Source organism: Eubalaena glacialis, chromosome 17 (genome assembly GCF_028564815.1).
Source record: "Eubalaena glacialis isolate mEubGla1 chromosome 17, mEubGla1.1.hap2.+ XY, whole genome shotgun sequence".
In the NCBI taxonomy this organism is placed as follows: domain Eukaryota; kingdom Metazoa; phylum Chordata; class Mammalia; order Artiodactyla; family Balaenidae; genus Eubalaena; species Eubalaena glacialis.
Genome location: NC_083732.1, coordinates 34182148 through 34245164, shown reverse-complemented (window position 1 = coordinate 34245164; position 63017 = coordinate 34182148). Strand labels below are relative to the sequence as shown.

At 35.4% G+C, this 63017-nt stretch overlaps 1 protein-coding gene across 1 annotated transcript; it reads left to right on the top strand.

Moving 5' to 3' along the window:
* The first annotated feature begins 3818 nt into the window (after nt 1-3818).
* Nucleotides 3819-46826, top strand: NBN (nibrin). Its single transcript, XM_061171359.1, has 15 exons — nt 3819-3914; nt 5773-5903; nt 7050-7198; nt 7652-7811; nt 10605-10708; nt 16579-16696; nt 17313-17506; nt 22673-22770; nt 27837-27966; nt 29860-30135; nt 31882-32314; nt 37728-37883; nt 39162-39275; nt 45460-45509; nt 46676-46826. The coding sequence occupies exons 1-15, from the start codon at nt 3878-3880 to the stop codon at nt 46704-46706; spliced, it is 2181 nt and encodes a 726-aa protein (XP_061027342.1). The 5' UTR covers nt 3819-3877; the 3' UTR covers nt 46707-46826.
* The last annotated feature ends 16191 nt before the right edge of the window (nt 46827-63017 follow it).

Here is a 63017-nt window from a genome sequence, read left to right as displayed (position 1 = left end):
AAGGCAGGGAAGATGAATATCTTAAAATAGAAGTGAAAGTTTAGAGGGAAATAGTAATTCTATTGGCCAATAAATATGGTGCATGTCAGTGGGAGAGGTATTGGAATGACTATCCTAGAACTCATGGAAGGAAGCTGTGAACTAGGGAGAGAGCCATGTTTCATTTAAGGCAAGATGTAGAGGGAATTTTCCATGAAGACTTTAAAGATCTAAGAGGGTTTGTTTATAACAGAACAGAGGTAAGAGGAGATGCCAGCAAACTACACGAAGCAAGGAGCATGGAACAATGAGCAGACCAATTTGCTACCAATCTTAAATTCTACCCTCATTGTGTCCCATCTTTTTAATATTTCTCAACTCTGATTAACAGACGTGTATTGTTGCCAAGCAACAGTTAAGTTTTCCTTAATCACTCTGAGACTACTCAATCTGTCCTCCTGGTAATCAGACATAAACAGGACAAAGTTATATCAAAAGCCAGCTGGGGAAGGACTTGCCCTGAAAAGGGAAAAAGTGACTTTATAGTGATGGAGCTGCAGGACCTCACCAACATGTACCAGCAGGAACAAGAAGAGTGCTTATGAGACTGTATTCTGAGAATGCTAAACAAGGAGCAGATGGAAAATAAATTTGGACAAGGGAGAGTTTATTGATTTGGCAGCACTCTCCAGGGAGAGAGGATTTAATACTATCAAGGACCCTAGGAAATATGACTATATCATTCTCCCATGATGGCTCTTAGAAGCTTGAAGAAAGTGGTGGCCCACACTAAGAGAAGTAGAAATGGCAGAATTGTCATGGCCGATGGAAGATGTAAGGAGCAAAATGCTCAGAGAAGTAGGCATGCTAGTATTCCAATACAGATGCTCTATTTATCAAAGTGACTAGGGATTCTCTGGTGAAAGGGGCACCAGCATCACTGAGAAGCTCAGTGGTGGCTCTCCTCGTAGGTCATGGGTAATGATAAAAGATGTTGTTACAGAACTGGGTTCACATATAAGCAACAAGGCTAACAGAATCCTGAAACAATAGAAGCCAGGTGGCAGCACTTAACCATCAGAAAGATACCACTACACATATCCAAATGAGTGGCAAAATAGGAGTGACAGTCAGAGATCCTGACCTCTGAAGATGATTAATAGAATATGGCATCCCTAGGGGGAAAGATAGAGGTTAGCTAACAAGGGCATGCTCAATCTATACAATAACAAGAAATCAAGGATGGGTGACATAAGGCTGAGAGCAGCAGTCTCAATAAAAAGTCAGTCTCTTACCCAGTTTTCTAACTTGAGCCAGTTTACCAATCCAGAACCCATTTACTGAAGGAGAGGCAGGATTGCCAGGAGGAAGCACCCTGTAACACCTTGGTGAGAATATATGGTAGTGATTTCTCCGTCCATGCCCACCCCACCCTCAGTCCTTCCCCAAAAGGACCTGTGGCCATTCCCTCGGGAAACCATACACTGAGGAAGAGGGAATGCTCAAACATTTTGAGGATTGTTGGACACAATCATTATTGATACCCAGGAACACATATGGCCTGCAGTTAGAGGTAGATAGGAGCCAGATAATAAATGCAATTTTTGCCCAGGTGTGGAAGAAGTACGTCCACTGAGCACAGGGACCTATCTGGTGGTCATTTCCACAGTTCCCAAATATATAATTGAAAAGGACATATTTGGTAGTTAGTAAAGCACCCACATTAGTACAGTTCTTTGGCCTAAGGAATAAGAGCTATCGAAGTGGGAAAGGCCAATGGGGAGCCTCTGAAATTGCACAGGCAAGATAGTAAATAAGAAACAATATAGAAATTTCCAGTTGTGATGTACAACATAACTATAGCTAACAATACTGTTTTGTATATTTGAAAGTTTGTATGTGTGTGAAGTATGGGGTCAGTCTTCATTTCTTTTGTAGTGTTAACTAATATCCCTAGGACCATTTACTGAAAAAAGAAGAACTTTCTTCCATTGCTCTGTAATATCACTTTTGAAAAAGCAAATTACATATGCAGATCAACATGGTTGACCTAACATGGGTTAGGTCTATTTTGACACATTTGCCTATTTTTTATCCTCGTGTCAACAGAACACTGACAATATAACTTTATAAATACATCCTGATGCTTGGTAGTTGTAAGCACTCCAGCTTTATTCTTCTTCAAAATTTCCTTGGCTATTCTCAGCCTTTGCATTTCCATATAGATTTTAGAAACTGCTTATCAATTTCCACTCAAAAAATTGGGACATTTTTGTATTCATTTTTCATTGAATAGAAAGATCAATTTTGTGAGAAATGACATCTTAACAATCCACAAACATGGTATATTATCCTGAATTTATTAGAACTTATTTTAATTTCTGTCAGTAGTTTTTTGTAGTCAATAATGTTTTGTATCACATCTTTTGATAGATTTCTTATAAGGTATTTGATGACTGTTGGTGCTACTATAATTAGCTATTTAAGTGTCACATTCTATTTATTTTCTGGAATAAAGGTATACAACTGAATTTTTTAGACATTGTGTTCAGTGACCTTATTAAATATACTTTTCAATTCTTTTAGATTTTCAATGTACATGATCATGTTATTTGTGAATAATGACTGTTATTTCTTCCCTTGCAATCCATATGCCTTTTCTTTTTCCCTTTTGCATTGCTTAGAACATCCAAAACCATTTTTAAAATAAGTGGTAAGAGCAAATATGTCCTTATTTCATTCCTGATGTCAGGGGGAAACATGAAATAATTTACCTTAAGTATAATGTAAGCAGCAGTTATTTGGTAGATGCCTTTTATCTGATCAAGAATGTTCCCTTCATTCCAATTTTGCTGAGAATAAATGAATGAATGTGGAATTTTATCAAATGATTTTACCGCAGCTACCAAGATGATCATTATTTTGCTCCCTTTTTCCTGTTATTCTGGTGAATTACATTTATTTTTTTCCCCCAGTTAACACCCACCCTTCTATTTCTGGAATGAGTCCCACTTAGTCATGATTATCCTTTTTATATACCACCTGATTCAATTCACTAATTTTGTGTATAGGATTTTTGCAACTATGTTCATAACAGAGCCTTTCATAAACCAGCCTTTTAAAGTGACATCTTTTTTCCTTCTCATTTCAGAATGCTTTTGAAAACCAAAAATTATGTGATCAGAAGTGTACTCTAGGGTGTTTACTTTGTAGTGTGTAGACTGTAGAATGGATTAGTGCAGGAGGTGGGTGGTGAAGGATTAGGAAGCTACTATAGCATTGAGAAGAGCTTGCACCAGCTCGGTACAAGTAGAAATGGAAAGGACGGATAAACTCCCCAGTACTTAGCTACTGATTAGATGAAAGTGCAACATTATGAAACAGAGAAATTAGGAGAACTTTATTTGAGCTTGGAGAAGAGTAAAAATAATTGGAGTGAAATACTTATCTTCACCATAATTATCACAATCATTAGGATCCATACGAAGGAATGACCGCAATTTAAGCAATTGCAAATGCATGGAAATATGTAACTGGTCACTACGTTAATATCTTTAACTAGAAAGTTTCCTTACGTTGCTTTGAAGCTGATTTTTAAAATCATTTCCATTCACAATCAGAAAAAAATCGATAATCTTGTATTCGTTGAACACCTTAAAATGGGATCTTTTTAAGACAGCACATTTCAATACACATTGCGCTATTCCTTTCCTAACCACAGGGTGGCGACCAGGCACCAACGCCGCACTTCTGTCTATCCGTCCGCTTCTTAGGCAGGTGTGGCTTCCGGGAGCGCGCACGTCCCGGAGTCCGCGCGAATCGCTGGCGCTGCGGCCGCGCACGTCGGTCAGCCGCGGTTACGCTGCCGCACATCGGCCAGACCCTAGTGTTCCAGGCCATGTGGAAGTTGCTCCCAGCTGCGGGCCCTGCCCGAGGTAAGGGCGGTAGGGAGATGTCCGGGGACCGATTTCCCGGGAGCAGATGCGGTGGGCACAGGGTTTGCGGATCGTTACTTCCGGTCCGTTCTCTCCCTGGGAGGCTGCGAAAGCTGGTGCGGAAGCCGCGCATTTGTTGTGTGGGGACCGCGTGGTCTTTCTCGGCGGGTGCGCAGTGCTTGCGAACCAGGCTTTGGTCTGACGGGGGGGAGGAGGCATGCGACACTGGGCCGTTCAGTGACCGCCGGGTCCTTTCCGCCCGGTCTACCGCCAGGTTCTCCGTGGTTGGGACCAACTCCTCTGGCGGGACTAGCTCTGACCCGGACTTAAATGGTCTTCCGGATTGAGACTTGGCCGGGTATATGTTACAACACCTAGCGTTTTAAGCTTTTGAGGAAACACCCAGAATAAGTTAACAGTGTGGAAGACTCGATGACTCTGTCTTGAGCGCATTGTTTATTATTGTGAGGAGCCACGGAGATGACTTGTGTAAATGGCAACTACAGGAAAGCATAATTTTGGTTTTGTTTCGGAGCTTTTTTCCGTTTTGTCATCACAACTGAAAAAGTTTTTTTTTTCTGCATTTCTAGCAACGGAAAATGGTAATTGCATGTAAATTGGTTGCCTAATATATGTAAGCACTTATTAGTTGATAGATAAGCAGTTGTAGCCTATGATTGGCCTTGCCCTCCGGAAGTTTACATTATGATTGAAAAAAAGATCTACGTAGAGGCTAAATGGACTGACAGTGTAAGGAAGTATGGAGAGGGCCAAACTAATGGTAAGGAAAATAAATACTGTAAAAATACTGTAGATACTCAAAAATATTATAGAGACTCAAAGATCAAGTTTCACTGTGGACTTGGAGCATTGCGAGGTGGAACACAGTAGGAACAGTTTCCAGAAACAGTTGTAGCCTGTGGCTGGCTCTTTGAGTTCCTTTAAGGAGGTAGCAGAAGAAAAATGCCCCTAGCACCAGTGGGTGGCATTCTTAACTTTTGGGGGATCTTGAACTCTTTTCAGAATCTGATGGAAGCTATGGGGTGCCATCCTTCTAGGAAAAATGTAGGGAAACCAACACAAAAGTTTTTCGTTGAAAGAATCCACTCTAGGTTAAGAATCTGATTAATAAAATATAATCCAGGTCTGGTCAAGGTTTACCTGGATTCCTTTCTACTTGTCTAGTTTATTTGCCCTAATCACTCTACCACTCCAGTGGTACCAGACTAAACTCTACAAGTCTTCAACGTACATGCTGTTCCTCCAACAATTTGTGATTTCCAAAATTTTTTTAAACTAATAACCTTTTCACGTTGTTCTAAAAGCTACCTTTAACATAAAAAGAAAAAAAAAAAATCCCCAAATTATGCACTTGAATCTGGTCTGGACTTTTCTTGCATTGATCTATAATTTTTACTCTTGATCCAATACCATACTTTTTAACTGCTTTCGCTTTGTGGCATACTTTACCACCTGGTAGAGGAAGTTCCCATAATATTCACATTTTTCTGGACAGTTTTTCACATTATATTTTCCTGATGGAATTTTGAATTCGTTTATCAAGCTCCAAACATAGTGTCGTGATTTTATTTGGTAATGCATTAAATTATAAGTTAATTTGGGCAAGCATTGACAAAATTGTTTTCCTGTTAGAAAAATGGTAGAGCTTTCTATCTGTTTAGATTTGCCTCCTTCAGTGAGGCTTTACTGGAAAACACAAGTTTGATTTCCGTAAAGTTGATTATTAGCATTTAAATAGCAAAATAATAATGTTTAAATATTTGCCATACCTATATCGTAAATACATGTTTATGTATGTGTGTACCTGTTAATTTACTTTTTAAAAAAATTCTCTTAGAACCATACAGACTTTTGGCTGGTGTTGAGTACATTGTTGGAAGGAAAAACTGTGGCATTCTAATTGAAGATGATCAATCAATCAGCCGAAATCATGCTGTATTAACTGCTAACTTTTCTGTAACTAACCTGGTAAGTTACTAATTTTATTTCACTAGCTGACAGTAAGAGGATTGAAATCACAAAAGTTTGCCTTGGTGTATATGTAAGAGAGAGTTTGGGAGACTTTTTATAAAGCTGTTAGTTTTCTTTAAATGTTAACAAAATTAAGGACGTTTGGGCAGTGGTACTGGTGATATTTGTTTATTTAAGATTTGAAGTTTCTGTTTCAGTATTTTACTATTTGTTTTAGTGATTTAGAAACTCAGGGGAAGTAGAACATATTTATATTTATTTACTTGAACATTTATTGAGTGCTTATTGTGTGTCAATCACTGTGCCAAAGCCTGGGAATAGAGCAGTGAATGGACCATCATGACTCCTGCTTTAATGAGTTAATGCAGCCATATGAACACTGGTGTTTGCCGTATATCTTAGGTTTTCACAAAGGAAATCGATTTGCTTTACTAGGGAAAACAGTTGTTGTATATGCCCCACAGCTCGTTTGAATAGCTTTGAGTTTGTTTTGGTGTGTTGGTTGTTTTAATAATAAAGGTAGGTTGTAAAAGCACAAATGGCTGTGCTAATGGTAATGCTGGTGGTAATTAAGAAAGAAAAGCCATTATTTTGAGCAAAGACTGCATGTTGGCAAATGCTGGATCTGTTCAGTAATATTTAGGTTTTGTGTCTGTATTCTTTTAGGTGTAGAAAAACATTGTTGAAAATCCTAAAGAAAAAAATAAAATTGTTACTGCAAGTCAGACACTCTAGCCTTTTTGCATTGGACTGATTTTTACTATGTGATTTTGATAATTTAAAAAAAAACAAAAACCTTAGGAATGAAGCTGTCATTTTATGCATGAACAGACTGTACAAAAGCAAACAGTTCTCAAATTGTGAGGGGTCAGGAAAATCTCCACTGACTTACAAAAATAAAGAAAATGTATGTTCTAAGAGGAGTGATTCTGGAATTGACATTTTTCTCTTAATTGCTAGTTGAGTGATCATTCTTTGCATGCAACCAAAACAATAACTGTATTGCCTACTGTGTTGGGAGGTTAGCCACGTATCACCTATTCCAGAAGTTATCAACCTTTTGTTTTGAAACCTTTCCCCTTAGGAATAGTATTTACTGAGTGGTAAGAGACTTTGAATTATTTATTGATTTTTTTTTTTCAGAGTCAAACAGATGAAATCCCTGTATTGACAATAAAAGATAATTCTAAGTATGGTACCTTTGTTAATGAGGAAAAAATGCAGAATGGCCTTTCCCGAATTTTGAAGACAGGGGATAGAGTTACCTTTGGAGTGTTTGAAAGTAAATTCAAGTAAGAATTTTTAAATTGATATTAAAATGGACAGCTCTATTTTGCACCAATCAGATTCTAAAGGAAAAGGATATTTATGGATAATGAATTGGAACCAGTCTATTTAGTTCCTACTTAGGACAGTAGTGAACTTTGCACCACACGTGGTTAGTGCATTTTATTAATCATAGATAGTGAAAAGAGTGAATGAGAGTTTGAGTGGGCCCTAAGAACCTTGATGGGAGCTACTTTTGTTTGATTCTGCATAGGTCAAAGTATAATGTTAAACTTTGATCATTGTTTTTTTCTTAATTGCGACTTAAGACTTAGGAAGTGATAATTGCATAAGTTAGAAAGTTTAGTAATACATAAAAATCAAAATAATAGCATATGATGTGAGCTTAAAGTTTAAAGTACCATAAGTTGCCATCTCTATAACTATGATAACTTTATGTAACTTATTCTCATTTACAGAGTAGAGTATGAACCTTTGGTTGCGTGCTCTTCTTGTTTAGATGTCTCTGGGAAAACTGCTTTAAGTCAAGCTGTATTGCAACTTGGAGGACTTACTGTAAACAATTGGACAGAGGAATGTACTCACCTTGTCATGGTATCAGTTAAAGTTACCATTAAAGTAAGTTGAATGCCTTGTTATTATGTTAAAGTAAGTTCTCTGAATTTAAGTTTATTCCTTTACCCACTGTACACGGATGTTTTAAAAGTCACTTGCTTTAAAACTATCAGAACTGTTAGTTGTAGATGTATATATGCCAACCAACCCCATATCTACCGTATAGGCTAGAATGGTTTTTCAGAAACACTGTTTATTATCTGGGGCAAGCAAAAGCACATGAAATTATTTAAATGATTTAGCATTTAAATGATTTATATTATCCTTTCACCAAGCAGTTTAGCATTTAAATGATTTATATTATCCTTTCACCAAGCAGTTATTACAGCGTGTAGTTTGTGTTTTCAGTCTAAAAGCAAAGCAATTAGAGATCAACTGCCAATCTTCAAAGTTAGCAGCTCATGTCTTTCCTTCCTCCAGTCTCTGATACCATCTCATGGTTTCATGCTCTTTTATTTAGTTCTTATTTGGCTTTAGACCCTAATCACAAGACTTTAGATTCTTACAGTATTACCTTAATGTATTGTCACAATCTAGAGATATGTAGATATATGTTATTTGTCAAAGCAGTGATGTATTTTGGTATGTTTTCAGACTTTGCATCTTCTTCAGATTTGGTTAATCCAAAACTAATTGAAGAATGATATTGGGAGGTGATTCGTCTCCTTCAGCAGGTTGACTATAGATATGTGAGATTGTTTTAGGTTAATATCTATAGTGAAAAGCAACAGATATTTAGATTCCTTTATTCGATGATACAAAAATCCTTTAATATATAATTAATTAAATTAGAATATGTGTCTTATACCTAAATAGGTGTCATAGAGAAAGGCTTGCTGTTCAGATTGAACCTCATGTTAAACTTGGATCAAAGATTGTTTCATCTTTGTCAGTTTATGAAATTGATTTATAAATTCAGCAGAGTGATTAGCCTCCTGAATAGTAATTTATGCTAATAAACCCAGATAATAGATTCATAATTCAAAATGTCCATTTATCAGTTTATAGTAGGGATGTATCTTTATAGTGACCAGAATATCTACATGTGGACTCCAACATGGTCCCCTTGAAGATACCAAGGTACCTGAGAAATGGAATAGGTAATCATGCCATTGCTTGGTGGGTTTGAAATAAGAGCAAAGGCAGTTAGATGGTCTTGAAAGATATTTTACTGAGTCTGTGACAGACCTGGAAACTAGCATCCATTTACCATAGTACACTGTATTCCAGTGACTAGGATGCTAATGGCCACCCAGTCCCTGGATATTAAGAGAGTACTGTATATATACCAACAAAGGCAGAGCAATACTCCTTTTTCAATATTTCTGATCAATTGTGTGCAAAAAAAATTTTGTCATTATATTATTTTTTTAGTAAATTTTCCAAAAATACAGGTTAGTTTATGTTTTTAAAATCGTTGAATGTTAGAACAAAAAGGTAACCTAAAGAGCATTCAGTTCAGTTTTTATTTTCTGAAGAGGAAACTGAGGCATGGAGCAATTGAATCCTTTGCCCAGGATCACATGTATTGGAGTTTACTCAGTCCAGTGTTGAATTGCACATTACTGCTTCATGCAAGAAGTCAATTATTTCATTCATATTTGAGGTTCATAACTTTCAGATTCCATTCTTGAGAGATACCCTAAATTGCTTGCTCACATTTAGGTAATTTCCTATGTTTATTAGAAGTATTCTTACTAATTCTTTAGTTGGATTATTTCCTAGAATTATGCTGAATCTTATTTTCATTGTCAGTGATGGTATTTTTTAATCTGTCTCAAATTTTATGGATACATCATATTTGAGGCTTATAGTTTAATTCACTTGCTAGTTGAAGTTTCTTCCCCCACTCCATCTGTGTATACTTATTTTCAGCTTTTGTCCAACACTAAAGAGTTATTCCTTTATTTACTTTCTTAAAAACACTTTATTCCATAATTAAAATCAGTTTGAAAGGCAATTAAGCTGAAAGAACTCTCTCATGTTTATCTCTTGTTATTGTCTTCTCTAGGGCAGATGTTACATTTCCTTAATTCTAAGATGTACATTTTAATGTTTTTAAAATGGTATACATTTTTAAATTGACTTGTGTTTTATGTTATGTTGTTCTGCCCTCCCCAAGCAGTTTTTAAATTAATATTGTAATTGATAGCTTCTTTTTTTTTCACCTTTAATAATGATTGTTTATTGTTTATTGATACTTGCCTGTACGTTACATTTATTTGTTATTTCAACAATCTTATTGCTATTTTAGCATATAGGCCTTTGCTTTGCAGGGTCTGACTTACATGAGTTGTAGTTACCACAGTTTGTTTATTTTTAATTTTTATTTTATATTGGAGTATAGTTGATTAACAACCTTGTTAGTTTCAGGTGTACAGCAAAGTGATTGATTCAGTTATACATACACATGTATCTATTCTTTTTCAAATTCTTTTCCCATTTAGGTTATTACAGAATGTCAAGCAGAGTCCCCTGTGCTATACAGTAGGTCCTCGTTGGTTATCTACTTTAAATATAGCATTGTGTATATGTCAATCCCAAACTCCCAATCTGTCCCCCCCCCCCCGTATTGTAATTGGTAGCTTCTAATAATCAAGTGATAATACAGGGATTTTTATACTAAAACTAGGCAGTGACCAATACTGACTTCTATTTTATAGATTGTGTCTCCTTTATAAATATAGAGAGACAGGAGGAAAAACAGAATAGAACAGCCTCTTTGTAGTCTATAACTTACATCTTTAAAAAAGCTAGGGTATGAGTATATGTATTCACATGTTTTCTTCTTTTTAGACAATATGTGCACTCATTTGTGGGCGTCCGATTGTAAAACCAGAATATTTTACTGAATTTCTTAAAACAGTTCAGTCCAAGAAACAGCCTCCAGAAATTGAAAGGTATATTGCGTATTTTAAATATAATAAAATATGACATACAAAATATGATAGCACTGGTTTTATTTAGGTTAATTCCCTCTTTATTGACTGTTTCAGGATGTAATGTTACAGTTCAGTATTATTAATGAAGTTTTCTTGTCAGTATGTGAAGAAAGTTTCCCAGTTCTTTGTGATTGTTCCTTATCTCCATGAAACAAATGTTACATATGTGCCAATATTTAAAGGAAAATGTTGAAGGACAGTAATAACATAGAGGTGAAATCAGTAGAGCACACATGACAATGCTGGGCATCATGCATGCAGGACACCAGGAACTGTGTGGTGCAGCATCCCTGTTGTGGAGCCTCAGAGTCCTGGGCCAGAATATTAACAGCGCTGTGGCCTTGGGAATTGAGCTGATTTCTTCTAAGTGTCAGTTACCTCCTTTGAAAAATGAGACTAATACCTGTCCTGCTGAGTGTTTAAGTATTTAGTATTATTAGTATTAGTATAATTATCATTTATCTTAACTAGTGGTATACATAAAGTCTGAGCATATTGCCTGGCATCATAATAGGTGCTTATTAAAAGAAATGTAGCTAATTGCAATATCTGGGAAGATTCATAGTAGCTTGATTATTTATTTAATTTTTTGGATGCTCTGCTAAATTTGTGAACCACCAGACTAAAGGATCTATCCACTGTATGTATTGTATTAGTAATGTTTGCAGTAATATAAGCTATGGTTGAGGAGGAAGATATTTGTGATTTTTCTTTTCAGATTGCATGGTTAAAATACTGGTGACTATAAAATGGTGGGTGTTTTTAGTCAGCATAAGAACATGCTTGCTTAAAATGTATGTCAGTAGCTTATAGTCTATATGGCATAATAGATTTGAGGAGGTTTTAAAAATCTAAAATTCTATGCAAATTAAGTATTTTATTACCCAATTTAGGTTAAGTATTACCTATTCAAGCTAAGTATTTTATTACCAATTTAAAAATATTACTAGCTATTATAAGCTAATTTGCCCAGTGCATATATTTTTAGGAACTATTTATACCTGATAATATGTATCTGCTTTTAAAAGTAACTGAATATCAGATTTTTCTCTTTGTTTTTAATTTTCATTTGGGAGGTTTCTTGTATTTTATAATCTGGTTAACAGAAAATATGCTTTCTTCTGGAAAGAGATCTTCAGATTTTATTTTATTTATTTTTTGGCCACACCAAGCGGCTTGAGGGATCTGAGTTCCCTGACCAGGGATTGAACCTGGGCCCTTGGCAGTGAAAATGCAGAGTCCTAACCATTGGACCACCAGGGAATTCCTGAGATTTTAAAATAGATGATTCTTAACCTTTTTTGAGTCCTAGACCCCTGTGAGAAAATGAAAGCACTGGTCTCTCCTCTAGAAACTTCACTTACTACCAACTTACATAGTATTTCAACAGAATTACATTTTTCCCTGAAGCCTATTTATGACCCTCCCTAGAAAAGTTGATAAATCCTATAAATAATGACACTTGTTACAGATAATAAACCATTGTTAATTCTAGATTACTTAAGAGTGGAGGGGTCTGATTAAGTTTTTACTACTGGTGATATGTTTTATGGTCTTGGAGTTTTTAGAATTAGTCATTGATTCTTACTTATTTGTTCAGATTCTCAGGTGTATTTAACCTTGGTTTTTTGTTTTTTGTTTTTTTTACTTTAGATTAGGCATAGTTTTTTTCTGGCTTCAATTTGTGACTGTATTAACTTAGATGGCTATAATAAAACATCCCTACTCTAAGATTGTTCAATAACTCCTAATTCAGTGTTAACCAGGAAAGACTATTACATTAGTTAATGTTTGATGATAGCAACTGATAATCAAGTTTTTAATACTATTTTAAAATACGTAGTTTTTTGCCTTAATAGATTGCTATACCTATTGGGATCCATTTTGATATGTTTGTTGAAGACTAATTTGACTACATACTCAATTAAATAGAAAAATGATTAAATTTAAGATATTAAATAGTAGTAGGATGGGTTATAAAAGGGATATGAGATAAATTGTGGTGGGTCTTCTATTACATAACTACCTGTTCCTTTAGTTCTGTAAAAGCATTATCACTAGTCCTGAATTTAAATTAGGAGGCATACTATAATATTTTTACCTAACAAAATGTGTAGTCCTTTTTGGTACAGTTATGTCTGCACCTTTGCACTGTTACCACAAAACAGAGTAAGTGAAGGGTTAAGATAGAGTACCTGATATGGTTTGTGATACCTAATTTTCCTATACTGTTATCAAAGTACCAATGTAGGTGAAGTCATTTTTAGATTACATTTAAAAGAAGTATTTAATTTTGATACTCTATGCTCTAATAAAGGAAGTTCGTTAAAATACTATATATGTCTGAATGTAAAAAAAATGATCCTCAAGAGAAAAAGGGAGTTTCCCTTTCTCAATTTATTTCAAACAACAAGCAGCATTGTTTTCAGAAAACACTGTTGGGAGAGAGTCCTTACATCATACAAAACTTGCTGGATATGCCAAGAATGAAAGGCCCTGACTGCCCTATACCCAGGCCATTTCTCAGGGTTATGTTTGCAGTGAGAAACCTGGAGGGATGAGGTAGTATCTCCTTCCCAGGACAGAGAGCAGGCCTGCTTATAGCTTGTTATAAAATGGGTGGATTCCCAAGTTCAGTGTAACACTACCCATGGTATATACCTCTCCTGTAACATAACCCACGGTATGTACCTTCTGTGTCATCCTCAGGGGACTTGGCATGGAAGGAGACTTGCTGCAAACACACTGAGGCTTGCTGCTTGCTTTGTCTCTGACCCAGGAGTCTTGTGTCTTCTGCCAGCATCCATGAAAGAGCAATAGGTTAACTTATTAGCTTGTAATAAAATCTCAGACCCAAGAGACACATTAGCATGAAACAATCTTGGTAAATGAAAGTTTAGGAAGCTTGTAGAGTTGACCTTAAATAATCAATTAAAATTTAAAGCAAAGAAATTTAACACACACTAGAAATTTTCTTCCTGGAGATACAAGCTCAGATTTACAAGTTGTGAATGCCAATGTAATTCAAACCTTTTAGAGATCACCAAAAAAAAAAGCAGTATAGTAAGTATGTGGTTCTAGAAATCATGAACATGTACCTTTGGTACTAATGAAATAAACAGCTATCCAGATGTTGGGCAAAGAAATATTGTGGCTTGGAATAGTTTCCATGGCCAGAATTATACATGAATTCAGAAAAATTCTGTATTTGGAAAATCTTGGGACAGAAGTGAAGATGATGTGCTCTGAGTTAGATAAAATTTATTGAACATCACGTGAAGAATTTATATAAAGTTATAAAATGTATATAGGAAAAAGTCAATATTTCTAGATTAATATTTTATAGAATTTGTGAATAATATGTACCAGTTACTACATAATAAAGCATAATTATTTTATTTGTAGCTCTTGAAGTTTCTGTGTAAGTATGCCAAAAAATGTTTTAATTTTTTCATTATAGAAGTTAGAGGTCATTTTATATTTGTGGTATCCTTGTATTCAGGCAGTGTGCCTCTAACCTAGGTCTCTGCCAAGTTAATTTACTGTTTTCCAATTTTATTACTAGCTGTCAAATCACTATAGCCTCAGTGATGCTTTAAAACTTCTAGAATGTAATTTTTCAGAAATACTGATTTTTTAATGATGTTTTCTTCACATTTATCACTAGTCTCTCCTTTCTTGTTTTCATCCTTAATACTACTAAAGAGAGAAAGATTTTTCTATGTATATGAAGTTCCAGAACATAGTCAATTATTTATCAGTGTATTATATATATGATATATATATGTATATCATATATATGTATATGTATGTATGACTCCAACATTTGATTCGATTCTTGATAATACGGTGTTTTTTTTTCCTTTCAAGATCAGTCTTATTGAGTATTGGGGCTCAAATTTATCAATGTTTTTAAAAGAAAACCAAAATACATTTTTCTAGTCCCAGAATTTTAATACTCACATTTGTATTGAGGGATGTTTTTACTTTCTGTCTACTTCTAATTTATTAGGTGAAATTTTTATTTCTGTTTTATACTATCAGTTTATTTATTATCAAATATTTATTGAACCAGGCAAGATAGACCTGAGGATATAATGATGAGCCAAAAAGCATTACAGTTTCTACCATCTTGGCACTTAGTAGAGGAACCAAACATCAAAGAATCACACAAATAAAAGTTAGAACTCTGGAAAGCTAATTGCATATCGTTCTCATGGAATGTGACTTGGTATAACAAATGTTCACTCTTCATTGAACTAAACTGTAGTTAACTGTTAACTATTATCTGTGGCAAAATTAAGAATGACAGTGTGAAAAACACAAAGCTGTAGATAATTTTAAAATGCTATTTTTCTCATTAGAAAGCAGTAGTTGTTCCGTGGCATGTGAGATCTTCCCGGACCAGGGCTCGAACCCATGTCCCCTGCTTTGGCAGGCGGATTCTTTTTTTTTTTAATCTTTTCTTTTTTTTAAATTTATTTATTTTAATTTATTTATTTTTGGCTGCATTGGATCTTCGTTGCTGTGCGCGGGCTTTCTCTAGTTGCAGCGAGTGGGGGCTCCTCTTCGTTGCCGTGCGCGGGCTTCTCATCGTGGTGGCTTCTCTTGTTGCGGAGCACGGGCTCTAGGCGCGCGGGCCTCAGTAGTTGTGGCACACGGGCTTAGTTGCTCTGTGGCATGTGGGATCTTCCCGGACCAGGGCTCGAACCCGTGTCCCCTGCAATGGCAGGGAGATTCTTAACCACTGCACCACCAGGGAAGTCCCACACTCTCTTGATTACTGCCGCTTTACATTAAGTCTTGAATTCTGTAGTGTTAGTACTCCAACCTTGTTCTTCTTCCTTAATATTGTGTTGGCTGTTCTGGGTCTTTTGCCTCTCCATGTAAACTTTAGAATCTGTTTGTTAACATTCACAAAATAACTTGCTGGGAGTTACTGGGATTGTGTTTAATCTATAGATCAAGTTGGGAAGAACTGACATGTAGACAATATCGAGTCTTTCTATCCATGAACATTAATAATTTTTACTAGAAGGTAGAGAAACTAAAAGTCTGGTCAGTTATGAATAGCTGTAACAAAAGATCTGGTTATATAGAAAGTTGAAACTATGGACTGAATTATCTGTTGATTTTACTTCTCTATTTTCTTCTTTTCCCTAATCTCTATGGATTATTAAAATGTGTTTATAGTGTTACATTAAAGAGCTAAAAGACTGTGTTTTTAAATCTTTGGGAATTTTATTTAAACTGACAAAATGTAGGTTTTAAAATTCCCTGAGCTTCTCCAAAGAGATTTGTAACAAAACACTTATAGCAGTAGTTCATAGAATTACAATATGAACATTATTACTAATACTTACTGGTTCCTAAACAAGCACAACATGCTAATAGAAGTTGATCTTTAATGGATGATGATTCAACCATTCGGTTTTTGTTTTTTTTTTTGGTTTTGGTTTTGATTTTACTTTTTTTTAAACTTTTTAATTACTTTTTCTCTCTCAACCATTTGTAATTTACATAAGTTGTTTGATTCATATATATTTAATTGTATCTCGTTATGATTGTCTACTTTTGTATTATATAGTTTTAGAAAATAAAGAAGAGTTCTGCTGTTCTGTGTGGCATCTGTCACCATATTTCTAGAAAAAGTGTTTAGGCACTTTCAGTCCTTACGTCCCAGATAAAACTCTTAATTTTTTAATAATATAACGGTATTATAGAAATTAAGCCTTTCTAGTGTCTAGATTGCCATTCCATTTACAAATTTAATGTTATACATACAGTGTAGTGTATAATTAGAATGTACTTTATTTTATTTTTTATAGTTTTTACCCACCTATTGATGAACCAGTTATTGGAAGTAAAAATATTGATCTGTCAGGACGACAGGAAAGAAAACAGATCTTCAAAGGGAAAACATTTGTCTTTCTAAATGCCAAACAGGTAATGTTGTAAGCTAAATTTTTGTAAAGAAAATGTTATAAACTAGGATAAATTATTACTGTTGTCAATAGTTGTTAATGCACTTCCTTTTGAGATTTTGTGTAGAAGTGTGAAGTGAGATAAAAAACTACCCAGGCACCAGAACTTGCCCAGCGTTCATGTATATGACTATGGCATTTCTTAATATCTCTTAATTGGCTTATTAATTAAGTTTATATAAATACGTACAAGGAGGAGACCAAAAACTTTGGTTTAAGTTCTAACTTGTTCGGTTAGTAAGCAGCTGTTGAATGTCTTCTGTGTGCTGAAATGAGAGTTCCAGGAGTTAATGTTACAAGTGGAAAAATCATGCAAGTAAACCCACAGTTACAGTACTGTGTGAAGAGGAGCTGTAGATGATGTAAGGATTCCAGGGCTGCAGTGGTACCTGGTGAACTAGGGATTTTCTCAGAGTGGAAGCTCAGATTGTCCTCTCAGGAAGTATTATAAAATCAATTCTTCTTCAATTCTGCTTATATTTCACTTCCCAAATCAAATTCTTATAATTTTAAGAATGTATTCAAGACATTAATTATGGCTATTTCATTACTTTTTTTCTTTTTCTTTCCATTTTTAGCATAAAAAATTAAGTGCAGCAGTTGTATTTGGAGGAGGAGACACTAGGTTGATAACGGAAGACAATGAAGAAGAAGATAGTTTCTTTTCAGCTCCTGGAACTTGTGTTGTTGATGTAGGAATAACAGATTCACAGACCTTAATTCCTGACTCTCAGAAAAAATGGATTCATTCCATTATGGATATACTGCAGAGGTACAGAATTATTCTTTATTAGTTAAAAAAAAACAGGGCAAGTAGGTGATTTTATATGTAACTTTTTTTGCACTCCACATAATAATGTAAAGGTATATACAAGAATTATTGTAAAGATTTTATTGTGTATGGTACTTGGAAATTTATTGTGACTTAGTATGCTAGAAATAGAATATATTTATCCATGACAGTTTTATCTCAATATTTGTTTTCTGCCGCTTTTTTGTTACTTTAATAGAATTTGCAGAATATACCTCTCTTAAAAAAGCAGTATTTGTTTTTCTCTAGAATATGTAGTTGAGTAAGTTAAAACTCAAATGTAAAATTGTTCTGAAATAGCCTCAAGCTGGAATGTATTTTTCCCTTGATTATTATCCGTTGAAAATTTGTATAAAAATTACTCTATTATGGCTATATAGGCTGTTATGGGAAAGCAGGAAAGAAAGTATCAAGTATCCTAGAATAGTGTTTGTAGTGTGGAGAGGCGGCAGTTTGAAAGCACTAAAGCAAGGATTTTTTTCCTGGACTCTTTACTGGTGTTAATAATCTTAGCATTTTTGAAGCACAAAGTAAAAAAATCAGCCTTGGCAGTCCGTTGACTGAATTTCTATTCACCTAGTAAAAAATAGTTAGGGCCGGGACTTCGCTGGTGGTCCAGTGGCTAAGACTCCGCGCTCCCAGTTCAGGGGGCCTGGGTTCGATCCCTGTTGAGGGAACTAGATCCCACATGTCACAACTAAAAGACCCCGCATGCTGCAACTAAAGATCCTGCATGCTGCGACTAGAAGATCCTGCACGCCACAACTAAGACCCAGCGTGGCGAAATAAATAAATAAATGTTTAAAAAAATAGTTAGGGCCTAGGGTATTTATATGTCTAAAAAGTCTATACAAATAAGCTCTCCACAGTATTCATTTTTCCTGACCCAGGAGTCTTTCTGACCATGAAGATTGCTTTTTTTTTAAATGGGTTTGCCAAAGTAAAAGGTAAAATTTCAGTCATGTGTCTCATAAATATTTTGCTTAAAGGAGATGTGTTAACTGCTGTGAAAAAGAAAATATTTGTTTAACAAAAATACTATCTTACTACTACAACCAAAATATACTGTGATTCTATTGTGTTTTAGGCACTGGGAATATAATGGTTAACAAGATAGCTATGGACCCTGCCACCACTGGAGCTTACTGTCTAGAGGAAAAGACAGATAAAGACAAGTAAACAGATAACTACAAATGTGTATAAGAAAACAGAATAACAGGGCAGAGGGGAGAAGTTTATTTTAAATAGAGAAGGCTTCTTTCAGGCAGTATTTTACTTATGACCAGTTTACCAGTCTTTAAAAGCCATGCTGAACAATAGCAATAATAGCTTACTTACATAATACTATATACTGTAGCAGGTCCTGTTCTAAGAGTTCTACATATATTAAGACATTTAATCCTCATACAATCATGTGTATTTTTACTGTTATGGTCCCCATTGTGCAGAGAGGGCAAAAGGGGATTTGAGTAGAACACAGGGAGCTAGCAGAGGAGCCAGGATGTGAACGCATGCAGTCTGGTTCCAGAGTCCATGCTCTTTACCATTACATCTTGCTGCCTTGCTGGAGTGAGAGGTTGCTCAGAGGCTGGTGACTTGATCATGAGATGACATTTTGTTCTGTAGTCTCTGGCTCCTGTTTCAATTTGTTCTTGGAGAGAGGACAATTTTACAGTTTGAGAAAGACTATCACTTAAAATAACACCTGTCCATTTAGTCCAAGCCATTGATAGCAATTGAAGGTACAGTTATATCAAACCAGTAAAGTCAGCTATTGACTGAATTTCAGACAATAGGGCAACATTGGGATTGGTTAGTGCCATGGCGCTATTGATTAGTTGTCAGAAGTGGGTATAGGATATCAGTGATTAAAATTAAATATCTCTGAAAAAGATTAGATGTCTAGGGGAACAATATAACCCTGATTTTTGTTCTTGCTGAGATATTTTCCCAATGTCTTAGCCCATATTTGGGACCTCTTCCTGTTACTAATTTAATTATTTTCTCTTTATCCTCTCCTCCTTTGCCTTATCCTCTTCTCACCTGTTCCACAGCTTTGCACAAAATTGAATGAATCATAATCTTTGGATCATGATACACTGTCATCACTGAACTATAAATAATACACATTCATTTTGTTCACTAATTATTTAATTAGTTATTTTAAATAAATTTTTATTATTGTAAACTGCTACTGAGATTATCTTTGTATGTTTCCTATTGGTACTTGTGCAGGATTTTCTTTGGGATATATTACTGCATTACTAGGGTTAGAACACTCAACAGTATCAAACTGTTTTCCGCTTTATACTCCCACCCACGGTATATAAGAGATTAAGTTAGATGCACATCATTTTCAACAGTCGGTATTTTCAGACTATCATTTTTGCCAATTTAGTGGATATATAATCATATCTTGTGATTATGATTTGTATTTCCCTGATCACCAGTGATGGCTAACATTTCTTCAAAAGTTTATTAGATGTTAATTTTTCCATCTTTGTGAAATACATGTCTCTTGCCCAGTTTTCTATTGGGATAATTGTATTCTTTTTTTGTTTTAAATACAGATTTCCCCTGTTTTATGTGTTCTTGTGTGTGTAGTGTACATGTGTGTATTTAGTTCTATATAATTTTATTACATGTGTAGGTTCGTGTATTCACCATAGTTAAGATACAGAACAGTTCCATCACCACAAGAATCCCTCATGTTGTTCTTTTATAACCACACACCCCTCCCTACCTCCCCCTGCCTGTCCCTAAACTTTGGCAACCACTAATTTCTTCTTCATTTCTAAAATTTATTATTAAAAAAGTGATATATAAATGAAATCATACAGCATGAAACCTTTTAGAATTTTTTTTTTCACTCACCATAATTCCTCAGAGATTCATCTAGGTTTTATGTATCAGTAGTTCATCCTTTTTTATTGCTGAGTAGTGTTTCATGGTATGGATAACCATGGTATGGACATTGTCTCTTTAATTACATTTTCTAGTTTACTGTTGATGTATAGAAATTCAGCTGACATTGATATTAATCTCATATCCCACCACCTTGTTGGACTCCCCTTTTATTTCTAATACTTTATAGTCTTTTTTTGTATAAACCATATCATCTGTAAATAATATTTCTCTCCTCCTTTTTAATCCTTTATGCCTCTGGTACTGCTCTCTTTTATTCTCTCTCTTGGTTTTGGACCAACTGGGACATCCAAAGCTGCTGGATAGAAGTGGTGATAGTAGCCACATTTATCTCACTATTGACTTTAAAAGTAATGCTTCCAGAATTTCCCCATTTAAGATGATGTATGTCTGTATAACATGATTATTAAATGTGTATTTTGTTTTATATAGCCAATCTTTGTAACTAATTTTCATGATATAATGTATGTATAGTTTCAAAAGTATTAGTAGGGTAGTAAAATATCAATTTTGAATTGCCTGAAATACAAGTAGGTGTGTGTGATCACTTGATGATAATACTTTTTAAAATCTTTTTTTGTGTGTTATTATAAATTCACTTAGAGTTCAAGTCTAAGTTAAACTAATACATACAAAACAATGAATGTTAAGCATTTGAAAAATACCTTTTAAACTACTACAGCCACTTAAAATACATATACATATGTATATTTTACATATTCTGTAGTATGGATATACTATGGTTTGTTGAGTCATCCATCCATTGAAGGACGTCTGCATTTTTCCAGCTTTTGTTACAAATAAAGCTGATATGAACATTCGTGTACAGGTTTCTTTGTGAACATAAGTGTTCATTTCTCTGGAATAAATGCCCAAGAGTGCAGTTTCTGGATTGTATGGTAATTGCATATTTGTGTGCCTTTTTTTTAATTTGTAGGAGTTTTTTATATATTCTTGACATTAATCCTTTTTTCACTTTTATGTGATTACATAAAAGATTGCAGAATCTGTTACCACTTTGTAAATTATCTTTTTATTGTGTTGATGAATGAAAGCCCTTAATTTTAATATCCTAAAATTTAACAATCTTTCATAGTCAGTGCTTTTTGTATTTTGTTTAAGAAATCTTTTTCTACTCATAGATCAAAAAGTTATTCACCTATATTTTTTACTAATTTTTACTAGTATTTTGATATTTTGTTTTTGAAATTTATTTTTGATCTATCTGGAATTGATTCTGTTTTATACCAAGGGACCTTACATGCATGGGAATGTTTTTGGCCTTCTTTTCCATTGAGCAATATGTCTCTTCTTATACTAATACCACGTTTACCACATTGTCTTAATTACTATAACAGTTTAAGTCCTCATATCTAGTAGGACAAATATTTTCTTTCTGCTCTTCTTCAGAAGCATCCTGGCTATTCTTGGCTTTTTATTTTTCCATATACATTTTAGAATCATCTTTTTAAAAACTTAACAGAAAAACAAACGTTAAGCATTTGAAAATGACCTGTTTAGCTACTACAACCACTTAAAATATCTCTACAATAAGTATTAAAAGGAGTTTTAAAGCTCTTAAAATTTGAGGTGTAGTTTCTATATAGCATTATTAAGTTATATTAAATTATGTTTGTTTGATAAAATCAGTCATTATTCACATTACAGAATAACAGAAGATAGGTTCACCATAAGATTCCTTTAATAAGAAGATTCATTAATACATGTAAATTTGGTAAAATGATTTGATTTACTAACATACGTATAGATGTAGCTTATTTCTAGTTCTTTGTACTTTTCTCCCTCCTTATCCTTCTCCCCTCTTTTTCTCTCTTTTAAGTTTTATCTTAGGATTCTAGTAATCATAGATTTGCTTTAAAAAATCTATTTTATTGCTTCATCTGGGTATTACTATTATTCTGAAAATTATAGAGTTTTAGAACTGGAAGGATCTGTATCCTTTACTCTAGACCTTTATTTTACAGATGAAATAACTGAATTACTAAAAGGTGGTGAACTTGCCCAATGTAGCATTGCTCCAGTGAATAAGCTAGTACTATAGGTATTTGCAGTTCTCTCTGTACCATATAATTGTGATATCACTTTGGGGGGGCGGAAAAAGATAGATTCAGTTTGACATCATCTTAATAAAAGTTGTTAGTTTTAATATAGCATCATACTTAAACTATTTTATTCTAACAGGCAGGGTCTTAGACCTATTCCTGAAGCAGAAATTGGATTGGCAGTTATTTTCATTACTACAGAGAATTACTGTGATCCTCAGGGCCAGCCCAGTACAGGTAATTAAAATACTATTTTATTGATTCTTTAGCAACTTTATTGTGTAAATTGATGATTGGCTGTATGTACATTATTTTTTAAAATATTTATTTATTTATTTGGCTGCATCGGGTCTTAGTTGTGGCACGCGGGATCTTTGTTGCAGCATGCGGGCTCCTCTCTAGTTGTAACGTATGGGCTCTAGAGCGCACGGGCTTTGTTGCCCCGCAGCATGTGGGATCTTAGTTCCCCAACCAGGTATCGAACCCACGTCCCCTGCATTGGAAGGCAGATTCTTAACTACTGGACCACCAGGGAAGTCCCTGTATGTACATTATACTTGCCAGGGGTGACCATCTTCACCGTCTTTTAAAAGTCATATGTTTATCTGTTCATTTATTCATTCGATAAATATTTATGGCTGCCAAGTACTAGGCACAGTTGTAAGTACTGAAGATACAGTGGTGAATAAAGTAAACAAGATACCTGTTATTGTGAACTTTATATTCTAAAAGTCAGGATTCAGACAGTTAACAAGCAAACAAACACATCTGATAAGTTCTGTTAAGGCCAAGTACAAAGAGAAAGCTAAAACAAGATGATGTGATAATGACTGGGAGTAGGCTATTTTAGATTGGTACTCAGGGACAGTCTCACTTAAGATGTCATATTTGAGCCTCACATGTCCTGAATGATGAGAAGAGGCAGCCATGGGAGGATATGGATAGCAGAATTCCAGGTAGAAGGAACAGACCAAAATCGTGTCTGTGTGGAGAATGGATTCCAGGGGTCCAAAATGGAAGTGGGGATATGAGTAGAGGCTGTTGTGGAGGTCCAGGTGAGAGAGAGCCTAGTGCCTTGGACCATGATGGTAGTAGTAGAGATGCAGAAAAGCAAATAAATTCAGGCCAAATTTTGGAACTAGACCCAGCACATCTTGCCTGTGGAGGATTTAGAAACAACTAATCTTTTGGCATGAGTAACTGGTTGGGTGGTGATGCCATTTACAGAGATGAAGAATACATATTATAATCATCTCAGTGTTGACTATCACAAAAGCCAGTTTACTCAGGGCAGCTATTACCCCTTGGTTTTTTAAAACTCATTCCCCTACTTTTCTTGATAAGCTGATGTTGCCATCAAGAAGATGGTTCATTTATTCTTTCCTTCTCGCTTCTTTACCTTAGATATTTTTATGTTTATTCTTCCTCGTAACTTTTCTTTGTCTAGCTATGTGTGCATCCATTTGGTATTTCTTTATACATTTATTTGCCTCCTAAGTTCTTTTTATAGCTATTTGTCAGCAGTTATTGGACTTTGGCTAAAAGACGAGTTAGGACAGCACTACCTAATTATACACTCCAGGGGGTATCATTTACATTGTAGCCCACTGAATGGCACCTATAAAATTGGACAGTGTACCTCCTGATTAGTAATTATAGCTGCTGTCTCTTGAGTTTGCGGAGACTGAAGTATGTGCTTTACACAAGGCATTACAATTTAATCTGCAAAACAGTCCTTTTAAGATAGATGACATTGTTTGCATTTTACAGATGAGGGAACTGATGTACAGAGAGGTTAAGAAATTAGCCAGAGGTCACATAGCAAATAATTTGATTCAAACTGACTCTTTAAGTCAAAGCTTTTATGATATTATTATACTGCTATTATGATTGATGGTGTGGGGGTTACTGGGAGCAGATGTAAAAGGATAAACAGACTAGTACTTGGATTTTATGACCTGGTTAAGAATGTTTATTCACCTGATGTCTGTACACTTTTCCATGAGTACACTACATATGTTTCTGTCTATACATGGGTAACCTTCAAATACAGTTTTAAGAGCTTGTGAAGTTTCCATAATAATTGTGATATGGTGAATGTTTCCTCAAAATTCATGACTAACATTCTCAGAATTTATCTTTAGAGTCAGAAGTTAAAGACCAACTCTTCAACCTCTCTTAGAGAGAAAACTACTTTGATGTGGATACCAAAAGTGAGCCATATTCTTATAGAAGCTGTCCATTAGAAAGCTCCACAACCCTTTAGAAATAGCATGTACTGTAGATTCTATTTTGTTGATTGTATATTTCTGTTCTGTTACAGAAAAAAATAAAACGCTATGTGTAATTTCAGACTTTAACAACACAACAAAAAATATGTAAAAATAAACAATCATTGGGTCTATGTGAGTATCTCCCCTTGTCCCAGGTCCCTGTTTGGAACAGCTGTCCTCTGCTCTCTTTTAGAAAACTAGTCTCAATTAGATATGTGCTTCAGAAACATTTTTTAAAAATTCAAGTTCACATTCTCTGTATTCCAGGATATTCTGGGATGCAGCCAAGGCATCAGATTTTTTTGGTTTCTTTTGCTTGATTTTAACCTCCTGTTTGTCATAGAAACTAGGGAAGGACTGAACTAGAGAGGAGCCTTCTTTTATATAAATGGAGGAGGCACTCAAACTATAAATTTAAGTCATTTTTTACTCATACAAGACTTGAAATTCTTCCTCTGCAGCTTCTGCTCAAGAGGTCTGCTACCATCCCTTCTCACAGCCACTGCCCTATTTAACCCTCCGTGTCTTTATTTCCTGAGGGCTGTTCTAACTGCCCTCATTAAGGTCCTGCCTCCATATTCATCTCTACAGTTAATATTTCACTTTGCCACTAGAATCACCTTCCCTTCTCCTAAAAACTTTTACTAGTTCTCATTATCTATAGAATAAATCCCTAAGCCCTTTGTCTAGACTTTCGAGCCTTCAACAGTTTAGCTGTAGCCTATCTCTTCCCATCCTCATCTTTTTTTAATATACTTCCCTACAGAATACATATGCCATATTCTTTTATGTGCCATACTCCTTGACCTTGCTCATCATGGTCCTTGTTCCTAGAATGCTAGCACTGCTCTTCAAAATCTGACTCCTTCCACAAATGCTCACCTCTTTCGTGAAGTTTTTCTAGGTTTTTTCCTCTCCCATAACTCTTCTCCAAGTCAGGTTAATTATTTTGTTTTTTTATACCCCAGTAACTTTTTTTTTTTTGCCTTCCAGTTAGAATTTTTTCCTACTTTGAAACATAACCAGTTGTTTCCATGCCTCTTTCAGCCACTACACTGATTATAAACTCTTACTAATTTTGGATTCTCTGACATCACCAAGCCCAATACTTGTTTGTAGTTGGTATGAATATTTGCTTAATTGAACTAAGTTATTGGTACACAAGATTATGTTTGCTAGGGTGGAGCAGCAAAATTTTATCATCCACTGTTAGAAATGTATTTATGGCCAGAAGGTCCTTAAAGATCATCTAATCTTTCTATTAAAAGGTGAGAGACCTCAAGGCTGAGAAAAGTTAAGGTCCCATACATAAAACAGCCAAGACAATCCTAAAATTGGGGTTTTGTGACTGCTAGACCAGCACCTTTTCTATTGTGTTATTTCATATGGAAACAAGGTCATAAGGAATTGATTAAAAATCTACATTATAGTTAGTAGTATTATTTCTTGCACATATTCATAGGTAGGTCTGTGTGGGTTCCAAGTCATAGACATCAGACTTAACAAACAATTTTAGAACACGGCTAGTTTTGGGGGGAACAGTGAATGCATGTCTTCTTTCCTCCCTTTTTCTCCTTTGTTTCCTCCTTTCCTTCCATATTCATCCATTTATCTTTCAACAAGTATTTATTGAACATTGTTATATGCCTTTAATTACTGTAAACACTTGGAATAAAGAGGTGAGCAGAGTAGAGCAAATCCCTACCCTCCTGGTATTTTAGCAAGGAGAATATTATAAATAATCTTATTGACAGACATTAGTTATTCTGCATCATTAGATTCAGCTTATAAGTATTTCTTTTAATGGTTATATACACATTTGTAATTATTATTTTTTGCAAACTGTGCAAGCTAAGATGAATTTTAGGGATATGTATGTATAAGGAAATGCCAGTGAGCTAAGGTGGTCATATAAGGAGAGTGGCAGAAGTAAGTTAAATACCTGAATTTGGAATCAGTAATAAACATTTATTAAACACATCCTATGTCATGAGGAGCTAACAGAGTGGTAATTTAGCTTTGATACTTAGTAAATGTCAACTTAAAATTTTTTTTCCGTTAATTTAATTCTGTTAACTTATTTATATCCATTATATACCAAACATTGCTCAGAGATTAGAGATACAGAAATGAGCAAGACTCAGTCCCTGTTCTCAAGGAGGTTCCAAGTCTAATAAGAGAAAGTAACAAGTAAACAAGTACGGTATAAAGTGATGATAACAGCTAACACTTGCGTAGTCCTTATTATGTTCCAAGCATTTTTCTAAGTGCTATCCATATATCAGTTCACTTTGCCCTTAAAACAATATGTGAGGAAGAAACAACATGTAATTATCCTCATTTCATAGATGAGGAAACTAAGGCATAGAGAGGTTAAGTAATACAGGTCACGCAGGTAGTGTTAAAAAGTTAGTAAGAGTGTGTTAACAGTTAGTAGAGTGATGTAAAGGGTGGTATGGGATCCAAAATGAGGGGCATCTAATTCAATGTGGGAGGTTCAAGAGAAGTATTCCAGAAGAGTGGCACTTGAATTAAATTGCTGTTCTGATATATAAAATGATGAAGTAATCATTTTGGTTTTCTGGAGTAGCCAAAAAATTTATGTCTAAAACTGTTCATCTCTTCTTTTCAAATAGTATATTCCTTCTAAAAATTAAATTCACATTGATTTTGATTTGTGTAGACGGTAGAGTAGATATACTTTCTGTGGGGGAGAAATTTTAATTTTTTGGTCTCCTGACTAAAGCATAGTTTGAATTAGAATTTAAGTTGAGTTTATTTTTATTTAAGTTGATAATAGTTTAATATGAAGGATTTGATGTGGCTTTAAAATGATTTGGTTCAGATAAGCCCATCACAGATGCCAACAGGCTGCTGCTTATAGGCTGTTTTGTTAAGTATTTGACTGGAGACAACTGTATGCTATAGTTAATTCTCTCAACATGGCACAGTCCTAACAATTCTAAGTGACCAAATGTCCATCTTGTGTCTAGCAGTTGTGATTCTTTCTTTCACTTCTGTGATTTACAGGATTGAAGACAACAACTCCAGGTCCAGGCCTTTCCCAAGTCTTACCAGCCAATGAAAACTTAATGCCAGGTGCCCCAGTGAATACTACAACATATGTAGCTGACACACAATCAGAGCAAGGAGATACATGGTAAAGCTTCATTGTTAATGAACTATTGTTATTATTCTATCAATAAATTAATAGTATATTCAAGAAGTAGAGTCAATGCCTGTATCAAGTCATCTCTTGGGAGATAAAGAATTGGGAGTGTGGGATGCCAGGGAAAATAATATTTTGGACAGGGTTTAGCAGACTTTTTATAAAGCATTAGAGGGACTTCCCTGGTGGCGCAGTGGTTAAGAATCTGCCTGCCAATGCAGGGGACATGGGTTTGATCCCTGGTCCGGGAAGATCCCACATGCCGCAGAGCAACTAAACCCGGGTGCCACAACTACTGGGCCTGCGCTCTAGAGCCCGCAAGCCACAACTACTGAGCCCATGTGCCGCAACTACTGAAGCCCGCACACCTAGCACCCATACTCCAAAACAAGAGAAGCCACCACAGTGAGAAGCCTGCACACTGCAAGAAGAGTAGCCCCTGCTCACCGCAACTAAAGAAAGCCCATGTGCAGCAACAAAGACCCAACACAGCCAAAAATAAATAAATAAATAAAAATGAAGCACTACAGAGTAAATATTTTTGGCCCTGTGGGCCACTGATCTCTGTCACAGCTACTCAACTCTACCATTGTAGGATTAAAGCAGCCATACACAACATGTAAATGAATGAGTGTGGCTGTGCTCCAATAAAACTTAATTTACAAAAACAAGTAGCAGGCCAGATGTGTCCTGCAAGCTGTAGTTTGCCAACTCCTGAAAATGATAAAGTTTTTTTTTTTTATTCCTTGCACATGTACATGGTAGACTACAAAGAATTATACTGTTTTATTTGTGACTGGTGAAATAAGTTTGAGATAAATTTGTTTCTATTATATGATGTTGCCTGTATGTGAACATTACTTATAGTTTTGGAGATACTTTATATGTGTGTACCTGGCTATCTAAATAATCAATATTTGTTCATAAAGGTAGTTTTTTTAGTGGTTCTCTATTTGAAGAGGGTTTTTTAAAATAGTTTTTTGGATTTTTTTTTTTTTTTTTTTGGAGAGCAAGGGTAGCTCATATGTATCCTATGGCATTTTTTCACTTAAGACAGTGTATTTTAAATAATCCATAATGAATTATTCATATTGGAAGATACTTATGAAAGCACTATATTAGACCATATTTAAATTTTCACTATACCTATGTTTTGTATTGAGATCATAACTTTTAAAAGAGAAACTACAAATTTTTTTAAAAGAGAACTTTTAATATAACTTTTAAAAGAGAAACTTAATTTTTTAAAAGTCAGTTGAATGACAACTTTGGGGTTTTTGGTGAAATAAGAAGAGCAAAAGTTGTATATATTCAACCATACATTGTAGAACTGTGTGTTTGTGTGTGTGTGTTTAAAATATTTTTCTGATGATCTAGAGTTCTACTCTAGAGTTCTATTCTAGAGACTGCCATCTGGTTGGAATATAACCATATCAGTTCATCAAAAGTGATCTAAATACCCCATTATATTTGAAATTGGAATGATAGCTTATTCTTTTCATAAATTTCCAGTTTTTATTAATTTTTTTACATGGAAATAATTTTAAAATTTTAAACAAAGCAAAAATCACTTCGGTATATAACCTGGTTTAATTTATAATAGGATACTAGGTTTTTATTCCATGTGTGTTTGGCAGTTTTTTATAGCGCATTCCTGACAGTATGTGCTATAGGGGATGAAGAAGAGAAAGATATGTCTTCAGGGAGGTTTGATGACAAAGGAGCTACTTTCTTGGGATAGTAAAATATATTCACTAAACTACTGTCTCAAGATAACTATATTCTAAAGCTGTATTACGTTCGTACTACTTAATGGACTTTGTTTCTGGATAAAAATTGCTATAAACGTGATTGTTTACCTTGCATTCTTTTCTTTTGCTGCAGTATGAATTTGAGTGAAAGGCCAAAAGAAATCAAAATCTTCGGAATGGAACAAAAATTCAGAATACCTTCACAAGAATCATCCACTGTGAAGGAACCCCACAAAGTAAACTCTAATAATAATAATATAGTATCAAATACTCTTGTTAGTATGAAAATCCCAAACTATCAGCTTTCACCAACTAAATTCCCAGGTGTAAATAAAAGTGGAGATCGGGCTTCTCAGCATCAGCAAACCAACTCCATCAAAAACTACTTTCAGCCATCTACCAAAAAAAGGTATAATTTTTAATAATACTGCTCTGTGTGTCTAAAAATACTAATATTTGTTATACGATTGTAGAATGGTACTAAGTCCATGTTCTGCTTAAGTATGCTTCTGTGGAAAGCTTTGAGCTTATTCCCTCTCAGAAATGTCCAAGTCTCTTTCTTCACTAAGGTCATTAGATACATTTTCCCTCAACTTTTTCCTTCTGTTGTTTCATTTGCTGTACTTCTCTTGAAGAAGAGGTTACCCACACCTCAGTTTTTTTGACCTACCTATTTCCCTTGGTCATGTCTCTCATTTCCTCTAGGACCATGCTTCATCAATTATTCTTAATTTCTAACATCTTTAATATCTTCTTCTAGGTCCTTTTCTTCTGTGTTCAAAGACTCTATCTCAGTTTTTAAAACCTTCCCTTGACTTGATTTGTTCCTCTAGCTACTGCCCTTTATCTTTTACAATCACTGTTAAACTTCTCATAAAGAGGAGATTATTGTTATTATTCCCGTTTCTGTATGAAATATTTCTTAACTCGCAATATTTCATCTTGACATGACATCCTTGAAAGTAATCATTGACACAAGTTGCCACCTCTTGTGGCCTTTTGGTAACACTCAACTCTTGAACGTTTGTTCTCCTTCTGGTCTCTTCTTGACTTTTGTGGTAGTGTCCTATCCTGGGGTTTTTTTTTGCCTCTCTGACTTTCTCCTTTGCTCCCTTTGAGGACTTTTTTTCCTCCTGCTATGTATATTGTACTTCAGGTTACAGATGATCAGTATATTTGGTCCTGGCTTATTCTTTAAGCATCACTTCTACTTTCCCACAGAAATCTGCTTTTTCCCCTAATCATAGGCCTAAAACTTTCTCCCCTGTCACTGCCTTGTATATATATTTTTGTTAGTAATTTACTTTGTCAAAATCTTTGACTGTTTCTCCTCTGCCTCCCCAAACCAGTAGTGCTGATTCTTATTTTCCTTGTCTTATAAATTCCTCTGTTTCCATCTGTTTGTGTTGCTAGCTCTCTGGTTCAAACGCTGATCGTTTAAATTATTACAAAAAACTTCTTGATTGGTTTATTTAGGACCCTGACATTAGATTAGTATTATGAAAATATCACTCTAACTGTTCCAGTTCAACATGAATCCAGTAAACTAGAGAGCAGAGACCCAAGTTTTTGTGCCCTCTGTGGGCCTCAGTACAGTTTAAATGAGTCAGGTATTCAGTACTCATTGAATGAATGATACAGTATTGTATAGAATACCCTTAGTCATATAGTCACATATTACTTGCAGTATATAGTTTATACTGTATTCTGGATTTAGCCACTTTGACTTACTATCTTGAATCTAGCTCTGATTAACCCATCAGGTTTTAGTCCCAGGGTAATTTTTCCATGTCCACAGGTTCCCTTCATTATAAAGTTAAGCTGTTGTTTTCTGACAAGTCTTTTGTATTTTATATTTTTCTACCTTTTCCTCCACACTGATTCATCAACTACTGTAACTTCCAGCAAAGAAGATAGACATTTCCCTATTGTTTAAGCCATGGAATTGACCAGTCCTATCAAAACAGTAGAGTGTGTATGAATTATGTACTGTTTTCAGATGTCTGTTTTTTTATTTCTGGTGAGATTGTTAATCAGTAAAACCAAGAATATTGTCAATTAAATGAAGAAGGGGGTGAATACTGCCAAACTAAAAAATTACTTAGCTGTGTTCATTTTCTGTTTTTGTTTTCTTCTCTCCTTTTTTGAACCTAAGGGAAAGGGATGAAGAAAATCAAGAAATGTCTTTATCTAAATCAGCAAGAATAGAAATGTCTTGTTCTCTTTTAGAACAAACACAACCTACTACATCCTCAGTATGGAACAATAAGGAGCAGCAGAATGAGCCTGTGGAAAAAAAACCAGATAACTCGTATGCAGATATAGATTTAAAATCCACTGTGAAAAATTCTGCCAATAAATCTCTCTCTACAGAAAAACTAAGATCAGAAAAAAGAAAAGAAATTGATGATTTAGCCATAGAAGATGAAGTATTGGAACAGTTATTCAAGAACGCAAACCCAGAGTTAGAAATTGAAGTGAAAGTTCAAAAACAAGAGGAAGATGTCAATATTAAAAAGCCGAGATTGGATATGGAAACAAATGGCACTTGTAATGATGAAGCAATACCAGAAAGTAACAAAATCTCTGTAAGTAACTTTTTTTTTTTAAACTTTATTTATTTATTTATTTATTTATTTTTGCCTGTGTTGGGTCTTCGTTTCTGTGCGAGGGCTTTCTCTAGTTGCGGCGAGCGGGGGCCACTCTTCATCGCGGTGCGCGGGCCTCTCACTGTCGCGGCCTCTCTTGTTGCGGAGCACAAGCTCCAGACGCGCAGGCTCAATAGTTGTGGCTCACGGGCCTAGTTGCTCTGCGGCATGTGGTATCTTCCCAGACCAGGGCTTGAACCCGTGTCCCCTGCATTGGCAGGCAGACTCTCAACCAGCGCGCCACCAGGGAAGCCCAACATTTTTTAATAAGAAGTATTGCAAATAGGAACTTAGAATGTTAAAAAGTACTTGAGGTATTTGTATTGACAGTATGAGCAGTCATGATGTTTATTTGGGGGAAAAAATTAGTATCTTCTACACCCAGTATTAAGTATAAGAATTTGTTGGTTGATAGGGTAAATGTTAAAAATACAGTGATTCTTTGACTATATATAATAAATGACAACAAATAAAACTTATTCATGATTTGTTTTTTTTAAAGAATCAATTTTATTTATTTATTTATTTATTTTTGGTTGCATTGTGTCTTCATTGCTGCACGTGAGCTTTCTCTAGTTGCAGCGAGCAGGGGCTACTCTTTGTTGTGGTTGTGGTGCTCGGGGGCTACTCTTCATTGCAGTGCACGGGCTTCTCACTGCAGTGGCTTCTCTTGTTGCAGAGCACAGGCTCTAGGCAGGCGGACTTCAGTAGTTGTGGCGCGCAGGCTCAGTAGTTGTGGCTCGTGGGCTCTAGAGCGCAGGCTCAGTAGTTGTGGTGCACGGGCTTAGTTGCTCCACGGCATGTGAGATCTTCCCGGAGCAGGGCTTGAACCCGTGTCCCCTGCATTGGCAGATGGATTCTTAACCACTGCGCCACCAGGGAAGTCCCCATGATTGTTTTAATAGATTTCCAGGCTGTACTATTTTATTATATCAGACATTTGGCCATGATGATAAGTATAGGAGGAGCTTTAATAGAGTAAACAGGCACAGAGAGATGAAGAAAGTTAGTAAAAACAAAGTATTTACTAAATAAATTTTTAGGATAGAACATGTATAACATCACTAGGGATTTTTAATTTTTATTTTTATCTTTAATGTTCTGTCCTCTTTTCCTGAATGTTGGTAATTTGTCTTACCCGCTTTGGTCTAAGAGAACTCTTTAGATTATTTTGTATTTTATGTATCATTAAGTTGCCTACTGTTGGTAGACTGGTTACCTCATTAGGTGAGAGCACAGATACAATGATTTGATAAGCATTTGTTGAGAACCTAGTGTGTATCAAGCACTATATAAATCTATAACTACTATTGAAAGATCAAAATATATGTCCTATTTAGCCTTTATACTGGCATCTTCATATAAGGTAGAAAATCCTCATTGTTTGTTATTCCTTATAAGTGAATACTTAATGCTGTTTTGTGGACCAGCTGCATCAGAATCACCTGGTGAGCTTTTTCAGAATAGGGATTCCCGGACTGAAGCCCCAGAGATCCTGATTCAGCACATCCAGTTTTCTTCCCAGGATAAGTTCCCTCAATGTATTGGTTAAGAATTACTTTTGCTGTCTTTAAAAATTCTAAAATCAGTGGCTTAAATAAGATAGGGCCAAGATTTACATGCTGTATAATGATATCAGGGAATATAATTATTTTATTTTGCTCTACGATTCTGCAGCATAATTTCCTTTGTTCTTATTTTACTATTTTAGAATTCATGACATTCTGAATAAAAATATGGTACAACATAAATATGTTGTAGCAGACGTTTGGAGAGTGAATAGCAACTCAATTGTGACACACTTCTGGATATACTAAAGTTAAATCACTGTATTTTAGCACTGTACTTTTTTAGTAAGAACCTTGTTAACAAAAGTAATTTTGCTTTCAATATAAGATAATTTTTTAAAACTTTTTATTTTGAAATAATTGCTGATTCACATGCAGTTGTAAGAAATTATATAGAAAGATTCCATATACCTTTCACCCTGTTTCCCCTAATTGTAACATCTTGCAGAACTTAAGTATAATATCAAAACCAGGAAATTGACATTGATATAATTCATCAACCTTACTCAGACAGTGTGAAATTATTTTTAATTCTTTCATTTTTACTGTTTTAAGAATTTGTTGTCTGAAGGTCCTTGTGGATACTCGTGGATTGAAAGAATTACACTTAATTTTTCTAGCCACAGAAGTGATTATCAGAAAAAATATTTCTTAATCCTTTCATTTAAAAAACTTTTTGCAGTTTTAAGAAGGCAAAAATGTCATACTTCTCTCTGGCATTGGATTCCTTAGCTGTATATCAGAAGGGCATTTTCTAAAATATATTGATGATAAAACTACCATTTTTCTATTTTGGGATTAAATATGGATTCTAGCATGTCTGTAAGATTTACTATAAGCTGAAATAGAAAGCTATTGGCTAGATACCCCTGCTAGGCATTTATCCTTGTGTAAATGACAACTGTGTCGGGGTCTTGGCCTTACTTTCAATTTCCCAGTCTCCATAAAATGCAAACATGTCTCCATATCCTTGTTAACATTCCTCCTCTTAACAGCACCCCCTGTCTACAGAATATCTCTTCTTCACCTCTTTCCACCCTTCTATTCTAAATTAAGGTTTCCTCTTCTCTTACCATATAGCATCTTTGAAAGCCTGACAATTATACCTACCACTTACTGGATACCATCATGCTATTTATAGCAACCTGCAGTGAAGTAGTACTATACACATTGAACAGATGTGGAAACTGCAGTGGGAGTTAAGTAACTTGCCAAAGTGACTTAGCTAGGTTTTGACAACTGAGACGAAAATGCAAGGTCCACCCTGTTCTTTTGGCTGTTTCTTTTGTCAGGTTTCTCAGAATGTCATTCATTCACTTATTTATTCTAGGCATTGGGTATGCTAACATGAAAGGCAGTCTGAGAGAATAAGTTTGATAGGCCTTTAGGAGGTAGAATCTCTAAGACTTGGTGATTGACTCAATATGAGAAATGAGGAGAGAGGAAAGAGTGTAGAAGTCCCAAGCTTGCAGTCGAAGGGTCTGGGTAGGCTGTAGTGTGATTCTCTGAGATAGGAAATAAAAACTTGCTCAAGAGGTTAAGCAAGTTTGAGGGAGTAGGACAGGATGGGGAAAATGTATGGGGGAGTAAAATGTTCTGATTGTAGTAACAACTTCCAGTGGGTAATGTATGTGAAAATACTCAGTAAAAGGGTGCATGGTAGGCTTGGAATAGAAATTTTTAATCTTACTACTGATAAATAGCATTAATTTTCTTCAGTCTCTAAGCAAGCACAGAGTACATCTTGCTTTTTCTTTCTAACTTTCTTCTTATTAAAATTTTTCTGAATTTTTATTACTGAATCATTGAAAATTTGATGTAAAATGATATGCCCCCCTATTGTATCCAAAGGAATTGTAGTTTTTATTGGAAGTATTAGAAAGCTATCTGTGTAATATACTTTTTTCTAGTACGTGGTCTGGATATATGAATATGAAGGATAGTATGATTTTATACAAGGCAGTCTCCATAAATATCTTGAACAATTAAAATAACTCTTTCATCTTGGATTAAGGATGACTTAACATTCAATTCTAAATAAATTTAGATAGACTTCTTTAAAAATTTGTTTTTATTTTTGACTGTAAAAGTAATACACGATCATGTAGAAATATGAAAACTAAAGAAAAACATTACAGTTTGTTGATAATCCTGCCATCTGCAGATAACCATAGTCAATATTTTGGCATTTTCTCTTTTAAATCTTATTTTTCAAATTGGACTCAAATGTTAATGCAATTTTATAGCCATTTTAAATTCATTTGTATTATGATCATTTCTCATATTACATTCTTTAAGTGTATAACCTGTATGAACTTAAATTGCTTCTTGTTCTTTACTCTTATAACTCATATGACAGTCTTTTTCTATGTATATTTCTAGTCTCATCTCATAGTTTCTCTAGGAAAGATGCTTGAAAGTGAAATAACTGGGTCAAGAGCATGAGTATCTCTGAGGTTTTCAGAAAGATACCATCTTATAACTCTTATGAGCAATATTTTTTATTTCTTTAGCAAGAATATGAAATTGGGAAGAAGTGTGAGCTCAAGAATCACTCTGGTCAACTAAAGAACTATCTGTGAGGGATTTGTATTTCGTTTTTATAAAGATTTGACTTGTATGGACCATCATTGCATCAATTTCTGTCAGTCTACAGTCTTAGGATTAATTGATTCTCTTTCTATAATTTTGGTCTATTTCATAATTATGCCTCCTCTGGAAATGGATAGATCATATTATAACCATGGTATAGCAAAAAGAGTATGGACAAAGCCTGAGTGTAATTCCCTGCCCTCTACTCCATAGATAGTGACCTTGAAAACGTGATTTTCACATTTATGAACCTCAAGTCTTTTGTTTATAAAATCAGGTTAACACTTTTACAACAGAGTTGTTGTTTATATCCAAAAGAGTAATGAAATATTTGTAAACTCTAAAACAAAATACAAAAGTATTAGGCCATTGTTATTTTGAGTTCCTGATTACATTCTGTCACTGTTGCATGAACCTTTTCTTTTTACTTTTCCCTTTTTTCTTCTCTCCCTAAGAAGAAAAGGACTAAGACTGTTTTTATCTTAGTCCTGTTAGCAACTTCCAAATGGATATATAGTAAAGCAGTTAAAAAAACTAAGATAGCCTTGAGCAGCTGTAAGAATGTGGATATGTAACTAGCTAGTTAGTTAATAGTAAGTGACATAAAGAATCTCTTCCAGCAACAGGAAGGAATCTTCAGGCTGATTTAATAATTATTAATCTGGAATAAAAAAGTGGCTTTCAGTTAATGAGGTGGTGTGCCCAGAATTAATGATTGATTTTTTTGAGGTGTCCAAAATAATAAAAAATATAAATTATTGAAAATCCAAGAAACCTTAAACATAGTATAGAGAACTTCTAGAATGTATTGTATAATAATCTCGGTGTATGGTTTTAATGAAAAGAAGCAGACTATTTCTTGCCAAGAAAATGTATACAAGAAGATAAATTGTTTATTGGGATGATTTTTATTAGAATATGCTACTAAATTTCAAACACTTTATGGTTTTTTAGCCTTCTCTCATAGATGAGTGTGTTATAAATGTTTCTAAAGTTGTAGAGTACTTGAGTAATTTTCTGGTTTTGAAATAGATATGATTTGATTTCAAGTACAAAGTTCAGGTGCCAGAAATAAACCTTTTTTTTTTTTTACTGTTTTTGCGGGTATTTGAACTTTTTTCTGTAAACTCCTAAATGACAAGTAATTTTCCTTTTCCTCCTAATTTCTTCTCTCCATCTTAACACCATTTAAGAACAATGATGAACTTCAGGATGATGGTGAGATGCTTCCAAAGAAGGTGTTACTGACTGAATTTAGGTCACTGGTGGTTCGTAACTCTACCTCCAGAAATGCATCCAGTGTAAATAATGATTATGGTGAACTAAAGAATTTCAAGAAATTCAAAAAGGTATGTATTCCTTTAACTAAAATATCACAAGAGGCCAGTGTTTGAAATGTTTTTAGAAATATGCTAACTAGTAATAAAAGCAGTTTATGTTGAAAAGTGATGCTATTTCTTCTGCTTAAAACAGTTAAAAACTACTAAGGACATAAACTGACACTTAAATGAATATATAAAACAAACTTTATTAAGGTTGAATTCTTTAAAGGATGCTGTTTACCTGGTTTTTTCTACCTTAAGCAGCAGGCTTTTGGCTGTATCGACAGTGTCCTCCTAGTTCTTTTTTTTTATGTCTTTTGGCCATGCAGCATGGCTTGCGGGATCTTAGTTCCCCGACCTGGAAACAGACCTGTGTCCTCGGTGGTGAACGCGTGGGGTGCTAACCACTGAACCTCCAGGGAATTCCCAGCTCCTCCTGTTTTCTAATATTGATCTGTGACTACCTGAAGAGGTTCTTTAACTTAGGACTTTGTGATGATAACAGATTTGTTCAAAATAACTGAGCACATTTAATAATGAAAACTAGGCATTTTATTATTACATGTGTATATTAAACAAAATATAAATATGTATACTGAATATCAGATCTGAGTTCCTCCTCCTTTAGGAACTGACAAGATATTCAAGAGAATATTTTTTTTCCTTTTTTTTTTTGAATTTTTGAATTTTATTTAGTTTTTATACAGCAGGTTCTTATTAGTTATCCATTTTATACATATTAGTGTATATATGTCAATCAGAATCTCCCAATTCATCCCACCACTACCACCACCCCCCGCCACTTTCCCCGCTTGGTGAACATACGTTTGTTCTCTACATCTGTGTCTATTTCTGCCCTGCAAACCGGTTCATCTGTACCATTTTTCTAGGTTCCACATACATGCATTAATATACGATATTTGTTGTTCTAAGAGAATATTTCTGATCCAGTCTGTATTAATGCATGCTTACTTCATGTTCAATAACGTGTTACAAAATCTCATGGTTAAATCAAAATTCAAAAGACATACTAATTTTTTTAATTAAGTTACCAAACAAAAATCAATAATACTCAATAAAAAGAAGCTTAACTGGATTGCCTCTAGTGAAAGAATTTGTTTGACTTTTTCTGTATATACTCAAATCAGTGAAACAGCTCTATTTCCTCTCACACTCATTTTCATTTATAATATATAAACATCTTTAGTACTTATATGTGATTTACAATCTTTGTTTTTTTTAAGCTTTTTTTAAAAAAAGATTGTCAATTTTTTAGTGCATTTACCAAGGTTTACTATTTAACAGGTCAAATTTCCTGGAGCAGGAAAACTTCCACACATCATTGGAGGATCAGATCTAATGGCTCATCATGCTCGAAAGAATACAGAATTAGAGGAGTGGTTGAGGCAGGAAATGGAGGTTAGTAGGAAGTAAGACCCAGTAACTTGTTTGATTTGTATTTTGATCCCTTGTGATTTCCTTAGAGCAAATTCTTCTTAAAACCAAACTTAAGATGAGTGACCTAAGGTTATTCTTTCAGAAAAATTCCTGAGTTACAGAGCATTAAGGTTAATTTGTACCTTTCTATAACACTTCATTAAGGGACTTCTAGATTTATTGATCATATCATATCCAATATGCCGCCTAAGCCTCAGGAAACCAAACCTCAGTTATAATGCTCTTTTGGGAAAATATGAACTGCTTTACAGCTCTCCATGTTAGAATGTGGTTTCCAAAAACTCGCTGTTTTACAGCTGTTGGCTACAAGTAAATATTTATAAACTACTATAATGAGAACTCACAGGGAAGAATACAAAAATATGCTTCTTTTACTTTCTCCCTGGGTGTTTTGAGTCCTAGTGTATGTTATATAACAAGACTGTCCATGTGATCCATAATTCTTTCAACCCCTTACTTTTTTTAAACTGGTGAATTTGATAAAAATTCATTAAAGTTGGGAGCTTTTTAATATAGAAGTACTATGTGGAAGTTAAGAATTCAGAAACACATGACCATTGAATTGAGAGATAATCAGAGTCCGTATCCAAAGGTAGAAAGTCTTCTTCTTAGTCTTTGTGATTATCCAGTGCTACTGGAACCCAAAGGTGGGCTCCATTGGTCATCTCAACAGGCTGTTTGAAGTAGGGCTGTTTGGTAATTAGGGGGTAGGGACAATATCTCTTTCTTGCACTCTGATGTGACATAAGTTAAATCCCACTTTCTTCTCAATGTACCTTAGCTCCTTTCTGTATATTTCACTGCTTTGTTTCTTTGGATTGTACTTTGGTAATTTCTTCAGATTGTCTTCCAGTTTAGTACTTCTCTCTTCAGCTCTGTCTGGTTGGTATTTCATTCATCCATTGAGTTTTCATTCAACCTATTGGATTTTTTCATTTCTGGAAGTCTTTGTCATTTATTTCTAAATCTTGTTCCCTGCTGACATTTTAAAGTTCCTCTCTTGTATTCTTTTCCTAATGATACCAATACCTAAAGTGTTGATCTGTTTAATCTAGTTCTCTCTTATGGTGCCTTGTTTCCAAGTATGTATTTTGTGATCTTTGAATGTGAACTGCTCATTTTCCTTGGAACTTGATCTATGGGAATTCCTTAAGTCCTAATTTCAGGTTTATTTCCTGCAGAAAAGATATGTTTGTGTCTGCCAATCTTGTTCTACCAATATGAGACTACTTTAATCTCTGCTTGTGATGTTTTTGGATCATTCAGGTAGTTAATGTATTTGGACCAGAAGCTTGGGTGAAGGCTACCTTGTCATTATAAACTTAGTGAGATTTTTTATTTCTTTCTTTCACCCTGTCAGGGTCAAGATAGGCAAGTTTCTTTGCTGTCTCCTTTTGTGTTGTAGAGTTTGTTCCTCTTTTGCCCTTTAGTGCTGGAGTCTTTTATTCTATTTATTATGATTTTCTTTGATAATGCTCATTTCCCATACAGATATCAAAGGAGAGCCTGGGTTTTTTTGTGCTTTGTAGATCCCCCCAGGGCAGGGCAAAAGCTGGCTTTGGTACTTGGTAACATCTCAAGATTTATATTTTGCTTTATTATGGGTTTAATGTAGTATTCAGAAATTTGTTTTTAAGCATGCTTTTTTTAATCAAAAAATTGTTAGGTCACTCAAAAATAGGGTTGTCAGGATTTTTAATGTCAGAAAATGGAAGAATGGAGGTACCATCCTTCACTTCTTTCTTTTTTGAAAGGATAACTGGCTTTATTATTTTATAAATGTGCATTCCAAATAATTATGGTAGTACACAAAAGAATGAAGAAGTGAAAATCCTAAGTACCCATTTAGACATTAAATACATAATGTTCCAGACATCTCTTTATTGAGGAGGAGTGGAGGCAGGGAGGGATAATGTAGGAAGGGAAGGAGAGAGATTGATAGAAGGAAGTAAAACTGAAAGCCTTGCTGAATTTGTATAAATGTTTCTTCCTTCCAGATATTTCCTGAGATCCCTAAATAAGAAAAACACTATCAGGTTAGAATCAGTATTTGTTTCAAACTACGTATTTTGATTTTAGACACTGTTTGTTGGTTCCTGCTGTGAAGAGTGAGGAAATTATTTGTGCTTCCTCTCTACTTCCCTGCCCGCACCTCATGCCAGTGCCCCTTTTCCCCCTTTTTAGGTGACTTGCATGCCTACAGTATTCCTTCTTGGGCTTGAAAGTCAGTAACAGTCAGAATATATCTCAGTGTTGATCATTCTCCCTTCATTTTTCCCAGAGTAAAGTATGCTATTTTGATTTGTAGGTGCAATTCTTTTTTATTTCAAGGAACTTTTCTATTACATCTTTAAAAACATTTTTGTATTTTCTGGGTTCTCTACATTTAAGACATAACTCTCCTTTTATTAAATCACCTTTGCCCTTCACATCCATTTCTTCTACATTCATTGTGGTTTTCTTAAGCTCTTTCAGTATATCAGAAATTCAGATTTCAGTTGTGTCTCTTCTGTTCCTCACCAGCTATGTTATGTGACCTTGAGGAAATTACTTCTTTATCGTTCTGTTTCCTCCTGTGCAGAATGGGAACAATAATAGTACCTCCATTTCACAGGCTTTTTGTGAGAATAACATACGATACTACTTAATAAAGCATTTATAACAGTGGAAACAGTGTTAGCTATTTCTCATTTATTTAATTCTGAAATGGTGTTTATTAGAGTTCTCAGTTTGTTTACTTAGCATTCATTCCCATTTCATTTCATTGTGTTTTTTCTATATTTAACTTTCTTGTTCTTATTTTATTGCTTTCATGTTCTTATTAATTTTATTTATTTTTTATTTATGGGTTATTATTTCTTTCAGACTAGGTTCTTTAACTGTCTTTTGCAGGTTCTATTCCAGTCTCTCTTTTTTTCCATCTGGATGTGGAGTGGCTTTCCTGTTTTCTTTTGCCTTGCAGCTATTTAAAGTAAAATACCCTGTCCAGATATTATTTGCTGTGTGAAACATCATATGACATCTTATTGCAGGGATTACATTCTGAAACCAGTTTGTGAGGCAAAAATTGAATGTTGTTGAAATCACTCCTACCCATCTTAGCTTGCTCATAAAGAACATAATTATCCTGATGCCTCCATACTGTTGGTATGGCAACATGTTCAGTCAAAGGCACATTGCATGTCCCATCTAGTTTCTATTGCCTGAAAACATTGAATTGAGGAAAAGGGAGGGTCAGGTAAAGCTGTGTGCAGCTCTTTCTTGGGACTGGAATTAAATATGTACCAGGGAGTATATCTTATCCCAGAAGAGAATAACTTACATTTTAGGTTATTTGCCTAATTTGTCAGGGATGCCTGGAGCCTATGCCTTTGGTCAGTGTCAGTCCCACTTACCTCCCCATGCCATTAGTCCCCTCCCAGCAGTCCACCAGCAGTTGTTTTCTCTTTCCTGCTCAGGCTACTTTTTCCCAAATTTGTATTATTAGTAAGAATTCTCAGGTCTGGACAGTTCTGTAGCACTTTTTAATGAGTTGGGGGAGGGTTAGGAATCAGTTGCATTAATCTTTTGGTTCTTTGCACAGCCACCTTTTTGAAGTCTGTGGCATGGGGTTATGCTCTTCTTGATTAATTATAGCTGTGGAGTTTTGTTTGTTCTTGGATGGGGAGGAGTTGACAGAATGATGGTGCAGCTGCTGACTTTTTCCTATCTTTCATTTATTTCGTTAGCATTAGTAGAGAGGCTGTGTCCTAGATTTATTCTACCAAATCTCTCCTTTTTTTGCTAGAACAATTTTAGGTGCTCTAGGTAGGATTTGCTCACTAAGATAATAGAGTTGACTTTGTTCTTCTACATGGCTGCAGCTTCTACGTATAAATGTGCTACTGTCTTGATGTTTCCCTAGTCTTGCTCTAGCTGCTCTTCTGTATTCCCTGCCTTTGTTCTTTTTCAGCCCTCCTTTTTCTTCTTTTGCTGCAGACCAGTCTTAGTTTTCATAATCACTTAGTTCCCAAACTTTCTTTGAATATAGGATATTTTTATTCTGTGCATTAAACATAATAACTCTTTGACCTCTACCCAACCTGATTTGACTTTTGAAAGACTGTGTGTGATTTGTAGTTCTCCCAAGCCACTGAAAAATGCCAGTAATAGGAGGATTTCTGTTTTTTAATACTTTTTTACTTAATGATTTTACTAAGATATATAAGATAAAGCTGATTTTTCTTTACTATATTAAACTTTAAAATTAGCATCCCTTACTAGGAAGACTTTAAGAATATTTAGGAGAATGATACCAGCAGCTTTTTTGACAACTGCTTTATGAAAATCATGTGCCTTCCCATTTGTGTTCTGCTATACTTATTAGAAAATGTAAAAGATGTAATTTCAGTTGGACATTTCACTATATGAATAGAAAATCATTCTATAAGTTTGAATCCCTGCAAGTCTTCTTCTAGGCCCTTTCCAAAGACTCAGAAGCAGTGTAACAGCCTGGTTAATAGCTGGTGCTTTTATTCAAGGAGACCTGGTCAATCCCAGTTCTTCCATATGACAGTTTTTTGATTTTCTACAACGTACTTAACCTAAGTCTCTGTTTCCTTATTGGTTAAAATTGGAATAATAGTGTAAAAGTAGTAATGAGATTATATGAAGATTAAATGAGTTCTTTTTAGAAACAGTTTTAAGATAGTATCTGGAAATACACAAATGTAAATTACAGTAAACGGTATCTGCATTCAGAGAACTTACAGTTTTTTAGTGGAGATGTGATATAAATAATTATAACAGAAGATAGAAATTGATGAACATCTAGGAGTCACATAGGTAAAGTTCTGTGGGAGTTCTTCATAGCAGACTTACTTTTTTTTTTTTTTTAAGGCAACGCTATTTATTTATTTATTTATTTTGGCTGTGTTGAGTCTTCATTTCTGTGCGAGGGCTTTCTCTAGTTGCGGCGAGCGGGGGCCACTCTTCATCATGGTGCGCGGGCCTCTCACTGTCGCGGCCTCTCTTGTTGCAGAGCACAAGCTCCAGACGCGCAGGCTCAGTAGTTGTGGTTCACGGGCCTAGTTGCTCCGTGGCATGTGGAATCTTCCCAGACCAGGGCTCGAACCCGTGTCCCCTGCATTGGCAGGCAGATTCTCAACCACTGCGCCACCAGGGAAGCCCCAGACTTACTTTTAAATGAAGAGAATTAGAAAGCCATTGTTATAGAGGGGAAGAACATGTTCCTTGATGCATAGTAGACACTAAACAATTATTGAGTGAATGCACCTTGAAAGATGGTCAGATGTGGAAAGAGGAGGATACTGTATAAAATTTTTTTCATGAACAAAAGCAGAGAGGGTCCCAGTATATTTGTTAGGAGGTGAGCCTGGTTTTTTGTTTGTTTTGTTTGTTTTGTCTTTTTGTGTGATTCAGTTTAACTGGCATACAGGGTTCATGAAGAGGAGAGTGAGAAGTGATTGAGGAAGTAGAATGGAGCCAAGTTATGAAGAGCCTTTCCCATTTAAGAGTCAGACTCAAGAGTTTGTGTTTTCTTTGGTAGGTGGGAGAAGTCATTGAAGGGTTTTGAATGGCACATGATAGGATCATAGCTGGACTTTAGGAATATGCACCCAGCACAGGGTATTTCCAGTCCTAACTGTCAAAGGTGCTTTAGGAGTTTGGTGAGTTTGTGTTTTAAATTATTTTGTGGGTGAGGTGATTCAGCAGCGACTTCTGAGTCCTGATTTGGGGCTGTGAGGAAGAGAGCCACTTTACCTGCAGAGCTGCTCTGGTTGAAGGTGGGGTAAATATTGCCCTCTCAGCCCCTCCATCAGTGGTATGATCTCAAAACACTGAAATTTCATTTAGTAAAAGGGTTCTCCTGGAAAAAAATGTTTAAAAACTCAACAAGCTAGCAATGTATGTGTTTGTTGCCTTTGAGAGGAGATTGGCTGGAGAAAGTTGTTTAATTAGAGGACTTTTGCAGTAATCTTGGCTTGAAGTGAATACGGAACAGACCTGTTGAATGGGCAAGAAGTCATAGAGGCAAAAACTTACAGACCTGGTGACCTCTGGGATGTGATCACCCAGCATGGCAATTTCATTAACTATATTTTCATCACTTAGCAAGTTTTTGAAACTCTGTTAATTTTGACAGGTGCAAAATCAACATGCAAAAGAAGAATCTCTTGCCGATGAACTCTTTAGGTAAAGTTTAATTTCAGCTTTCTCCTGAATCTTTGTATATAAAATTCAGTTCTATTGATAGAGTTTAAATATTTGTTTCTTCTATCCTTAGAAATAGACACTTTAGTACCTTCACCGAAAGAATATTTTGTCTTGTTTTTAATATAGGTATTTCTTTTTACTACTTGAGCACCTCTTAATTGGGTTTACTGGATATATCTTCAAGGTTTGAGCTTAATTCACTTATACTGTATCACAAGATATTTAAAATTTATTTGGGGCATTTAGGCAAAAGAAGGTTCCTGAGCTGGGTGAGTTTGGCTGATAAATTTGTGAGATTTTCAGCTCTGAGTAGAATTATGAATGATTGGGGTTTTGAAATAAGACAAGTAAAATACCAGACCATTTGTTAGTTTTATTTGGCACATACATAAAAATAAGAAGCTGGATTAGAGTTTCAAAGCAGGTTTTTGTGGGAGGGTTAGAGGAGTTATAATGGATGATTATAATTTAATTCTGATTTAACATTTTCAGCATTCCTGCAGACCCAACAAACATTATAATAATTAGCTCGCAAATATTCATAAACAATATTGTAGGTAGATACTGGCTAGGGGAGAGTAACGTTTTCCCAAGAAATACTGTATTTTTGAGTCTGTTTTGTAACCAGTTTGATTCTTTAATTTCATTATTGACAGTGTGAATCATTGATGAAAATGTTGACAAATGGTGCTGATTTTTCATAAGCACAGTCAGATGGGAATAGTTGCCCAACTACATTGTTTGTTATAGGAGAAGACTTTATAACATAATTATATTTTAGGTTCATTATGCTCTTGGTGAAAATGGTATAATTTAATTTGAGAGTGGAGAGGTCTATTTGCAGCCATCCTGGAGGAAGTATAAAAACCTGTATTAATTTTTAAACTGTTGTTTTCATTAATTATTTTAGTGCTTTTACAGGATTTTTTTATAGTTTTACTTTTACCAAATATTCATCAAAGCAACATCAAAAGGATAAATGACAGTAAAAATGTCAGTGCTTAGTATCTGATCCTAAGGATAAAATTAGCATTCTCATTTCTGTTTGCAAAAGTGTGTCTCTATTTTGAAAGCCCTTTAACTTGAAAAGTGAAAGGAATGCTGTCATTTATCTAGATATCATTTAACTGTTTCTTTCTTTGCAGATACAATCCTAATGTAAAAAGGAGAAGATAACAGGGTTTTTTGAAGAAGCCATGGAAAAACATTTCCTATCAAGTATTTACATCGAGTTTCCTCGGGGATACATGCATATAGTGTATAGAAGATTTAAGTTTATGGCCTAAATTTGTTAAATAAAATGAACAAAACTCCGTTTCTTTTGTGTGTGACAATTAGTATTGTTTAGTCTGTTTTCAGTCTTTGTTATCTAATCTTTTATAATAATTTTTTTTCATTTTTAAATGTTACTTTAACTTATTGAATAGTTACTGTGGTCACAGTTCAAAATTCTAAAAGTATAAAAGGGTAAAAGATTAAAAGGTCTCCCTTCTACCACTATCCTAGCTATTCGTTTCCCCTCCTCTGAAAAAATCCATGACACTCATTTCTTACGAGTTTTTACAGAGATTTTTAATGTCTATTCAAATTTCTTTGCATATCATTTTTCAGTAATTTCCTATAAAATTGATAGCGTAATATATACAGTGTTCTATACCTTATTCTTTTTCACTGACTAGATTGGAAGGTTATAGTCATATCAAAACTTAATTTTTTTCTGTTTATTATTTTTTCTTTTCCATTTTGCCATAGTCTTCCCTGAGCTGAAGTAACCCAAGTGAAATGGATTTCAGTGTTGAAGATGTCACCCACATATTATTCTAGTACTGGAAATGATAGTGGAAGACTTCATCAAGCTTGTGGATAGATCTCACTAGAATGAGATAAGACCTATTTGGTGGTCTTACTGAGCTGGGTGTTTTGAGCCTTTTAGAATCCTATTTTTTGTATCTATAAAGTAGAAATGGTAAGGTCGTCTTCTTTCTACCTTAAAGGGAGATGGTAAGAAAAAGAATGTCTGTTTCCAAATTTTGTCATATAGACAGCTTTGGCTGTACATTATAATTAGGGTAAAGTCTTTTTATCTGCTCTAAGGACTGATGCATTTTGTCTTAGGAGGTAGAACATGCTTTTTATACTGACTGAAAACTTCCTAGTTTCACGTAGGTTCTGCCACCCCTTTTTAGGTTGTGAGAGATAGCCTAGCGTGAAAAGTTATATCATAAATTAATTTGTAGTGTTGCTAAGCCTTCATGGAAGATTTAGTGTTCCTCCATATTCAGTCAAGGGAAGTCACCACATTTAAGTATCTGGCTAATATACTTTGCACCCTTGACCAGCCTTCAGAACATGTTATTTCCTTTCAGGAGATAGTTTTTAAATGTCCTAGCTTTTTTCTTGTTTCTTTGTTTAGGAAACATTATTAAATGTGTATTTTATATAAAACATTGCCCTCCACAACACTGAAAGAATTCAAAGGTAAATGAATAATGGTCTCTCTAACTTTCTAGGAGTAGTCTAAAAGCTCAAACACTCCAGAACTGACAGTTTTTAAAATTCCCTTTAAGTTCTGTTTAGCTTAGAAAGTATTGTTAGATAGATGAAAGATGTTTGCCATTGCTTTGCATAGATCCTTCAGTGCTGCACAATTTTTATAAAGCTCTTAGCTCTGCCCTGAACAACTTTAGTCATACCCATGCTTGAGTAAGGTGTGTACCTTTTCCCTTGGATTTTTGGGGGACTCTTTTCTAAGCCTTTGCATGTTTTAGGAGAAAGAGGGGAGGTGAAACTTGCCACCTCCCTTTCTTAGTCAGATGAATGGGAACTCTGCCTCCATTTTTGACCTGGGCCTTTAGGTGGTGGCAGGGAAGAGGTAGCCTGGCCTTTGGCCATAATCTCACAATTATCCGTTGCCCAGGAGCACTTTTTTTTTTTAACATCTTTATTGGAGTATAATTGCTTTACAGTGTTGTGTTAGTTTCTGCTGTGTAACAAAGTGAATCAGCTATATGCATATGTATATCCCCATATCCCCTCCCTCTTGTGTCTCCCTCTCACCCTCCTTATCCCACTCCTCTAGGTGGTCACAAAGCACCAAGCTGATCTCCCTGTGCTATGCGGCTGCTTCCCACTAGCTATCTATTTTACATTTGGGAGTGTATATATGTCAATGCTACTCTCTTACTTCGTCCCAGCTTACCCTTCCCCCTCCCTGTGTCCTCAGGTCCATTCTCTACGTCTGTGTCTTTATTCCTGTCCTGCCCCGAGGTTCATGAGAACCGTTTTTTGTTTTTTTGTTTTTTTTTAGATTCCATATATATGTGTTAGCATACGGTATTTTTCTCTCTCTCTGACTTCACTCTGTATGACAGACTCTAGGTCCATCCACCTCACTGCAAATAAGTCAGTTTCGTTTCTTTTTATGGCTGAGTAATATTCCATTGTATATATGTGCCACATCTTCTTTATCCATTCATCTATCGATGAGCACTTAGGTTGCTAACATATCCTGACTATTGTAAATAGTGCTGCAGTGAACATTGTGGTACATGACTTTTTGAATTATGGGTTTCTCAGAGTATATGCCCAGTAGTGGGATTGCTGGGTCATATGGTAGTTCTATTTTTAGTTTTTAAGGAACCTCCATACTGTTCTCCATAGTGGCTGTATCAATTTACATTCCCACCAACAGTACAAGAGGGTTCCCTTTTCTCCACACCCTCTCCAGCATTTATTGTTTCTAGATTTTTTGTTGATAGCCATTCTGACCGGTGTGAGATGATACCTCATTGTAGTTTTGATTTGCATTTCTCTAATGATTAATGATGTTGAGCATTCTTTCATGTGTTTGTTGGCAATCTGTATATCTTCTTTGGAGAAACGTCTATTTAGGTCTTCTGCCAATTTTTGGATTGGGTTGTTTGTTTTTTTGATATTGAGCTGCATGAGCTGCTTGTATATTTTGGAGATTAATCCTTTGTCAGTTGCTTCATTTGCAAATATTTTCTCCCATTCTGAGCGTTGTCTTTTTTATGGTTTCCTTTGCTGTTCAAAAGCTTTTAACTTTCATTAGGTCCCATTTGTTTATTTTTGTTTTTATTTCCATTTCTCTGAGAGGTGGGTCAAAAAGGATCTCCAGCAGCACTTTTGAAGTTGCATACCCCCTTCCCTTTCTCTAGGTATAATGCTCTTTCTACCCAGAAGTATCTTCCTTACAGATTTCTTCCTAATTCGATAACTGAAACCTTGTGGTTGGTCACACTAGTGGGAGTCTATATTTGCTTATTTGAATGATCATGATCCATATTCCTTCCTAAGAGATCAAAGCACATTGAGACTTAGGTAAAGTTTTCTCCTCCCTCAAGTTTAACAAATTTACTGGTGTAGAGTTCATAATATTCCTGTATTAAGCTTTTAATGTCTGTATAATATATAGTGATGTCTCTTTTGTTCTTTTCAGAGATTTGTGTTCTTTTTTTTTTTGCTTGATCAATCTAGTTAGAGGTTTATCAATTCTGTTCTAAAAATTTTTTTAAATGTTTAGTTTCATTGATTTTCTCTATTTTTTGTCTTTTTTCTATTTCATTGATTTTCACTCTTTATTTCCTACCTTCTACTTACTTTGTGTTTAATTTGCTCTTATTTTTCTAGCACCTGTAGATGGAAACTTAGATCATTGATTTTAAACCTGTCTTCTTTTCTAATATTAGAATTTAAAACTATATGTTTCCCTCTGTGCACTGCATTAGCTGCATGTGACAACTTTGGATATTTGTGTTATTATTCAATACAAAATATGTTTTAATCTCCTTGTGCTTTCTTCATTTACATGTGGATTAGCTATTTAATTTCCAAATAAAAGTTCTCTGTCTATCCAAAGATATAATAGCTAGTTAGTTACCAGTTCTTTGTTACTGCTTTCTAAATTAATTGCACTATGGTGAGAGATGTATTTAGTAAGAATGTCAGTCTTTTGAAATTTTTTGCAACTTGTTTTATCACAAGCATATGGTTGGTCTGTTTGTGTTATGTATGCACTTAAAAATAAAATGTATTATGCAGTTTGTGGGTATAGGTGTTCTATAAATGTCAGTTAGGTCAGTGGTTAATAATACTATTGAAATCTTTAATATACTAATTTTTTTCCTCTTTGACCAGTTACTGAAAGATGCATATTAAAATCTCCAACTGTAGTTGTGGATTTGTCTGTTTCTCCCTTTAGTTCTGTCCATTTTTACTTCATATATCTTTAAGTTTTATATTAAGAGATATAAATTAGTTTAAGGTATACAACATAATGATTTGATATATGTACATATTGTGAAATGATTACCACAAGTTTCGTTAACCTCGATCACCTCACATAGTTACAAATTTTTATTCTCTCTTGTGATGAGAACTTTTAAGATCACATCTTAAAGATTACCAGCTTTTAAATATACAATACAGTATTGTTAAAGGTAGTCAAGATGCTGTGCATTCAATACCCAGAACCTGTTTATCTTATAACTGGAAGTTTGTTGTACCTTTTGACCACCCTGATCCATTTTCCCTACCCCCCTGCCTCAGGCAACCACCAGTGTATTCTCTGTTTCCATAAGTTGGGTTTTTTTAGATTCCACATGAGTGAGGTCATACAGTATTTGCCTTTCTCTGCCATTTTAGTATAATGGCCTCAAAGTTCATCCATGTTGTAACAGATAACAGGATTTCCTTCTTTTTTATGGCTGGGTAATATCCCATTGTGTATATATACCACATTTTCTTTATTTGCCCATTGATGGGCACCTAAGTTATTTCCATGTCTTGGCTATTGTAAATAATGCTTCAGTGAAACAGAGGTGCATATATTTCTCTGAGATAGTGATTTTCTTTCCTTCAGACATATAGCCAGAAGTGGAATTGCTGGGTCATATGATGTATTTTTTTAAAACTTTTTGAGGAACTTTCATACTGTTTTCCATGTAGCCACACCAATTTACATCCCCACCAACAGTGCACAAGTGTTCCCTTTTCCCCACATCCTAGCCAACACTTGTTATCTCTTATCTTTTTGATGACAGCCATGCTAATAGCTGTGAGATACTTTTGATTTGATTTCCCTGATGGTTAGTGATGTTGACCACTTTTTCATGTACTTGTTGGCTACCTGTATGTCATTGGATAAATGTCTATTCAGTTTCTCTGTCCGTTTGTTAATTGGATTGTTTGATTTTTGCTATTGAGTTCTTTATATATTTTAGATATTAATCCCTTATCAGATATATGGTTTGCATATATTGCATATATTTTCTCCCATTCCATAGGTTGCCATTTCATTTTGTTGATGATTTCCTTTGACATGCAGAAGCTTTTTAGTTTGATGTAGTCCCACTTGTTTATTTTTCTTTTATTGGCTTTGCCTTTGTTGTCAAATCCAAAAAAAAAAAAATCATTGCTAAGACCTGTGTCAAGGAGTTTACCTCCTATGGTTTCTTCTAGGAATTTTATGCTTTCAGGTCTCACAGTCCAGTTTTTAATATATTTTGCCTTGATTTTTGTATATGGTATAAGATAATGGTCCAGTTTCAGTTTTTTACATTTGGCTGTCCAGTTTTCCTAGCACCATTTATTAAAGAAACTATCCTTTCCCCATTTTATATTCATGGATCCTTTGTCAAAAATTAATTGACTGTAAATGCATGGCTTTAAATCTGGGCTCTCTATTATGTTCAGTCTATGTGTATTTTTATGCCAATACTGTACTGTTTTGATTGATATAGCTTTGTAATATACTTTGAAATCAGGAAGTGTGATGCCTCTAGCTTTGCTCTTCTTTCTAAAGACTCCTTTGGCTTTTTAAGTTTTTTGTGGTTCCATACAAATTTTACAATTATTTGTTCTATTTTTGTGAAAAATGCCACTGGAATTTTGATAAGGATTGCACTGAATCTGTACACTGCTTTGGGTAGGATGGATATTTTAACAATATCAACTATTTCAGTCCCTGAGCTGGCTTAATTAATGCTGGCTTCATAAAACAAGGTTGGAAGTGTTCTCTTGTCTTCAGATTTTTGGACTCACTTGAGAAGGATGGGTATTAATTATTCCTTAAATGTTTTGTAGAATTCACCAGTTAAGACATTTAGTCCTGGACTTTTCTTTGTTGGGAGATTTTTGATTATTGATTCAATCTCCTTAGTACTAATTGTAATTGTTTATCACAGCAGGGTATTGAAATCCCCTACTGTTACTGTATTGCTGTCTCTTTCTTCCTTCAAGTCTGTTAATATATGCTTATGTGTTTAGGTGCTACTGTGTTGGGTGCGTAAATATTTATGTTTGCTATATCCTCTTGTTGGATTGACCCTTAGTATTGTATAATGACCTTCTTTGCCTTGTATTATACTCTGGATAGAAGTCTATTTTGTCTGATAAAAGCATAGCTACTTCTGCTTTCTTTTCATTTTCATTTACATGGAATATCTTTTGCCATCTCTTCACTTTCAGTCTGTGTGTATCCTTAAAGCTAAAGTGAGTCTCTTGTAGGCAGCATATAGTTTGGTTTGTTTGTTTGTTTATCCATTCGGGCATTTTATGTCTTCTGATTGGAGAATTTAGGCCATTTACATTTAAAGTAGCTATTGATAGTGTGAACTTACTATTGCCATTTTGTTGTTTTCTGACTAATTTCTGTAAATTGTTTTCTAATTCATTTGTTCCTTCTTGTTCTCTTCCTTTGTGATTTGATGATTTTCTGTAGTGGTATGTTTAGATTCCTTTATCTTTTGTGTATGTACTGTAGGTTTTTGCTTTGTGGTTTCCATGAGGCTTACATAAAACATCTTATAGTTATAACAGTCTATTTTAAACTGATAACAACTTTGAATGCATACTAAGCTCTGCATTTTTACTCTTCCCACCCCCATGTTTTATGTTTTTGATGTCACAATTTACATCTTTTTACCTTATGTAACCATTAATAAATTATTGTAGCTATAATTATTTTTTTCTACTTTTGTCTTTTAACCTTTATACTAGATTTTTAAGTGATTTACTCATCACCATTACATTATTCTAAATTTAACTATATTTACCTTTGCCAGGGATTATATTTTCATATGTTTTTCTGTTACTAATTAGCATCTTTCTTTTCAGCTTGAAGAAGTCCCTTTAACATTTCTTGTAAGGCCAGTTGAGTGGTGATGAACTCCTTTAGCTATTGCTGTCTGGAAAATCTCTCCTTTGATTCAGAAGGACAGAACAATTCAGAACGTTGCTAGATGGAGTATTCTTGGTTGGCAAGTTTTGTTTTTTTGGGTTTTTTTTTTTTTTTTTTTTTTTCTCAGCAATTTGATTATATCATTACATTCCCTTTTGGCCTGCCATGTTTATGTTGACTATTTACTTTGTTCATGCATTGTTCTGACCTCAGCGGTCATGTTTATGGCTATGAATCTGATCTCTTTATTAGCTAACTAAATCACTTATCTCCATCACTCCTCTGCTTCTGGGTTTTTATCTTTTTATTCTGTTTGGAACATATTCCTATGTTTCTTCATTTGCCTTGACTCTCTGTGTTGGTGTCTGTGTATTAGATAACATAGCCTTCTCTCCCAGTATTGACAGAGTGGTCTCATGTAGGAGATAAAGCTTATCATTCAGTCAGGCCCTAGCTCTTAGTTGTCTCTCAAATCTTTGTGATCATCAAAGCCACCAAATTTGTTCTTAGTGGTTTCCAGTAGTTGAGGATGTGCCAAGTTCTGTAAATGTCCTAAAGGGGAAGAACTGAGCACTTAGATGAAGGCTGATTAAAAGCTGGACCCTCAGCAGCTTTTTAAAGCATTCAAGTAGATATCTTTCATAGAATTGTGGCTGGGAGTTTCTGTCTCCCTTCTGCACTGGGCCCAGGTGGGGATAGCCAGTTAAGAACTATTTCCTTTTTGCTACAATGCTATGTGATCCATAAATACAAACTCCATCCAGTGAGATATTGGTGATTTGGATTTGGCTACAGGGATAATGCAGATACAGTGCCTGCTGGCTTCCCTGGTCCTTGGGTAGGATTGAAACTGAGTGGGGCCTGGACACAGAGGCATCCTTTGGTCCACCATTTCTTATAGGCAAGACTCCAGCCTCCATGACCTTCCCTGAGTTCCAAAGGGTGGATTTGAACAGTTGCTAATCAAGGGAGGAGCAGCCAAGAAACCACCTGAGGCAAGATTAAAGGGACCAGAAAAGCTCATCAAGATTAAGAGACCACCTGAGACAAGATTAAGGGAGTGCAAGCTCTGCTCACATCCTAATCTTGTCAGAGAACCCACCTTTGAACCACTGTTATAAAACCTCCACCAAATCCTCTGGGGTTAAGACACATAGTTTTTCGAGGGAGATGCCCGGTGTGTCTCCCTTTGCCTGGCAAAGGAATAAAGCCATCCTCTTCTACTTCACCCAAAACTCTGTCTCCAGGATTTGGTTCGGCACTGCTGTACAGAGAGGCCGAGCTTTTGGTAACAAGATGTCAGTCTCTACCTAGATATAAACTAAATTAGAAGTCTGACCTTAAGGCTGCAGCTGTTAAGATACGTGAATAGGCTTCTTTCATGGAAAGACTAGGAAAAGGGAATTTCTGTCTGCTGCCTCTGCATTGATCCCTGTGGGATAACTGGTCAAGAACTGTTTATTTGCTACATCCCTGTTGAACTTGTGAACCCAAGCTCTGCTGGCCACCAGAGCCAGAGTATCAAGGAGTATATCCTCTGAGTGGCAGCCACAAAACCTAGGGCACCAGACATGTGCACAAGCTTCTTTCGGGGTGACACCAGAGTAACCTGGAGTGGGGCAGAGCAAAACATGACAGCTGCTGGTTTCTGGAGAGGGTAGCAGTCTGTCCCTAGATATGAGCCAAATTAGGAAACTGACTCTCAGGCTGCAGCTTTTAAGTTATGCAAATAAGCCTCTTTTAGGGAAAGACTAGGAGATAGGCGTTTTTGTCTGCTGCCTCTGTGCTGAGCCCTGATGGGATAGTCACAACAAGTCCAAGCCAGTTAATAACTGTTTCCTTTTTGCTATAGTCTTGTGGGTCTTGTGTACACAAGTCTCACTGGCTTTCAGAGATAGATAGATGTTTTGGGGGCATATCCCTCAGATGGAAGTCTTAAAGTTGGGGTGCTTGATGTTGGGTCCAAACCCTTCACTTCTCAGGGAGGAGTTGGGAGTTCTTTCCTAATTGTCACTGCCAGAGGTGGGTTTTCTGGCAAGAGAGTTTCTCACCCTCTCCTACTGCTTTTTGATGTTTTTTTTTCTAATTCACTGGATATATAGATATAATTTAGCTAATTTCTGGATTTCTTTCAGAGGGAAGTGTTCTGTGTGTAACTGCAGATTCAATGTGTCCACTGAAGGAGGTGAATTCAGGAGCCTCCTCTGTTGCCATCTTGGACCAGAACTTTGCTTTATATATCTTGAAACTCAGAAATTAGATGCATATATTTTAAATTTTGGTATGTCTTCTGGGTTTACTAAATCTTTTTTTTAATGAAATCCTTCTTTATCTCTAGTAATAGTTTATCTTGAAGTCTTTCTCTTCAGTGTTTGTATGCTATGTCATTTTACTTATAATCTACCAGTATCTATATTTTCATGAGTCTCTTGTAAACACCACATTACTGAAGTTTTTTTTTATCCAGTATGATGATAATTGCATTTAAACTGGTGGTACTTAATCCACTTATGATTTTTTATATGGTTGGGTTGAAGTCTGTCATCATGATTTTTTCTCCTTGTCACATCTATTCTTTCCTTTTTTCTCCGTTTCTGTCTTCCTTTTTAATCAAATATTTGGGGGGGGGGGCGGGGAGTGACCAAGATGGTGGAGTAGGAAGGCCCTGAGTTCACCTTCCATTGGCATACCAAAATTACATCTATTTCCAGAGCAACTATTGATGAGAATGACCTGAAGGCTAGCAGAAAAGATACTCCACAACTGAACATATAAAGAAGGAACTACAATGAAACAGGTAGGATGGGCAGAGATGTGGTATAGTCAAGACCCACATTCTTGAGTAGGTGACCCACAAACAGGAGGATAATCACAACTGCAAAGGTTCCCCTTGCACACTGAGGGGTCCAAGGCCCACATTGGGGCTCCCCAGCCCAGGGGTCCTGCACCAGGAAGATGAGCCTCCAGAACATCTGACTTTGCAGGCCAGCAGGGCTTGTCTATGGAGGGCTGGAGGACTGTAGGAAACAGAAACTTCTCTCTTAAAGGGCACATGCAAAATATCACACTCTGACCACTAGCACAGAGGCAGTAATTTGAAAGGAGCCTGGGTCAGACTCACTTGCTGATATTGGAGAGACTCCTAGAGAAGTAGGAAGAAACGACTTCCCCGGAGGACTTAGACACTAGCAGCAGCCATTTTGGGGAGTTCATTGTACCACAAGGACACTGGTGCTGCCAAGTGCCATTTTGGAGTCCTCTCTAGCTTATTAGCACTGGAGGCTTACCTGCGCACCAGCCAGTTTGTGCCAGTGCCAGGATCCTCCAGGACAAGCAGCCAGCTGTGTGGGGACCCAGACTTGCCTGCTAGCAGGATGGCATCAGCCCTGGGACGTTCCTGGCCTTAGCCAACCAAGCAAGGGGCCAGCTCCACCTACCTGCATGCCCACAGTAGTTGGCCTTGCCACAACAGAAGAGCCCACATGGGTGGCACCCCTAGAGGATATAGCTCTAGTGACCAGAGGGGAATGTGTTGCTGTGCCCCATAGGACATCTCCTTCATAAGGCCACTTCTCCAAGATCAGGAAATGTAACCAACCTAAAACATAGAAATGAAAACAGACAAAACGTGGTGACAGAGGAATATGTTTCAAATGAAGAAATAAGATAAAACCCCAGAGAAAGAACTAAGCAAAATGGAGATAAGCAATCTACCCAATAAAGAGTTCAGGGCAACAATCATAAAGATGCTCAGTGAACTCAGGAGAAGAATGGATGAACACAATGAGAAGTTTAACAGAAAAAAGAAGAACCAAACAGTTGGAGAATACAATAACCAAAAAAAAAAAAAATGCACTAGAAGGAATCAACAGAATAGATGATATGGAGGCACAAATTAGGGAACTAGAAGAGTAGTGCACATCATGCAAGCTGAGGAGAAAAATGAAAAAAGAATTTTTAAAAATAAGGACAGTTTAAGACACCTCTGAGACAAAATTAAGCCTACTAACATTCATATTATAGGAGTCCGAGAAGGAGAAGAGTAAGAGAAAGGAGCAGAGAACATATTTGAAGATGTCATAACTGAAAACTTACCTAACCTGGGAAAAGAAACAGACAACCAGGTCCAGGAAGAACAGAGAGTCCCAAGCAAAATCAACCCAAAGAGGTTAACACCAAGACACATTATAATTAAAATGGTAAAAATTAAAGAGAGGGAGAGAGAGAATCTCAAAACAACAAGGGAAAAGCAACTAGTTACTTACAAGGAAATGCCCATAAGATAATCAATCATCAGCTGACTTTCAGCAGAAACTTTGCAGGCCACAAGGGAGTGTCACAATATGTTTAAAGTGATGAAAAAATCTACAATCAAGAATACTCTGCAGCAAGGCTATCATTCAGATACATATGACAGAGAAATAGTTTTACAGACAAGCAAAAGCTAAAAGAGTTTAGCGCCACTAAACTGGCTTTACAAGAAATGTTAAAGGAACTCCTCTAAATGGAAAAGAAAAGACCGTAATTAGAAATAGGAAAATTTCTAAAAGTACTAAAATCATCTATATCCATAATAAGTTGTTAAGAGATACATAAAAATATATATAGATGTATAGATATAGATATAGATATATACACACCTCACGGTAAGCACAAACAAAAAACCTATAATAGATACACAAAAAAGAGAAAGGAATCCAAACATAACACTCAAAATAGTCATCAAATCACAAGGAAAGAGTGCAAAAGAAGAAAGGAACAAAGAGGAACTACAAAAACAACCCCAAAATAATTAGCAAAATTGTAATATCTACGTACCTATCAATAATGACTTTAAATGTAAATGGACTAAAAGCGCCAGTGAAAAGACATAGAGTGGCTGAATGGCTAAACAAACAATACCTATATATCCTGCCTACAAGAGACTCACTTTGGCTCTAAAGACACACACAGACTGAAAGTGAGGGGATGGAAAAAGTTATTCCATGCAAATGGGAATGAAAAGAAAAACTGGGGTGGCAATACTAATTTCAAACAAAATAGATTTTAAAATAAAGACTGTAACAAGAGACAAAGTAGAATATTACATAATAATAAAGGGATCACTACAAAAAGGAGATATAACAATTATAAATATATGTGAACACAACGTAGGAGCACCTAAATACATAAAGCAAATATTAACAAAGATAAACGGATACTGAAGCTCCCGTGCCTAGAGCCCATGCTCCGCAACAAGAAAAGCCACCGCAATGAGAAGCCCGCTTGCCACAACTAGAGAAAGCCTGTGTGCAGCAACAAAGACCCAACACAGCCAAAAAAATTAAAAAAAAAAAATTCTAAAAAAAGTACTTCCCTGGTGGTGTGGTGGTTAAGAATCCACCTACCAATGCAGGGGACACGGGTACGAGCCCTGGTCCGGGACGATCCCACATGCTGCAGAGCAACTAAGTCCATGTGCCACAACTACTGAGCCTGCACTCTAGAGCCCACGACCCACAACTACTGAGCCCATGTGCCACAACTACTGAAGCCCGTGTGCCTAGAACCTGTGCTCCACAACAAAGACAAGCCACCGCAATGAGAAGCCCACACACTGCAATGAAGAGTAGCCCCCACTTGCCGCAACTAGAGAAAGCCCGCACGCAGCAATGAAGACCCAATGCAGCCATAAATAAATAAATAAATTTATATATTAAAAAAAGATAAATGGAGAACACAATAATAGTAGGGTACTTTAACATCTCACTTACATCAAGGGACATCATGCAAAGAGAAAGTCAATTATGAAACACTGACCTTAAATTACACATTAGTCAGATAGCCTTAACGGATATATTTAGAACATTCCACCCAAAAGCAACAGAGTACATATTCTTTTCCAAGTGCATATGGAACAATCTCTAGGATAGAACACATGCGAGAACAGAAAACAAGTCTTAATAAAATCATAATTAAGGTTTTCTAACCTTAACGGTATGAGACTAGAAATCAACTATAAGAAAAACAAACCAACCCTGCAAAACACACAAACACGTGGAGACTGAAAAAGCAATGGGTAAAAAAAAAAAAGAAAAAAGCAAAGAGGAAATTTAAAAATACCTAGAGACAAATCAAAATGGAAACACAATGATTCAAAATGTATGGGAAAGCAGTTCTATAGCAATACTCACCTTCCTCAAGAAACAAGAAAAATCTCAAATAACCTAATCTTACACCTAAAGAAGTAGAAAAAAAGCAATCCTCTCCCGCAAGTTTCATAGAAGGAAAGAAGTAGTAAAGATCAGAGCAGGAATAAATGAAATAGAGACTAAAAAAACCAAAATAAATATCAACGAAACTAAGAGCTGGTTCTTTAAAAAGATAAACAAAATTGATAAACCTCTGGCCATATTTATCAAGAAAGAAAAAAGAGAGGGCTCAAATAAAATAAAAAATGAAAGAGAAGGAGTTAAAACTGGCACTACAGAAATACAAAGGATCATAACAGATTACTATAAACATTTATGTGCCAATAAAATGGACAACCTAGCAGAAATGGATAAATTCCTAGAAATGTACAATCACCCAAGATTGTATCAGGAAGAAATAGAAAATATGAACAGACCAATTACCAGTAATTAAATTGAATCAGCAATAATAATAATAATAAAGTTCTAACAAAAGTCCAGGACCAGGCAGCTTCACAGGTGAATTCTACAAAATATTTAAAGAATATTTAAACTATTCCAAAAAATTGAAGATGGGGACTTCCCTGGTGGTCCAGTGGTTAAGACTCCACACTCCCAATGCAGGGCACATGGGTTTGATCCTTGGTCAGGGAACTAAGATCCCACATGCCACACAGTGCAGCCAAAAATAAATAAAACAAAAAGTTGAAGATGAAGGAACACTTCTGCATTCATTCTAAGAGGCCAGCATCACTATGATACTCAAACCAGAGGCTCCACAGGAAAAAAAAAAAAAAAAATTGAGGACAATATCAATGACAAACATAAATGCAAAAATCATCAACCAAATATTAGCAAACCAAATTCAACAATACATTGAAAGGATTATACCCCATGATTAAGTGGAATTTATCCCAAGGATGCAAGAATGGTTTGGTATCAGTCAATGTGATACACCAGGTTAACAAACTGAAGGATAAAAACCATATGATTATCTCAATAAATGCAGAAAATGTTTTGACAAAATTTAACATCCATTTGTGACAGAAACTCTCCATAAAGCAAGTATAGAAGGAACATACCTCAACATAATAAAGGCCATATATGACAAGCCAACAGCTAACATCATACTCAAAGGTGAAAAGCTGAAAGCATTCCCTCTAAGTTCAGGAACATGACAAAGATGCTCATTCTCACCACTTTTATTCAACATATTATTGGAAGTCTTAGCCACAGCAATCAGACAAGAAAAAGAAAAGGAATCCAAGTTGGAAAGGAATAAGTACAACTGTCACTGTAGATGACATGATAGTATATTTAGAAAATCCTAAAGATGCCACCAAAAAAAAACTATTAGAACTACTTAATGAATTCAATAATATTGCAGGATACAAAATTAATATATAGAAATCTGTTGCATAGATTTCTTTTTTTAATTAATTACTGATGAAAGAAATTGAAGATGATACAAGCAAATGGAATTATATACCATGCTTGTAGATTGGAAAACTTAATATTGTCAAAATAACCATACCACCTAGAGCAATCTACAGATTCAATGCAATCCCTATCAAATACCAATGGCATTTTTCACAGAATTAGACCAATAATTTAAAAATCTGTATGGAAACACAAAAGACCTCACATAGCCAAAATAATTTTGAGAAAGTACAAGGCTGGAGGAAGTATTATGCTCCCTGATTTCAAACTATACTATGAAGCTACAGTGATTAAAAATTTTATGGTACTGGAACAAAATAGAGAGCCCAGAAATGAGCTCATATTTCTATGGTCAATTAATCTATAACAAAGGAAGGAAGAATATATAATGGGGAAAAGATAGCCTCTTCAATAAATGGTGTTGGGAAAACTGGACAGCTATGTGCAAAAGAATCAAACTGGACTACTTTCTCCCACCATATACCAAAATCAACTCAAAATGGATTCAAAACTTAATAACACTTGAAACCATAAAAACCCCAGAAGAAAACACAGGTAGTATGCTCTTTAACATTAGTCTTTCCAATATCTTTTGGTGGAGATATGTATCCTCAGGCAAGAGAAACAAAAGTAAACATAAACAAATGGGACTACATCAAACTAAAAAGCTTTGGCACAGCAAAGGAAACTGTTAACAAAATGAAAAAGATCTACTGAATTGGGAGAAGATATATCTGATAAGGGGTTAATATCCAAAATATACAAAGAACTCTTAAAACCCAACTTCAAAAAAACAAACCAATTGAAATAGGGGTAGAGGACCTCAAAAAGACATTTTTCCAAAAGACATGCAGATGCCCAACAGACATATGAAAAGATGCTCAACATCACTAATCATCAGAGAAATGCAATCAAAACCACAATATCACCTCACATCTGTGTCAGAAGGCTGTCATCAAGACAAGTAACCAGTGTTGGTGAGCGTGTGGAGGAAGGGAACCCTCTTGCACTGTTGGTGGGAATGTAAATTGGTACAACCACCATGGAAAACAGCATGGAGTTTCCTCAAAAAACTAAAAATGGAATTACCATACAATCCAGCAATTCCACATCTGGGTATTTTTCCAACAAGAACACTAATTCAGTTAGATATATGCATCCTTGTGTTCCTTGCAGCATTATTTACAATAGCCAAGATATGGAAGCAACCTGTGTCTATGGTGTGTGTGTGTGTGTGTATATACACATATATATATATACATAAAACTCAGTCATAAAAAAGAATGAAATCTTGCCATTTGTGACAACATGGATGGACCTAGAGGGTATTTTGCTACATGAAATAAGTCAGAGAGAGAAAGAAAAATACCGTATGATTTCACTTATATGTGGGACCTAAAAAACAAATGAACATACATTATAAAACAGATTCCTAGATGCAGAGAACAAACAGGTCATTCTTACGGTGCAGGGGTCTTGGGGATGAGTGAAATAAGTGAGGGAGATTAAGAGGTACAAACTTCCAGTTGCAAAATAGAGTCATGGGGATGAAATGGACAGCATTGGGAATATAATCAATAATATTATAATATCTTTGTATGATGACAGATGGTAACTAGACTTATCGTGCTTATCATTTTGTAATATACAGAAAAAATCAAATCACTATGTTGTGCA

What these genes read in the sequence shown, in the direction of transcription:
- NBN (XM_061171359.1), top strand. Translation starts at nt 3,878, where the DNA reads ATGTGGAAGTTGCTCCCAGCTGCGGGCCCTGCCCGAG. An exon ending in CAGCCTCCAGAAATTGAAAG is followed by an intron (nt 10,709 to 16,578) that starts GTATATTGCGTA and finishes TATTTTTTATAG; the next exon opens with TTTTTACCCACCTATTGATG. An exon ending in TCTTTCTAAATGCCAAACAG is followed by an intron (nt 16,697 to 17,312) that starts GTAATGTTGTAA and finishes TTCCATTTTTAG; the next exon opens with CATAAAAAATTAAGTGCAGC.